Source organism: Lepeophtheirus salmonis, chromosome 2 (assembly GCF_016086655.4).
Source record: "Lepeophtheirus salmonis chromosome 2, UVic_Lsal_1.4, whole genome shotgun sequence".
Classification (NCBI taxonomy): Eukaryota; Metazoa; Arthropoda; class Copepoda; order Siphonostomatoida; family Caligidae; genus Lepeophtheirus; species Lepeophtheirus salmonis.
Genome location: NC_052132.2, coordinates 17,869,381 through 17,941,469, shown reverse-complemented (window position 1 = coordinate 17,941,469; position 72,089 = coordinate 17,869,381). Strand labels below are relative to the sequence as shown.

Here is a 72,089-nt window from a genome sequence, read left to right as displayed (position 1 = left end):
CATCCCAATAAACCACTAAAAATTTCAATTCTCTGTCTCTTTTATTTTCGAAAATCTCGGCAAAATTGTACATGGGATTCAATTACTGCAAGATTCGCTCCCGTACACTGTACTCATATGATAGAAGTGTATAATGCTTTCTACTATAATTAATTGATTTGATACCCAGAATTAAAACTTTTGGTTAGCTTATTTTTTATTCAAACTTGCAATTAAAAAGGTTACTGAATAAATATTGGTTAAGTTCCAATTATTTAAATTTTACAGTATTGAAATGACCGGATTAAAAATCAAGTAAACGCCCGATCAAGATTAAATTTTAGAAATTATTTTATAAGTATCTTGTCTGTCATACATTAATTAAAATAATTTATGATGAATAAAAGGTTTGTATTGTTCTAACCGTAATAAAGAAAACAAACGAAAAAATTATTGTTCATTTGGTGTCTAGGAATCTTCGTATGAAGTTGAATGTTGATAACTTGAATATTTATGTTGCAAATTGTGTAAATTAAAATCACTTAAAAATATAAAAGATTGGACTGAAATGTGTTAATGGCAGAAATATGTTTTAAATTATATTTATTCAAATATGTTTGGGAATTGGATGAATTACTGTGTATATATTTTTGGAATTAATGTGTGGTAAAATATTAAAGCCTTCTTACACAAAGAACTCGATATAAATTTAAATCCATCTTAAATACTGTGACACCATATGTTCCTAGTTTAAAGTTAAGTCGAATCGGTGCAACTCTGTCTAAGTAATTACTCATATCCAAATAATTGATCTTCATTTTGCTCTTATGCGATGTTATTAATAGAGTTAACAATTTATTTCTGTGGATGTTAAAAACAAAATTCGAGTAATTGTAAGTTAAAGACTGGACTGTCAGGTTCCTTTCAGATTCCTGTCGGAGGATTTAATAGAGTTAGAATGTGTCATAAGATCAACTGAAATGCATATAGTAAATTTTATTCAGCACAGTGGCGCAATAAGCGAATTGATTATATCTTAATTCTAAATTGTATACCATTTACGCTATAGATTATACAATTAACAAATCTGATATTTCATTCATATTTCACCGAATTTTTTTTAGTGATTTTGATTATTATACTGAACATTTGCATGTTTAAAAGAAATTTCATGTCATTTTATTGAAGCTAAAAAATCCCATGTCCCTCAAAAAAGTATGAAGTCACATTATACATCATTTAGAAATAGTACAATTCAACCAGAGGTAAGATTTTGTACTTGAGACTCAGGTTGACCACACAATCAAAGCCTCAAAAGCAAAGACTCTACTTGGACTTGATAGTCATTTCATTCTTTTCACTGGATATTAAGTACTCTTTAAAATGTCACATATTTTTATTAAATAAATTTTTGCCCGTCATTTGCCCCTTTATACTACAAATTTTGTTTACATTACATCAGATTTTCCAAATGGTTTTTCTAAACTCTATCGAAACGGGTCAGTATTCATATAATATTAGGGTGTTTAATTGCAATAATAAACAAAATATATGCAGGCTTGTAATGTTCTACTATTTTGGTGTTCCGTTCAATGTTTCTTTTTTCGTTCAGTCATTATTTTGGTTCCGTTCAGCGTTCCAATTCTTATGTAGTACCAGGCATGGACATCTAGAGCTATCTGCACTACATGTAGATGAATAAAAAAGCACGCCGGCTCCGAGACACGGCTTGTTTTTAAAATTGATTAGTCATTGTATTCAGTAGTGAAAGATATAAAGTATATAAAGTGAAATATTTATACCAACCCGAGCATCCACTAGTGGCCTACGACTCCAGCTCAAAAACGAGCGTCAGGAAGCCTTGGAGCTCAAAATATTTGGAGAAGAAGAGGCGCTAATGGTTAACTAGCTGTAAGCAAGTTGTTACTGGGAACCTTACCGTTGGGATGAGTCGAGATGATACCGTAGTGAGCTCCAAATTTCAATTACTCACCCACACAACATCAATAGAAAAGTTTATTTCATCTTCGACCCGTTCACAATTATAAAACATATTTACAACTGCTTACAAAGGCAAAACTACTTCAGCATTCCCCTGAACCGTCTAGGAGTTAAATCATCATTACAGACTACCTTTGCTCATACTGTTGATACTGTGTGTGATCAAGGTCACAAATAGTCTTGGAAATATTTCACAAATCCTCTTCAACGTGATGGGGAAAAATTTGGTTTCTCAACTCAATGACAACATCCGACACAAAGACAGAAAAAGATCATCTGAAAAAAATATTTAATCGAGAAAGTTTTGCCAAACTTCAATCTGATCATGGGCAAGTTATGAACATTAATTTTTTTAGTGTGTGCATCTATTTTTGAAATAATTAATGTAAATTATATTGGTGATATATTGCAGCTTATTTAGTCTTGAATTCTTATTAATTGTCCTATTATGAATAAATATTTATAGATTTTAACTCATAAAACTCTTTAAATCTGTATTGAAAAACCGTATTAGTATATTTTATTAAGAAAATAACATATTCTTGAACTTTTTCTAAGCCCTCTCTTGGAGCGCACGTTTTCTAGTCTCTTGCCAGGTGTTCGAGACGTCCATGTACCAGGCGTGTATAGTATACCTACATACACTAGCGTGCTCTTTAAATGAAGCTGTACAGTTTTTGATGAATAAAAAAGTCGGATACTCCAAATTAAATTGAATGAAGAAAAACGAGAACGCTTTCATTTATGTCTGGAAAACCAAAGCTTTTTTTGTCTAAAATGTCTATTGGAATCATTAAAAAAATTAATCATACTCAAATTCAAAACACCACAAACAGCCGACTAAAAATAACCATATTTTATTTTTACAGAAGTAGAATGGCAATGTCTGTTGTGATTCATATCGATCTTCTCTTAATCTCATATGTAAATATAGATTAATTAAGTGATAATTAATTATTCAAATCTATTATATATAACTTATGAGTGAACAACTCTTAATAGTACTAAGTCATTGTAAAAAAATTGCATATTTGTAGCAAGTCAATCCAAAAGGACGCTGGAATAATTTTTCTCAAAATTGAACATACATAGGCTACATTTTCCAACAAGTTATAGTTTATTTCAATTAACAAATAATTTTGATTAATCCTTTGGAGTCACCGCTAATTGTAGTTAAAGTAGCCAAAATTCACCACCACATTTATAGAATTAGAAAATTATTTAATTATATTTCTAAAACAATATTGGGCCAAATTAAGTCAGTTAGATGAAACGGAGTTTTTAAACTACAGTTCAATTCAAGGGTATTTCAATTCATCCCATAATTTTGAATTCAATGCCTATAATTGACCCTAATATATATTTGAAATATTACCTGTCATTTTATAAATATAAATTATTCATTATATGATTCGTGTATTTTTCATAGAAATAAATATTTTTTTTGAACTTTTTGATGTAGGCGACATTGCAAAATTATATTGCAGCCAGGTTAATAGAAATATTATTAACCATAATTACAACCAGTAACGTTAAACATATTATCTAATTCAAATATCCTCTCAATGTGACGTACTTTAAATCCCTACCAAAAATTACAGCAAAAAATAAAATACAAAGAGCGTGAGAATTTGTATCATTGAGTACAAGAGATATTTAATTATTATATTTGTATATATTATGTAGCATTCATCGTTCCAAATAACAATTCGTTCCGTTCATTGAACACACGTTCTATGGAATGCCGTTCAATTTTGCGTTCCGTTCACAAGCTTGTATATAAGTAAGTAACTACTGTATAATTATAACAACTGTTTAAATATCTTTTTTTCTGGCAAAAAGTAAAAAATCACAAATTACGTCGATTCCGGAAATTTTTGCCAAGAAAAAAGGTAATTAAATCCAACTAGAGCAAATTTTGACGGAAGAAATACACGCAACAGACGACTTAAGACAATTTATTCAATGTAATGGACCTAATAATCCATTCCAGGAGCGTTTGCAGGATTATATTTTGGGGAGCTTGGTTTTCCCCCATATTTGATGGAAGAACATTTTTTTTGAAATCCTAAAAAAAAAATCCTCCCTTTTTTAGAAAAGAAATACTTATTAAAAATTTCTTCCCCAATAACCTTCGTTTTTTTTAAGAAAAGAAATCATTTTTTCTTTTCTTCATAACCAAAGAAATTCTTAAATTGATTTGGGGGTAGGAGGGTTAATTTTTATTCAATATTTAGATTTTTTGTTATTCCTGGATTGGGGGGCTGGAGACGCCCCTGCAACCGTTATTTAAATAGAAAATATTTTAATAAATCAACCTTTCAAGCAACAACAAAAAGTTACTAAATACAAATTACGTTACAATTGTAAAAAAATGTTATTTAAAATAAAGTTTCCCATAATTTAAGTCAGATTATTGACCTCAGACAAGAGGAAAATTGGATAAAATTAACTTTTTGTCGATGATGATTTAATTAACAATCAATTTTATGCTTATCACATTACAAAAATGATCCTCCTATTAATTGTAGATGAATGACTTCTAAAAATGAAAATCATCATTGTTCCACATTCAATAGGTTCATATCGGCAAATCGTTTCGTACGACTCTACATCTCAAAGCATGGGTTGGCTGGAGAAAAAACAAAGGAGTTGCAAGTTATAGTCGAGTTCATTGTGAATTTTTACTTCCATATGTGGTTCGAAATTAAAGTGAATTTGTATACTTTAACCGGTCCATCACATACGTTACATCAAATACGAATAATTCAGAACATTAAAAAAATGATGCACTTTCAAAAAAAGTATCGCCAAGAAATTTGTGGAGTAAGGTCTGTGACATGCTCACTCTAAGCATGTTCTTATTATCTTTACTATCAAGCTCTAAGCAAGAAGATAGACAACTTGGAATATCAAAAATAAGAGACATAAGAGATGGAAGTGATTTAGGAGATATAAGTGTACGATCATACTTTTTCCCTAACCTCAATCGGGATGATACTTCAATTATTAATATCAAGGATTTGAACAACATTACTGAGCCTTTTATCCCTATAGTCATTCCAATAAGTCAACTGATTAGTTTTATTCAGAAAAAAAAATGGAATATTAATAATTAATACAAAATACCAAGCATAGAAAATATATAAATATGCTGAAATAAAAACAAATAAACCTTAGAAATTAAGGAATAATAAATAAAAGGTCATATTTTTAAAAGTTCATTGATAGTTTTTGAAGTCCAAAATTATAAATTCGGTAAAATAGGGCGTCTTATTTGGCATAAATGAGCAAAAAATGGATAATTAATAATAATATATAAGACACTTGATAGCAAAAAAACAAGATTTGACTAGTAAAAATGAAGAGAAACTTTTAAATAAATACGCGTTATACGCGGTACCAAAAGATAATATTCATTTATTGGTAGCATTCTTGGAACTCATACAATGAGGCAAGTTATAGAAAAAGGGAAGGAATATTGTTGCAAAAAATATGTTTCTTCTATAATAATAATAAACTAAAAATCCTGTAATTGGATTCAAACCGATAATTTTAAAGGAATTTCATCAAAATTTCCTTCTTTTCGACATTTTACAGATTTTCAAATCCAAACGCGTCCATGAAGGACCATTTTTAAGGACGTTTGATGGTTATTTCCTTCTTCAAAGGAATAAAATGCAAAATAAAAAATATCCGGCGATACCAAATTCCCAACTTTTGTCATTACGGTACACCCTAATGTACATAAATTATATTTCCTTCATCGGTACTTTGAGTGAAGTAAAAAAAATTATGATCCCTATTAAATTGGTACCTAGATATGAAATCTTAAAATGTTATTAATAGATTTATGGAGTAATGATGTTCAAGCAAAGCGAAGTGAAACACCGAGAAGTAGCTTACAATTACGCATTTATAAATTTAACGGGCTACTCTCCAAAAAACTTGGGATTTGAAAAATATTTATTGATATTATTATTAGATAAAAAAATAATTAATAGAAAATATGTAGATAATTACACCAATAGAAGCTAGTAGGTTTATGCATACAGTATTATTTATTAATTATTAGATATACAATAAGCAACAAAAACACATTTCTGAGAAGGTAATTGCAATTCAAAATAAATTAGAGCTGACTGTATGACCCAGAACAGGAGTGAAGAGATCGTAAATGTACACTAACTTAACATTCGTTGAAAATTCCTTACTGCCAGAAAAGTAGAAATCAGGATACAAGGACGTTTTCATGAGACATTGTGATTTCTGGAGCCTACCGAAAACCCTTTATTAAGTAAAATTATGAACTATTGTATGCCAAAATGGGATTGATAAATAAAAAGACTTACGCCTTCCTGTCTATAACAAATCTTTCCCTTTATTGCCCAGTACTTATGATATCTCAGACCCCAAAATGTATAACATCGTTATACAACATTATTATTATTATTAAAATTGGAGAGTAACATATTTTTCTATAAGTATTCTACATTTTTCACTCCCGATAGTGTTAAAAAAATTAATTGAACAATTCTAGTCATTTTTAGGGATTCTCAGTATATATTACTTTTGATTATATTCAATCATTTGTATTATGTGATACTTAATGCAGGTTTTTAATATTTTTTAAGTAATTTAATGGAGTTTCATGAAGACTTATTGAAAATTTGTTTATTTGACGTACTAAAAATATCAACTTTGAGGCCCTAAGATGGCACCTCCTGCTATTATGATGCAATTTATAACGTCAATTAAAATGCTCTAAAAACATATTACAGTCATGGTATTTTGTAAAGCAATATTGATTACCACTTTGTAGGATCTTAAAAGTAGATGGAAGGTCTCATTATGTAGAGGAATTGTGAGTTTTTTTCTTATGAAGTATCAGAGAGAGGGGGTTTGTGCTCGGGGTCGAACTGAGGGATATGCTGAAAACAATGATGTTATCACAATTCATGGTAGATACAGGAAAGAGTCTTAGTGACTAATAATGACATGTGATCTCCTGCCTCATCCCTCAGTAGGAACTCCCTCTCTAACAATACTCGCATAAGAGACGAACTTACAACTCCTCGACATAGTGAGACCAGGGTTGGGTTTTTCATATTATCTTCAAGGGCTCTTGGGTTTTAGTTTAAAAAATGTATATGATCTTGGATTTTTGTATATAATGAAATAATTAAGTACAACTACTATGATATTTTGCTTCCTTATTTGATTGAAGCGTGACTACTGGATAGTCATATATTATATACACATTTGAAACCGTTTTAAATGTATGTTTTAACCCATTACAGTGGAAGCAGAATTTTCATAACGTTAAGCGATTGAAGAAACAAATATATTAATAATTTCTGCAGTATGTGTTGGGAAGGGCAAACTAACTTAATTGAGAATTTCAGTTTAAGCATTTTAGGCTACACGTTAGGTATATGGTATAATAGGAGTACAATTAACTATTGGGTGCTTCTTTGTTAAAGATCAAATACTGAATTCAGCTGAACTGTCAGACATCGATCCGAAAAACCAACGCCACCATAAAGAATAATGATAAAGTTTATTTTACACAAATTTCACATTTGATGAATAACCTGTTAGATCATGTTACTGATAGAAAATTCAAATATGATTGTATTAAGTTAATTAATTTTGATAAAAATTGAATAAAATTACGAAGCTAAGGTTACTAGACCCAAATGTTAAATGTATCACAAATCCTTCGCATTTCAGGAGCAGTTATTAATCATTTATCTGTCAATTCTCTTTCACTTACATCGAAACATACAGAAAAATATCTTGATAATCAGTAGAGGCTTTTTTGTTTATATGCAGCAGACCATTGTCAAATATCTACAGAAATGTCTTAAGTAATGATAAGAAAATAAAGTCATAACAGGAATATTCTGGCGGCTCGAGTTTTTTTCTGATCTTTTCGAGTTTAAGATATCTACGTCTGGGATTTGGATGAAAAGTGGACTGTGAGCCCTGTACCGAAATGATGTTATCATACTCAGAGAAATAATGAAACAATTAGAGGCAGATGTGTGTACGAAGATGTATTCTTGAGTTCTAATCACATAACATACAATTGGGAGACAAAAAAAAGAAAATTAGACGAGATGGTGAATCCCATCTTATGAATTGGAGTTTGGACCACGACGACGTCCGAAGGATTGAACGACGTTAACGAATCTTCTGTTGTACTGGATCCTTCTCTTGGCACGACCCGTCTTCTTCTTCTTCTTTTCTTGAGCCTCAACTTTGGGAGTTTGTCCTCGGACTTTCCCGGCACGAGCGAGGGATCCGTGGACTTTACCTCCGAGTAACTTAACGTTGACGTCGAGGGTGAGGCCACTCAATGCTTCCAAGGAGGTCTCCTTTTCTACTGGATTTCCAGCCGCGAAAATGGAAATCTCTTGGGATCCTTCCTGACGGACGACTTCGGCCCAGAGGTCGGATGTGGACTCTGCATTCACTGCATAAGTTCCAGTACTACCACGCACTAACAATTGCATACTTTTTTCGTAAATAGATTCCGAGAGCAAAAAGACAACGTGCTACGCACAACAATTATCAAGAGGAAAAGGAAAGATAGAAAGAGAGAGAAATATCTTTTCTGTTTCTTTCTGAGGCTAGAACTGGCCAAACTAGCTAGAAGCTGCTCTTTTATGACAACGTAACAGTATATTTAGCTAGTTCACACTTCCCAGCTCACCAGTAAATGATGTTCCACTTATTTCAACTGACAAGAATTTATTAATTAATTAAAATTTGGGATGGGAACATGGTCTTAATCCTCGCTCGTGAGTGTAAATCAATAAAAAAAGTAAATATTAGGAACTTTGATAGACGATATGTAGCAATGATAGATATCAATATACAGCCTATAGTACTCCCAATGCTCTTATGACATTGGGAGTACTCCTTTTAAAGCTGTAAAACAAGGACCCTATTGTTACTTTGAGAAGTTTTTGGTCTTGGAGTTATTTATTTCCCACAAAAAGTGTCGCTTTTTATTATACCACAGATGACGTCATTATACAATTTTTTGTATTAATATGTTGTAGGATACTAACTTATACTTTCTATATATATGTCACAGTAGAGATTGAAATCCAGTAGAATCGTTGATTTTCCTAGTAGGTATCGTAATTGTAATCTGTCTTAGAACAGATTACAATCATGATCTCTACTAGGAAAATCAATCATTCTACTAGCAGAGATTACTATCCTATTTTTTTCTAGGACAAATTACAGTTTTACTGAGGGAGATATTAGCATCAAATATTTGAAGAGGTTGTGTGTTTTCGAAAATATGACGCTTTGCCGTAGTTGTAATACGTTATGTAGTAAGTAATGTGAAACTTTATTCTTCGATTGATCTTTGGATACTAACGTGATTAATTCATAAAGTCGATAGTCGAGTGGATTTGCACAATGAGTCGTTTGGATTTGTAGTCGCTAAATTCAAATGGTTGGATTCAAAGCCAAAATCACAAAATATTATTCCAATCTATAAATTAAGAATAATTGATTCTTGGATGTTTGTAGTTTTGATGAAATTGTTTATGTTTATTCATTATTTTAGGGACGGATAATTTGAATTTAATTACGAGAGTATGATTCGAATAGCTTCTTGAGGTTGAATCTATAATATTTAGAAATCCTGCTCCGAATCTGGAGACATTTTAAAATTTGTGACTCCAAATCATCGATCAATATACATATTTTATGTGTTCCAAACCGACTCAAAGATAAAATAAATGTGACTCTTCTGACTCCCCACTCACTCATCAGCCATAATTATTAGTTCAAGGGAATATTTGTACCTAATCGGTAAAAATTACATTATTTGGATCATTTTATGCACATCAATGGGAATATAGAAAATCGATAGTCTGACTGATGTTTCCAATTGGTTCTATTTATGCACCAAAAATAAGAATCTTGTTCCTCCCTATGAATTAATTACATTATGAAGGCAACTTTAATGGGGAAATCAAAATAACTGATTCAACAAAAGAACTGAATTATTTACAGATTATTCGTATTTCGTACATTCAGGTAGCAGTTCACTTGAGGCTACTCAAACTATTGAACGAAAATATTCTTCCTCAGCCGCTTCCCTGAGCATCATTAATCCTATATAATATCAAAAAATGTATCCCGCCCCACCGGTTGCCCAGGTTTTTTTTAACTAAAATGAACGCTTACATTAATATTGGGCTAACTAGAGGACAAGTTAAATCATGTTATATCATTATTTATTAGATATGGAAGTTTTAGGAAATAAGGCATGCTGAACTGAGCCCAATTAAGGTCTATAAGCTTGAATTCCTTCATTCTAACTTAGATTAAATGCAGTTTGATCCAAATGAATACTGCAATGTAGTAATCGAAAATACACCCTATTTTTTAAATGTATATTTTATTAATATAAAATAAATTTATAATTAATAGTTTACAATTTTTTCGTTAATATTTAATCTTTGAAAATTTTGCTAAATAGACTCAATGCAATATCAGTTTGAATAATTCCGATCAAATTATCCAGTTCACTAAAAGGAATCACAACTCTCTACACTATCGTGTACAAAAAAACAAAGTATAGTTTCCACGAAAAAAATAAAACATATCGGCAATGAAAGAATAATTTTTGTACATTATTGCAATATACCATAATATAGAGGGTATGACTTGGCGTCATATGTTTGAAAACACACAACCTCTTCAAATATTCAATGCTACTATCTCCCTCCGTAAAATTGTAATCTCTCCTAGTAGAATTATTGATTCTCCTGGATTTCAATCTCTACTCTGACATATATATTTAAGTGTATACAAAATTTGTACCTTTAAAATGTATACGTTCGAGGATTTCGAGAATTATGACATCCCTAACGTACGTACTATCCCCAACTGTTGATTACTTCTATCCTGTGATGGGGAAGTTAACTTTAATTAGTTAAGCTAAAGTTAATTATTATCTTATTTTTTAATAACTAATTGAGTTAAAGTTAATGTCGATATCTATTATAATTAAATAGTTAAGTGAAAGTTAATTTGAAGTTTAATTTTGTAACTAGTTAAGTTTAAGTTGATTAACTTTAGAGTACTTTAAGTTAAATTAGCTCACCCAACTTTGGTTAAGTTAAAATTAATTTTAATGTTAAAAAATAACTTTTTAAGTTAGTCCATAGAGAAATTGGCATCAAGGCTTTATAATAAAGATTATTCTGTTGGTATTTGTGGCTGGGTTTTTTTCTACTTCCAATTGAACGATCTAGAAAAAAAATATGAATTCAAACTCCCAAGAACTTCTGTTTCGAAGCAAAAAAGTAATGCAAGAGAAATTAACTAATTAAATGGAGGTCAAAGAAAGCTAAAATTTTAGATTTTTGAGTTTTATGTAATTTTCAACTATATTCAGAATTATAAAATTATCGGAGATAATATAAAAACGATTTGGTGTGGAATGACCCAGTTCTAAAGTTTGATAAAACAAATAGTGCCGACACCGTGTTTAATTAAGTTATTGGAGAACTAACTGTTATTTCAAAAAAACTTTTTTTATTTTTATGACATAGTTAAAAAATATATTTAACTAATTAACATAATTAAGTTAAGTTAAGATAATGCAGTTTAAAAATTAACTATTTAAGTTAAAAGTTAATTTTGATAAAACAAAAATTAACTAGTTAAGTTAAAGTTCAAATAACGCTGTTTAAATAATTAAATAGTCAAGTTAAAAGTTAATTAACTTAACTTGTCTAAATTAAGTTACATTAACTTGCCCAACTATGCTTCTACCCTTTTCAAAGAGTCTCGTAGATCCAGACAACTTTAATATTTCCTGTTTAAAAGATTAAATAAAGAATAATTTATGAATTGAGAAGAAAAGGGTATAGTTGTTACTTTAAGTAAAAATTAACTTACTTGTTTATATTTATTTCCTAATAAGCACATATGATTTAATGAATTAGGATTATAATTAATTTTTTCCATTCCTTGAAAAAAAGGTTGAGAAATGCAGTGAAGTCCATATTTGACGTATTTATTTTTCGATCCTATTAGCTAGTTGAGTTGTCCTAATATTGAAACGTCACTCATGTTTTTTATCCCCGTTAGGGTGCATTACTATCGCCTTTCTAATTGCATTACTACATACAAGAATATTCTTTTTGGTGTATTGATATTTATATAAATATTATATGGACGATGATTCATAAATATTAAATACTTATGAAGAGTGCGATAACTTAAAATAAAATCTAGAGAAATCCATCATATTTGATCTACAATGACACATTAATATGATTGTACATTGATCAATGCGTTCACGAATTTTCATTAAATATTGTTATAAATCCATCGAAACATTCACAAAAAATTTACATGCTGCTAAATAATTAAGCAGTTGAGTTTATATTCACTCAATAACACTCAATTTTATCAAAATTTACTAATCAATAATACTGTAATGTGGACTATAATATCAATAGAACTGCATATGTGTTTTTGACCAATCCAACAGATACATTATAAAGTACACACAGCACCGTAACTCCCTGAAGGGGCATGAAAGAGCCATGCTCGCTTAAAACTGTGGTGTTTACCTGAATGTAATTAAAAAGCTATAAGATTATCATTGCCGATAGTCCAAGGAGGCAATCGAGTTAATAGGAGTCACGGAATGGAGAGGAATGATTGTAGATGGGGAATTAATATGAACGTAGAACGTGTATTTGTGAAATGATAAAAGACGACTAAAGTATAGAATATGTAAAAGGGAGACCAAAGGATATGATGGAAGAACCTACATTGGTGATTAAAACCAGTAAATATTACTATGAATGTGCATGACTAAAATAAGGGGTGCTTAAATAAAAAAAGGTTTAATATAATTAATTGTAAGAACATGCAAATATAATCAAAACAGTACTTATGTCCTACCCAAATGAAATATTAGTTTTAAACTTTATTTTACTAAAACTGTAAAATTTTAACTACGCTCCAGGGGCGTAAGGCCTCCCTCTAATGTTACTGTGACCATAGGGCCAAAGACGATTCCCAGCCCTAGCCATGCTCGCCTCCACACATAATTTTGGAGGATTTTTTTATAGTTATTGCAAGAATTTTTTATTGTTAAGTATAAAAAATTTCAAACAATATTTTTTAATTTTAAAAATTATTTGATATATTTGGCATATATAAAAAATAAAAAGTCGATAAAAAACATCAAAAAACCCAAAACTTCCGTCTCCAAAGAAATATCATGTCACTCCTAATATAAAAATCCCGCTGACTCAGTTGTTCACGTCACAGATATTCACTTGCAAATACATTCGGGTGCCAGTGCCTCCCTCCCCTCACAGGGGTCCTAGGATTTTTTTTTTTTTTTTTTTTTTTTTTGGGTGGGCTAAATTTAAAAAAAATTATTTTACCGCCTCTCTAACTTAAAATTGCTTCCTACGAGCCTACATTCTAAATAATTGTGCTTAACAATATTTTATTTTAAAATGTGCACCAGTCCTGTGACTACAGAAGGCCCAGGGATGATAATAAAATATAGGTTTTATTATATTTTCTTTTCTTGTAAGTAACCAATTTTGTGCTTTTATAATTTAAAAAAGTGGTCATAAAAAATTTGCGAAAAAAAAATAAATAATAATAATGTCACCTACGTCAAATAATCAACCTGTAAAGAAAAATCCAAGTCACAACCCTGGCCCTTCCTAGAATTTGCCTTGTTTGTTTTTTATATAGGTCTGGTATCGGGACTGAATAGACCTTTGCGGATACTAAGTAAATAAGACTGTCCAAGTAATGGACGTAATAAACCTCAAGTCGGTAATTAAATAAATAACTTACTGTGTTAATACTAAGTAATGAGTAATCAGGGGCGTCTACAGGGGGTTGGCTGGAGGGGTTGTACCCCCTCCAAATTAATGAATTTTTGCATTTTACTAGAAAATGTTTTCGTCATTCGGGAAAATTATGCAGCAGAGTAAAAACTTTAATTTATTTTTGAATATTTTTTCCAAAAAATTCAATTCCTTTTGAATAGTGTTTGATTTTTTTATTTTCCACAACAAATTTTATATTTGAATTTTTTTTACATATTTAAAAAAAAATTATATTTAGGGTTTGTTGCGATATTAAAATAAATTATAACGAAATTTGATAGCTAAAATCTGTAAGTATAAGATAATATATTATGTAATAATTGCATTCATCATCCTATGACAAACTATGGATTGGTTCTTGATACGTATATTTTAAGATATTATATGCTATTTGGATGGATTAATAAGAAAATAAAATACTACCATAAAAAAAAAAAACTATACAGGGTATTTCGTGAAAAATTATAAGACGTTGTGATTATTAATTCATTTATTACCCCCATCATTACATAATTAACAATTTTATACATTTTTATGTGATCATTGATAGGAAATTAAAATATTTATATTATGCACAAAGTAAATATACATTATCAAATAAATAAATAGACATCTGATCCAACTCATGTTTCTAACAAGTTACAATAACGAAATGAATTTACTTTAGAATGGCCTCACAGACAAAGAAACTGCAGCTGTCGTATACAATTTATCTCAAGATCATTAATTAAGTTTCTTATTTTCTTTTTTGCTTGGCGTAAATGTTTTTATAGCATAAGTATATTACATAATTCATTTTGTTGATACATTCAGAGCTTTGAATTGAAGAAAGTATTATAGTTTAGGTAGGGGTTTATCGAATATTAAACGCATTTCAGAAATATCCACAACCCGCTAATGTATAAATTTTGATAGTTCTATCCGCATTTTTAGGTATTTAACATATCATAACATGTAGATATCCCATCGACTAAAAACTAAAATAGTAGCCTGGAATATTTCGATTTACCATTTTTTCTTTTGAAGATGTTGGACAAAGCAAATTATATCTGTAATTAACTAACCACTCTACCATTTTCATCATTTGTGTAATTTAAATATAAAATTCAATAAATGTGAAAGAATTAATCTATTATACATATTTGTCTCCCATTTAAATGTTAGTAACCAAAAAATGAACTGCATTTCAAGCTATTATAACTTATAATAATAAGTAGTAACAAAGAATTCCCCCAATACTAATGAATGAGTGGGAAGCTGGACGAGTGATGACTACACGTACCAAATTCGTATTGCCTATGGGCTTCCTTTTAATGTGATAATAATGTGTATATTCGATGTTATGTTGAATAAGAAATTCCCCCTCTTCTAAGTGACTGTTTTTAAAGCCCCGGAATGACAACCCGAGTCTTACCCACCAACGTCGAAGGCGTACCCGGCAAAAATAAGAAAAGACACTAAGATCAATGTTAGCAAATGGAAAGTGAATGCTGACTAGTGGGAGAATAAGGAAGAAGGAGTGATTGTTGTGGCTAGGCTCGTGGCACGCCTGTTAACCGAGGGTTCAAAAGCTTCTTCTTTTTCTTTTTCATTTTTTGATATTTCTCTTCGTTGTTCTTGTCTTTTGTTCTAGCCGTGATTGGGGAAATTTATTTTGGAAGTGATTGGATCAGCTATTTGTGCCTACTCGTGACCCGAAGCCCTACTTTCTGAGCTGGAAAAGCCTCGGCCATGGATAGGAATTAGTGAGAGGAGGTGATAGGTGAGGAATCGCGTGAGAGAGTGAGTGAGAGAGAGCGAGAGGATGGGGAATGGGAAGAGTAAAGAGAAATCCTCTTGTGGTAAGAGTTGCATTGGAGCTGCTGCTATTGATAATGCATATTTGTATTTGTGTGCCTAGGTGGCAACCCCAACGGCTTTCCCTATGTCAATGATTATCGTCCTGATCCAACCCGAGTGGGAGGCGGCGTGGATCGGATCCGTTCCGCGCATGAGGATCTGCACCCACAGCTTCGTAATGGAAATGTGAGCTCTGGGGGGAGCGTGGGTCAAAGTCCATCCCACGGAGCATCTTCCATTGCTCCCTTCATTAATGGGACTCGGCCCACGATCCGGGGGCAAGTGGTGATCGCACTCTACACTTACCAAGGATCCGAGTGTGGCGACATGAGCTTCAAAAAGGGAGATCAGATGGAGATCCTGGACGACACGGATCCTGATTGGTGGGTTGCGCGTCACATGGTCACTGGAGAAAAAGGACATATTCCTCGTAACTATGTGGCCTTCCAAAGTTCTATTGAGAGTGAAGAGTAAGGAGCGAAGGCCCTTCTTCCCTTCCTTTCCTTCTCATAATTAGATTCTAATTTCTCCTCATTTCAGATGGTATTTCGGTAAAATTAGCCGACGAGAAGCTGAGGAATACCTCATGTCTCACACTAATGCTCGAGGTACATTTTTACTGAGGGAGAGTGAACAAAATCCGGGAGGCTTCGCACTTAGTATCAAAGATTGGGATCAAGAACGGAGCTATCATGTTAAACATTATAAGATAAAACCCCTTGATAATGGAAGAGGTTTCTTCATCACAACACGACAAACTTTTAATTCTCTTCAAGACTTAGTGAAGGGATATCAAAGTGTTATGTGTAAAGGACTATGTTGTCAGCTTACTAAACCTTGTTCTAAACCTCAACCTCGGGATGGAAGGAGTAATGCCCTCGAATATGTCACAAGGGATCAGTACGAAATTCCCAGGAGTCAAATTACGTTAACGAAGAAATTGGGAGCTGGAAACTTTGGTGAAGTTTGGAAGGGTAAGAACTCCATTTTTGCAACTTCTGATGCATTTTAGTTTATTCATTAAATAAATGTGTTTCATGTCATTTTAAACAAATTAATTTCATAAACTTACGAAAAGGAATCTTAATAGGCATATTTTAATGATTATTCTATATTAATTTGTACACTGTTTCATTCATAGGAACTTGGCAAGGGCGTGTTGAAGTTGCAGTCAAAACACTCAAACCAAATACCATGTCACCTGAAGCATTTTTACAAGAGGCAGAAATTATGAAGAAATTTTCTCATCCCCATCTTGTGGCTATGTATGCAGTTTGTACGGATCAAGAACCTTTCTACATAATTACAGAATTTATGTGCAATGGAGCCCTTCTTGATTTTCTTCGTAAAGAAGATGGAAAGGGAAAACTTACATTTGATAATCTCATATCCATATCTGCTCAAGTATGCCTCTATTTTTTTCCCCTCATATTGATTCATTTATGTTAAATGCCATTAATGCCTTTGAAGGATGTTATAGTCAAATAATGTACTATTTCATGTTAGTATTTTTTTATTATTGCATGAGCTCTCTTAGCCCAATGTTAAAATTTAATCCATTAATATTGAAGCTCACTTAAAGAATTAATATTTTTGTGAATTCACAGTTGGAAGTACTATGATTTAGTTTTCTTAATTACCAAGATTTGTTGTATCATTTTGAAAATGAACCCTTCCAGTGAGGGATATATGTTTGAATTTATCCCATATATTGGCCTTATATGACTTTGTTTCATTGTAGTATCTAGTATTGAGTATTATTACTCAAGTAGTACCAAATTATAACATAATGTATTGAACGACGTAGATCAATAGACAACATGCTCGAGATAATTTGATAATTTTGAGATAGTTTTCGAGATAAAACTTAAACGCAATGTGCGTAGGTTTTCGTCTCTGTCCTTCCTAGAAAATGAAATATACTTTATGTATATGGACTACAAAGACGACTCCTAGGTCAGATGGAGTAAATGTAATAATATAATGTTTAATTATACTTCATCAGTGCAACTTCAATGGAACAAAAAAGGAACAAAATAATAAAAATAATAGTATTTCATTTTCATAATGAAATACATTTTTGGAAAATGAGCATAGTAATGACATAATTTTTGTATTCCATTTTATATGTGATATAATTATTAGATTGTGTAACATTATGTGGAGTCTCCAGGACAATTAAATTGATCAATATTATTTTTATTATTGAATTCCATCATGAGGGAATTTTGTAAAAGTGTAAAAAGTGTATTTTCATTTGTTTCAACATTCCCTTTGTTTAAATTATAGGTAGCTAAAGGTATGTCACATTTGGAGCGCAAGGGTCTAATTCATCGAGATCTTGCAGCAAGAAATGTTTTGATCGGTGAAAACTTGATCGCTAAAGTCGCTGATTTCGGTTTGGCTCGTGTAATAGTTGACAATGAATACTCAGCTCATCAAGGTGCACGTTTTCCAGTCAAATGGACAGCTCCTGAAGCTATTTCTTTTGGAAAGTTTACAGTTAAATCTGATGTATGGTCGTTCGGAATTTTACTCATGGAGGTTTTTACGTATGGACAGGTTCCTTATCCAGGTAAGAGGATTCTTAAATGCTAGATTTAAAAGAAGTTGAAAAGACTTTAAGGGTATATTAGAAATGAATGAATCTATTAATGGAATAGTTATTAAAGTACATGTATACTTGATATTTTTGTTAATAATGATGGAAAAGGTTCAAGTTCACACTTGGCTACTTCCAGATTTAATGTACATGTAGTATTGTGAAAAAAAAGTTTTTCTTTTTATAAATTGTCATATATATTCCACTTTTTTATTTATTCATTTTGTCATTCCATAAGTATTTATTTGTTTTATTTACGAATTGATACATAATTCATTATTATGAAAAGTAATTGTGGTGTTTAATGGTTGTTAATATATATTTAATATATTATTTTAAAGGTATGAATAATCGAGAGGTAATAGATCAAGTGGAAAGGGGCTATAGGATGGCTCAACCTACTAATGCCACTTATCCTGAATCAAAAACCTTACCCAAGGAAGTGGCAATTGCGCAGGCAAACGTGTATAAAGTAAGTAAAAAAAAAAAAAAAAAAGAAGATTAATACAAGTTCTGATAACACAATTTTACTTTGTATAGATCACGTTGGAATGCTGGAATAGAGATCCATTTAAGAGGCCTACTTTCGAATTCCTGGCTCATATGTTTGAAGATTTTAACATCACTACTCAGAACCAATATATGGAGTAAATAAATGTTCCAAGCACCGTGTAATCTAAAGATCTCGGAAGCTATTTATATTGTTCATACTATGACGTTGTCGGATTATGTTTAATATCCTTATTTCCCTATTTATTGCCTGAAGACGCGTATTCTCATTTTTATTGCCAGTAGTTTAATTTTCATATTTATTTATTTTTTATTACTATATATAAGAATCAATTTGAAGCCTAATTAATATGATTTTATTTTTATTATTTTATCAATATCAAATAATCAATTTTATTTTATCTTTAATTTTGTCATTATGACTGATAATTGAGCTTAATTCTAAATTTTCCATAAAGCATTATAGCTTTTTCCCCGTAATATATCATCGTCCCCAATATTAAGTCTCAATAGATACTGATCGGATGATTTATATATTTTATTTCCATTGTCTTCTGTCATTCTCTTTATATTCCTGTGTTGTTATTTTTTAAGTCAAAATGATTAGATAAATGTACTATTTTTATATCGTTATTTTTTTCGAAAAACATTCAAAAAATACTCTTCAAAAATATTTGCAAGCTTATTCAAATACACTTCACGTATATACATAATTGTAATTTTTATAAGTATTTTTTATTATTGGTGTCTAAAAGTAAAATGTGAAAAAAAATATTAACTTTGAAGTATGATGATAATTCTATAGATGCCACATTTTCTAAACCTTTTTGTCGTGACTTTTATATAATATTTCACTCTTGTTTTGAATTGTCATATCCTTCAACAAAATATTTGTCAAGTTTTTGTTTAAAAAAAAATCCATTAGCAGCTATCCCCCCCCCCCCACCAACAATTTGTTTATAAGGTGTTGTAATTTTTTCATTGTTGATCAAAGCGAATATTAAAACAGCTCTTTCTATCTCTCTCTTACTACCAATGTCGTGAAAAACTAACTTGACAATAAATATACTGTTGATGGTTTGTATACTATTTCGGGCTTTCTATGAAAGTGGAGTTCTTCTACTAATGTACACCACCATCCCTTATTCTGACACTTGTTTAACTAACTCATATTTTAATCTGATGCTCATTTTTAAGCTTACTTTTTATACAATAACTTGTAATTATTTTTCAATATTTTAAACATAACTCTCTCTAGTCATTTGATGAGTCTAACAAAGGATTTAACTTTTGAAGAAGGGAAGAAAACATTTCAATTGTAAAAGTTAAATATGATAGTGTTTTGAATAATGTGTTTTTCCTATTGATTGATAAATAAGGCTTGAATCTCTTTTTTTGTAATGTTGGCCTAATCTGTGTCTCTCTATATCATTATTATTTCCCATTTGAAAAGGAATATGCCATTAAAAAAAATGAAACCAATCAATATTTTCGTTTGATTTTAACGTCTTTGTAGTGAATGCATCTTGTTTTAGTTACTAAATCTTATCAAAGCACGTCAGTATTCTATTATTTATTTTTCTTCCCATGTCCTCATCTCATTTTCTATAATAAGTAATAAAAAAACACGCACAAAACTAAACTAGTTTATCAATGACTACTTTCATTTATAATTAGAAACCAATGTAGGAATAACTACTATAGCAAAGTGTTAATCAATGTTGCATAATATATATGTTGTTTCAAGGTTTTTTTAAATTAACAAAAACCATGCAAGTATGACTGTAGTGATAAATGATATTTCTAATAAGGAATTAATCTATTTTGGCGAAGAAATCCTTCATTTTTAAGTCAAGTTTTTTTTTAGTATCTAAATCTCTTTTTCCATATTATTGTTCATAATAATAATAATAATGATATATAATGCATATCGTGTATATCAATATTCCTGATTTGTGTCCTTCTTATGATAATTCATTGTAAATATATAACATTTACCTGATGCTACTCTCAAATAGAACTACCTTATATTAGTGTTTTTATAAGATTATATAAACTATTCAAAGGGATCATTTTACTGGGTGTTAAGGGAATGTTTCGCTCATCAGGGGCGTCTGCAGGGGTTGGGCTGTAGCCCCTCCCTCCAAAAAAATTATGTAATTTTGGTTTTTTACTAGATTTTTTTTTTTTGATAGATTTATTTTATTAAAAAAAATGTCAATCGGGGAAATTGTGGAGCAGAGGAAAAAATTAAATATTTGAAATTTCAATTTTTGAGAACAACTGTAGATTTTGGATCTTTTTTTCTAAAAACTTTAATTCTTTGTGAATAGCTATGGATGCTTGAAACTTTTTTCCAAAAAAAATGAAATTGGAATTTTTTTACCAAATTTGTTTTCTGTGACTAGCTATGGAGTTTTCAATTTTTTCCAAGAATTTAATATTTGAAATTTCATTTTTCTAATTTTTTGTGAATAGCTATGGAGTTTTCAATTTTTCCCCCTAATAAAATAATGTTCTATGAATAGCTATGGATTTTTCTATTTTTTTCCAAAAATGTAATATTTGAAATTTCATTTTTCTATTTTTTTTCCAAAAATTTAATATTTGAAATTTCATTTTTCTATTTTTTTTCCAAAAATGTAATATTTGAAATTTCATTTTTTTTTTTCCAAAAACGTTTTTTTTCATTTTTCTAAAAAATGTAATATTTGAAATTTTTTCTATTTTTTTCCAAAATGTAATATTTGAAATTTCATTTTTCTATTTTTTTCCAAAAATTTAATATTTGAAATTTCATTTTTCTAATTTTTTTCCAAAATATGTACTTTTTCTAATTTTTTTCAAAAAAATTAATTTTCTACGAATATCTATAGATTTTTGAAATTTTAATTTTAATTTTAAACCAGGATGCCCATGCTCATGCAAACATTCTAAATCTTTGGATTTAGAAAAATGGGAAATTTCAAAAAAAAAATCGAAAATTTATGTATTTTTTATTTTATTTTTCTTTATGAATTAAAAACACAAATTCCCTTTCTAAAAATATATATTCTAACATTCTTCGAATATACCAAGCTGCTTATCTGAATAAATAATGAATATCTATACTTAATTCCCTCAAAATTGGGGGGCATTATTCATTACCCCCGGCCCGTCTATATTTATAATCAATTTAAAATTTACAAAATAGTAAGTAATATTTCGTTCAGTCGAATTATATTTTAACCTAAAAAGTACCAAATCGACATTATTTGCAAATCATTATGAGAAGTCGAATTTTTGGTAGATTTGCACATTTTTATTTATGTGTAGAAATAAAATTAAATATATTAGATCAAGTAATTTTTAAATTGTTATTAGATTGACTTGTATCAATCGGAAGGATTTTTTGCATCTTAGGTTGATGAAGGGATTCATAAAAAGTATAAGTGTATGGAAAATAAATTCCTATTAATTAATAGTTGAAAATAAATTAAGTGTGGCAACCAACACAGTCCTTTCCTCCTCGAAAGTATTTTTCCATAATACTGAACAGTGATTCTAATGAATAAAGGTATGATTATAAAAAGATGAAGCTTCCATTGCTTAGGTATGAGTCATATCGGATATGATTTTTGACTTGACTTGGGATTAACAAATTGTCTTATCATTAGTTACCAGTCCTAATCTAATCATTTGCAATACTTAATAGAAAGTACGGTCTTTACTTATACTAAATCTCAATAAAGTTCATATTTATTGAAGCTTTAATTAGTTAGAATTAAAAAAATCAGCAATATATTTACTTATTTATTATGTAAATTTTTACCGTTAATTAATTATTGTTACTACGATGGATGATTTCATATACCAAATACAGACTTTTTATTGTTTTTTATATAAAATCCGTCATATTGGTGATCATTCCCAATGAGCAATGACTATATCTGGAACTATATCAAGAGAAACAAACTTCTTATTTTTATAATATACATAAAGATATATATCGCAATTAGATGTATCCGTTTAATTCAGGTGATAAGTCATTTATGAGTATTTTTTAAATTAGGGGATATACAAAATTGCCCTAATATTATGCATATTTTAAAAATAAAACACCATTAATACATATATCAGAGAAACCAATAATTATATATTAAGAATACTTTTAAATAATAAACATGATAACCTAAGATCTTAATTTGATACATATCTTGAATTTAATAACTAAAGTTTCAATATTTTACTGATAGAACTGAATATGATGTTTGGAGTAATGATCTATTTTGCCTCATGACTTTTACTATTCTCTTCAGAAATATAACTTGTTTAGTAAATATTAATATGTTTAAACTCAGAAAATCAAACTTTATAAATATTCCCACTTTCATATTGGCTGAACAAGTTTTAATATAGACCAACTTTTCTACAACTGAGAATACGAAGGATCTCAAAATTTCCAAATACTTTAATATATTAAAAGATACTAATCACAACAATGAAATAGCATTTACATGTCCAAAATATTTGTAATAAGATTTAAAAAAAATATATCTAATGAAGCGTTCATGAATAGAGAATCTAAATTTTGCTAAATATCTTTAGTTTTATAATTTTTTTATTAATTTACCAATCAATACTTATTTTGCTACATTTTAAGAATTTTCTTCAATAAAACAACCACTATTGAACTCCCAAAACTGTTATGGGAAACATTTAATAATAATCTGTAATAATTAATATATTTATGTGGAAAATCTTAAAATCTTCACAAGAGTAATATTCAAATATGGTGCCAATTAAGAAGAGGATTCCCGATTCACTAAGCTTTATAATTAGATTAACATTCAGATTTTGCAATTTAAGTATACAGAAGTTAGGATGTACTCATAATTACTTATGACATACAACATAACAGTTCCCAAGAACTATTTGCACATATAATAGCAGAATAGAATATGCTTTGCGGACCAAAATATGGATAAAAGAGAGCCACATTATTCTAGAGAGGCTATGAACCACTTCTACTTTTTTCTCAATGAAAAAAGAGTGTCATAAATAATAAGGAGAGTAGGAGTGAGTTTGAAGTCTCCAAGATATAGTTATAATTGTCCATATAGACCGTACAACGCAAACTCTATATATTGGTGATTAGTGAAATGGAGGAAACAGTTTTCTTAGTGTAGGAGACAAAGTGGAATTGACTTTAGGAGAGATGGTCTCAAATTTTTTAATAAAGGAACTATAGATAGAGAATAATAACTCTCTCTCTGTTCCTCAATTATCTTTCCATTAAGAGATAGGACCCACCGAATGAGGAAAAAACAAAACATCTCTTCCAAAGGTACGATAGTTGATATCCCTACTTGAAAGGTTAAATATCCATTTTAAGGGGGCGGAGGGCTAGGATTCTAAACGGGAAAAGCTTATGTCATAGAAACCGAACCGAAAGGTAGATATAGATCCATATATCTCAATGCCTTGCTGAAAAGATCCATCCATATTCTCATTATTTACAAGTATTTAATTACACGCAGTTGCTATTCATTTCTTCTTTCATCTACCAGGCTCTTCTGCTGAGTAGGAAATAGAAAAAGTCAATGAAATTTTAATTTCCAATGCATATCACTATCAATGATAGATATGCATTCCAATGCAGCGCTTCAATGGTTGCATGAATGAAAGAGAAGTTGACGTTCGACGTAGGTAGGAGCTGGTGGTACATAATATATGTGTATCATTTTAAATGAGGTTAAATTAAAAATAAGTATTCTATAACATTGAAAGGATAATAGTTGAATGGTTAAACTTTCTTCAAAAAATTATTTTTTTAAAATTGGTAAGATATGAGTTGTTAATGCTTCAATTTACTATATTTACTTTATTAATTTGTGAAAATTCTTTTGCACTTCAGTAAAAATAAGCGCACGCCTCATAAAAAAGATATCCATTTTAATTTATTTCACTGTTTCCTATTCTACACAAGTTGTAGCCTGTTGTATGAACCTTTATTTTTAGTTGCTGTCTTGCGTTAGTACTTCTGTTAAGTGTGGTGTCATGATCAACAAACAAAAAATACCTAAAATTGAAGGTTCATCAGTGCTCTGAAGGTGAATGTCTACAGTTGGTAAGTCTGTCAGCAAGTCAAATTAATTACACGATGACTTTTGAACATGAGCTCGTTGCTCACTCCTTGTGATCTACCCCTAAATTTGACGCAACTGTCAACTGCATACACAACAGCACTCACTACACACACAGACACGATGCCCAGCCTATTTTTTTTGTAGTTACCCCACTTCACCCATCCAACCCAAAAAGAAAGAAAGAAAAGTATGAACGAAGTGATTTAAGAAGGCTAAAAATGTGGAAAGATTGAAAGAGGGAGCATTTGTCTACGGAGCGACTATCTACTACACCTAAAAGCGTGCCTCATTATGATACCCAAAAACAACTACAGCAATAATGTACACACTCAAACATTATTTCATTAAAATAGAAAAGGAAGATGTATAAATGACTACGAGAATTTCAGTTTATGAGGACTTTCTTTTTAAGGTTTTTCAAAGTCCAAATATATGATCACATCTCACCTCCATCGTCGACGTAAGTTGTGTGTGCCAGAGCAACGAATGTTGTGACTTTCTTGGTGTGCTTGTCCGTGTGTGTGTGCTTGTGTTTGTGTTTGTTAGTAAATGTCCCATTTTTACTCATTCTTGGATTTGCTCCTCCCAATTCATAGAAATGATAAAAATATGCTGTCCACATGTGAACTTTGGGGGAACAATCCAACACACTCCCTTGTTTTGTCTGCCTCTTTTTTTATTATTATTTAATTATTATCATGAAATGATCTTGCTGCCTCCTATCTGTATCCATTCTTCGTTTTGATTATGTAGCTCCCAGCAACTATGAGGAATCTCCTTGTTTTTTTATCCACTTTTTGCATTTTCATCCCTCCTTCACTTCAAACGACTTTGAGCCCCAAAATCCTCTTGGTCTTTTTTGTTCGAAATAAGGAGCACACACTTCCTCATTTCCTTAGACTTATTGAAGATTTGGACTACCCGAAGGAAAGGATATCCTTTTATATACGATGTGATCATAACGAACCCGAGGATGCCAGTCCTTTCATTATTAGTTCTTGGACAGAGAAAATTAAAATCAAATATAATTACCATAGTTTCAGTGTTAATGTATCGGAAAATACGAGTAATGATTTCCCCCTAGTGGGTTGGACCCCTGAAAGATTTAGGTGGATGATGAAGTCAAAGGAAGAAGCTCTAGAGCATGGAAGAGCTATTTGGGCAGATTGGATTTGGTTCTTGGATGCAGATGTGTTTATTACTGATCCTTTCGCTCTCAAACTCTTGTTAGAGGAAAAGGATTATCATCCCCTAATCGCACCCATGTTGAAATCCGTTGGACTTTACTCAAATTTCTGGGCTGGAATGTCTGAAACCTATTATTATGAGCGTACTAAAGAGTATGAACCTTTATTGGAGAGAAAAAAAGTGGGATGCCATTTAGTGCCAATGGTGCATTCCTGTTTCTTAATCAATTTAAATCACGAAGACTCCAAGTATCTTACTTTTATCCCTGAAAAAATCCCTGACTATGATGGCCCTGAAGATGATATAATTGTATTTGCTTTATCTGCTAAAATGAATTATATACCTATTACAGTTTGCAATGAAAGAATATATGGTTATATTATACCTCCTCTGGACGAATCTAAGTCTTTGGAAGATGATACATTAAACCTTCTTAATCTACGACTTGAGACTATATCAAGTTTTAGTCCTCGTTTTCTTCCATACCTACCAGAATTTAAAGAATTTGTACGGAATCCGTTTTCTCTTAAGGACACGTTGGGTGTTGATCATATTTATTCCATCAATCTGAAAAGACGAAAGGATAGGCGAAAAAGAATGGAGATTTGCTACGACGAATTAGGCATTCAAACTGAATGGACAGATGCAGTTGACGGAAAAACGCTGACTCAAGAGGTGATAGATCAACAGGGTATAAAAATGATGCCTGGATTTCTGGAGCCTTATCATGAACGACCTATAAAATTTGGAGAAATTGGTTGTTTTCTAAGCCATTACAATATTTGGATGGATATTGTAGAAAAAGGATATGATAGAGTGATTATTTTTGAGGACGATATTCGATTTGAACCTTTCTTTAGATCCAAGTTAGAGCGTTTATTAGAAGAGTTAGACGATCTTGAAGACTATTGGGACCTAACATTTCTAGGTAGAAAAATTCTTCATAACTCCGAAGAACCCTGGGTGGAAGGCTCTGAACAATTAGTCCACGTTGATTACACATACTGGACTCTTTCTTATATAATTACATTTGATGGAGCAAAGAAATTATTAGAGGAAAAACCTCTTGGAAAAATGGTACCGGTTGATGAGTATCTTCCAATCATGTATGATCGACATCCCAATCAAACGTGGAAAAATAATTTTAAGAATAGAAATTTAAAAGCCCTAAGTGCGCATCCCCTCTTGGTCCATCCCACTCATTACACTGGGGATGAGGGATACATTTCTGATACTGAGGATTCAATGCTTATAAAAAAAGACGAACTTTAAATCATTATTTTCATTTAGGTAGTAGTTGTGATATATCTATGGTGCCAAATTAGAATTATGTTTTTCTGTAGAAAGTTTATGAGATACTCAAACTTGTTTTATTTTCTCTGTTATACAAAATTATATTTATTATTCGCTTATAAAAATGATATACACTATACAGAGAAACATTCAACATCTTGAAATATTGTTTTATCATTGTCAAATAATCATTTAAGACTGTTTTTATTTTTAGAATATATTTTTAAAACGTTTGATAAATCATTTTTGTTGTTTTGAGTTTGCATACTAACTTATACTTATTTTTAAAACTCTTTAGCTTGTTTTTTAATTCTTACTGATCATGTACTTAGCTGTTTCCATCTGTTAATATTGTGGTTTCACGTGACGTCACAAATTGGATGTCGCCCATTTTGGGCCCCTAAGCAACCAAGTTTTATATTAATAAAAACCCCTTTTTCATTTATATTAAGGAAAACAGTGAGCCATTGGATGTCAAAATGGGACCAACAAATTGAGGCACTAAAAATTACTGTCTTTAATTTTTTTATTGCTCAATTGCCTAGTTTTATTAAGTATCTAACCCTAAAATATGTTATTACATGGATATACAATCCTATTTCTATATTCCATTCCATAAGAATAGAGAGAATAAGATCTTTTTATCTAATTATCATATTTTACTCGTCCTAAATTGATAAAAACGAATAATAACTGTACAAATTTAGACATTTCATGGGGTTTTGAGTACATATTACTTTGATTTAATTCAAATATCACTATATATATGCTATAATTTTTGAATTAAAGATATGTTATTGAACGGTGAAAAACTCGTTTTATTACTGTATAGTTCAGTATAAGACTAATTTCCATGTGACAACATGAATTCCAAAAGAATAAAGTCTCAGTTTCAAAAAAATTACTCGTGGCCTGTTAAAAAATATCCGGTGTCCGCAGGGGGATTTTTTTTTGGGATTTTTTTTTCTCGAAAAAAAAAGTCATTCGTTGTGGAAAAAATCCTAGGACGCCCCTGAAATGGCTTATGTTTGAAGATTGAATCTTAGGTAATAATGGTGCTCTTGAAAGGAAATATTATTTTGGATAACTGAAAGGCAGTGAGTGCATAATTTTGAGAACTTTTTAAAAGAAATAAATCTCTGAATGTGTTGACAGTGTAATTTGATTTCATTCTGATAGTGCAGGATGAAGATGCATTTAATTTTCACAGCTTTGAAGAATGAGTGAGATATATATTTATACTGTCGATTACATTCATTGCAAAATTTGGAAGAAATAAAATACACATTTTTGGTCTTTTATTAATAGTCCTGCTTTTAAAAGTTTTTGATTCTACTATCCTAAATGCTTCTACTCAGGGGCGTCCACATTATTGTAATGACTTATTCAAAGTTGGATTTTACACTCTAAAATTTGACAGTACCAAAGTTGTATGAAACACCTTCTATATCCCATACGTAAATAAAAATATATATACTGTCTTTGTACGACAAAAAAGCAGAAATTTGGCTGTAAATGTTTCAATTTTGAATGCTTATTGTCAATATTCTTCAACTACGTTGAAAATAATTGCCTTTTCAGATTTCCTATATTATGTAAAGTGTTCCTTGAATGCTATATATATAATAATAATAAAGGCTGCTTTCATGCAATTAAGGTAATCTATAAATTAATAATGATAAACTTGGCGTTAATTATAAAAGGACAATGGGACATTATTAATAGTAGTTTTTCACTGACATCATAAGCTTATATTTTTACTAAATAAAACAAACAAATTTCCAATCAATTTTCATTACATAATTTCAAAAATTAAATTTTTGAAATTATGTAATGAAAATTTGATGAAACTCCATCAAATTGCTTAAATCATATTTTTTTTTGCACTAAATACTACTTAATATCAATGATAAACAGTGATATTTGAATTAAATCAAAGTAATATGTACTAAAAATCCTTAAAAATTGCAAAATTCGTACTATTTTTTTATCGATTACTTAAGTATGGGAAAAGTAATTGTAATAGTTAATTTTTATCTGCAACACAAAAATAATTTATATAACGATATAATCAAATATTTTAAATACATTTTAGGGGCAGTTAAACATAAGAACACTAGGTAATAGAGAGATACCATTTTGATGGCCAGTTAGGTTTAAGTCCTTTTATTTGTTGGTCCCATTTTGACATCACATAGTCCATCATATTATTAATGAAAAAGGGGTTTCCTTGTTATAAAACTTGGTTGTATAGACCCCCCAAATTGCCTACCACAATAATACTGACGTCACGTGAAAACGCTCAATTCCATCATTGAAATGTATTTAAGAGCATAAAGTATCAAATTTGAAAATGTTTTTAGTGTGTTTATTTTATCCCAAAATTCAATTTCTATAACTATCACTTAATGGCCAAAATATTCATATATCATTAAGACCATCATCCTTGATTACAGCAAATCTACGAAAAAGAAGAAACAATGGATAGTAATGAGTTTCTAGGGTGTTCCAGGGACATATATAATCGCAATCATGGATCCACAACAAAGTTTTGTTCAAGAGAAAATTGGCAAAGTGCTGTATTGTTTCTGTCACAAGTAAGAATTTCAAATAACCAAATATTGTATTGAATTTGATTTATTCATTTGATATTATCAATTCTGCTCAAAAAATATTTCATAATGTAGTTGCTGACTATACGAAATATAATTACATAAATTAAATTTTAATGTCTTATCAAATGTACGAATTCAGTTAATTTAGAAGTATTTTCTCTCATCACTTGTTTATCATTTATAATATCATGAAAGAACTAATGAGTTCTATTTCTAGAGATAAATTAATACGGAGAAAGTTAATTTCTTTTATTACAATTAAAATGTAATATCTTTTTCTGTCACAGAACTTAATGTATGTAACAATGCAAAACAAATTCATTCACAATATGACATTATATTTTGTCATTATTAATTATTGTTAAAGGTTGTGAGATAGAATAAAATAAAAACATTACAAAAAATCAAAAATAACATTATTAAGAGCTGTAAATAGGTTCCTGTGATGTATATCCAAATCAACGGTTATTTGTTGATAAGCTTTCAATTATTGCACTTTTTTCAAGGCAAAATTTACAAAAATGATAAATTTCTCAGACGTCTTCACAAATTAACTGCACATGTCTAATTGAAAGTTATTTTTCTATAATATAAAAGTACGTTTCTTTTAACTTTTATATTTTAACGCAACCTTTGATTTTTGTAAGGAGGGAAATTAAAATGATTAATTAATTTATATAAATTAAAATCTGTATCTAATATAATTTTTTGTAATCTTCTATGTTTGTCACATACAAACAATGCCGCCTCTTGTATTTTGTAGTTTTTGCTGATCATTTTTTGACTCTTCGTTATCTCACGTGTCGTTACTTTTATTGTATCACAGAACCTTTCTCCCGAAAAGAAACAAAAAAAGGGTTAAAAATCAGTTGGTTTTTAGCCAATTTTTCTCAACTATGGAACTATTGTTTAATGATTGTTTAGAATTGTTCACAGTTTAAAAGGAGTTAATTATAATTAAACCAATTAACGTTCAGAATACTGATTATGAGTAAGAACCCAAAAAATCGACAGCTGACATAAAAATTTGCTGTATATTATTGTGTTAGCAAGGTAACGCCATGCTCACAAATAGTGTTGTGTCGGTCCTTATTTAGCACTGAGACCCGCGGTCCAGTCCCACTTGACGGTCCTTAGAGAAGGTTAAATTATTCTCTTACATAATAATAAATTATATAATCAAGTAACAATATAATATGTTCGTATTATATTGTATTATTATGAGATATGTGCTACAATCTTAATAAATATTTAATATATCTTATTTGGCTGAATAAATCATAGATATTTTATGAAAAAGTCCAAGGACCGACGGTGTTAAGGACCGGTCCATAGACTGAAGGTCCTAAGGACCGATAGGACGGGTCCTTAGACTGGACTGGACCGAAAAAATAAGGACCGACACAACACTACTCACAAACACTCAAATGTACTCTGCATTTGGTTGTTGGCTATTGAAGTTGCATCTTCTTTGTCTCTAATCAGTGTCCTTAACATTGATTGCTTGATACTAATAAGTAAGTTCTAATAACATTCCGCTATTTATTGTTTCGGCATCAGGTATCAGCAAAATTGTAACTTTAGTCCTGATCCTATTTTATTTAAGTCTGAACTTTGGGTAAAATGCTTATAAAATTTGATACTAGTATCCGTCTAATTTTAGTTTCGGATCTTGATCAGAAAGTTCTGGTACTCGAAATTGTCTCGAGTATTTAGGTTTAAAGATCCGAAACCTACCCTGATCTGAGAAAATGACGATCTTTCCTATCGTCTCAAGGTTGACTTTTTTTAGAACCTGGATTCTTCGTTACCTTTATTATATCGCACAACCTTTCCTCCCAAAAGAAAATGAAAGAGGCAACCCTCACATGCTAATTAGATAATTCTGCCCAACTGTGAAATTATTATCAAGAAGTAATTCTAACTCAACCAATCAACGTTCAAGGAACACTGATAAGTGTAAATGAAGCAATGGAATCGACAACTAACAGTAACATGGATAATGATCCAGCTGTTGCAAGCAAACTGGGCTGCTTATTTTTTATGTTAAGGCCGTATCCATGTCCGCATCTTTTGAATTTTGTAACCCGGCCCGCAGCATTTTTATCTCATTTGACTACTATAGAAATTTGTTTACCCTACAATCTTATCAAATATATTTTATTATTCCAATGGGGCATGGGTGTTGTTTACCTATAAGTTATAATGATTCCCGGAGAATTCCCTTCCGGTTAATTCCCACCGGTGAATTCTTACCTATATTAATTAACCAAAAGTCGATTTTTTTGCATATCTATTTACTATTAACTTTGTATTTTCTATATATTTTCTAAATTAACAGCGAATATAAACATGAGATAATTGAAAAACATAATACATATATCAATTTTAAAAGAAATAAATATTCAAAATACAATATTATGAGTAATTGCTCTTAAATAATCAAAGTTTTCATGATTCTCATAATTATTTATAATAGTTACAATATATTGGCTACAGTCCCGATATCGTCTTCTTTGAACAGAGAGCAACTGCAAGTTGTTGAATGATCTCTATGCGTGCCAAGTTTTCTTCATCGTTTAAAAGTTTGTGAAACTTCCAGAGAACTGGATGGGTTGAAGCAACTTGCGAGGAAAATCGACGGTGCCATCCTTTCAATTACAAGTAAATCAATAACCTATATTCATCGCATAGAGATAATTTAACAGCTTACAGGTCATCCTCCGCCTGTACAAAGAAGACGATATCGTGATTGTAATTAACATATTGTGACTATTTCAAATGATTATTAGAATCGTGAGAAGTTAATAGAAAAATGTTAACAACGTAGAGGGAGCCACTACAAACATTTTCGCCATTGGATTAAGTAGTTCTTCAATATGATTATTTTTCAAACTAGTTATTCAACCATTTTTTACATAGCTTATCATTGATTTGAATAATATTAGTTCATTAAGTTTCGATAGACATAGAGTTAAATTATAATATATTTAACGTATTTTTTAAGGTCCAAACTACATCACTGTCCAGCGAATTAATAAACTTCATGAGTTATATCTATATTGTTTCTCCATTGATTTTCTGTTTTCCAATTCTTATTCCCCATATGTCTGATATTTTTCTATTTCCAAGTCTTTCTAGTTGATTTGAGGAATATTTGAAACTATATAGTCTTTTATCTATAAAGTGGCCAAATTTTCTAATGTCTTTCTCTGTTGAAATAGTCATAATTTCAAGTGCAAGATAAATTATTTATTATTAATAAGTATGCGTACTCATGTTTGCTATGACGATGTTGTCCAATTAGCTGATCCATCTAGTGTTCTAATAGACGAAACAAAGAAATACTCAAAAAAAGTTTGACGATTGTGCATGATGAAATTTTTTAATTTTTCCCCAAGAAAAGTAGCAATTACTCTATTTATATCCAATCAGGTAAGGTAATTTCGGCATAATTGCATTTTTCAGCTAAAATAAAATGATAGTTATTATATAAAAAAATATGATTTTTTGAATAGGTCAGAGAAAAAGTAATTTCGTATTTCCCGCTTTTTTTTTATAACTAAGTATATCTTGTTCATAATTGGTCACATAGGATCATATGATAAGGGGTTGTAAAAGTGTGAATGTATACTGCAAACGCTTTCTGGACAGTTTTGAGCTTGGTGGGTTCAGTTGTGAATTATCGTGCGTGAAGTATGAAGGTCTGAAAAGGAGAAATTCGCCATATTTTACTGTTTTTACTACCTGAAAGGGAAAAGGCGTCGAAAGTGACCTAAAAAAATTGCGATATATACTCTTTCGTTTCTTTTTTTTTTGGAATTGGGAAATTGAAGAGAAAATTTTCTTATCCTGAGCTGTTATCGTTATTATTCAATTCCTGCATAGTGAACTTCCTTTTCTACTACATTCAATTACATTAAAAACCTGGTTGAACGTTAGTGTGTGCTCATAAAAGACCTTGAGCATTTGTTGTGGAGTTATAATTGTAATTGTTTGTTGGACTCAGAGTGGAATTGAGGATCGATGTCGTAAAAATTCATGCCCATGTTCTTGTTTATTTACCTCACAGCTGCTTGTAGCTGATCTAATGAACTTCATGACAGCTAAGCTGCCTTCTTCCATAGCCTTCTTCAAATTGTCAAGATGACCAAGTTAATTTTCCGTTTCTTTTATTTTTTTTACATGCCCTAAATACATCCGATTACTAATGATTAGAGGTGAAATGTTTATTTTGAAAAAGCTACCTTTAAAAATTAGAGAAGGAAAACGGTTCTTGCGTGTACTCTTTATTTATCGATCGTCGTGGGGTTAGCGTTTCTCTCCGAAGTAAGCATTATTGTCTTTCTGGTGTAAATTGTTTCAATAACGATAATAATACAAATATAGAGGAATTTAAATGTAGTCACAATATTTTTCCTACAGTAATGGTATTTTAAATGTAGAAGTAGTTCATTTTCTTCTGCCAAAGTCATAAAACTGGCAGCTAATTTTAACAAGGGTCTTGTAATAAAGCAAGAGAGACTTCTGACCATCTCTTCTGGAGCTCTAGGCTTTTAAGTGAGCGGATCTCATATGGACTGCAGTAATTTTGGAGAAACAACTCGTAGATATGAATTTTTAGGACACTATTGTGGGAAAGAGGAAGGTATACACCATTATTACAAAAACACAACAATTAATACATGCAAAAAGGACTAAGAAGGATTTAAACCTTACAGACGTCATCCCCATTATTAATTACATATCAAAGTAATTAAAGATATGGACTAGTTCTTCAGGTAAATGATAACTATGCCAATAACGTGATTTAATTTTTAATTATTCTTCGGTTTGTTTTTATCTTTATTTTTAGTTTGATAATTTTCTTGTTTTCCCCATTGTTTTTTAAGCTTAAAATTTTATGTTTTATGCGATGTGCCTTTATGTTGGTTATGAATAATAAAGTTACGCCATGTGGGCAAAAAAAGAGAAAAAACAAACAAAAAAGGGTCTTCAATCAGGATTACCATAAATTTTGCTCACGCCTTCTCGTCGTGCTATATTTTCCCTTACAATAATTTGAACTCTACAAATGATGTTACTTGCTGCTATCTATAAGATGAGGCCATTGTGACAAAGTTTCCATGGTACGGTTTTTGTGTAGAATATGGACATGCATTTCAGTTAAAGTCCTGGATGGATCTCAACATTTTGGGATGGATACATCCCGAATAGACATCTGTACTAAGTCACTATAGCCTAACTCTTGTATGTACAAAGTTTCCCGTTACCTATACACTTTATTTACTTCTTCATACTTTGTACATACATACTTAATATAACTCTCAGAAACCATATATTTATGTGTAAACAAGAGTTTTTCTTATTACAAACAAACATGCCAATAATGTGATTATAATAATTATAACAAACCAAGACGAGGGGCTTTAGAAATTCATATTTTATACTTGTTCAATTAATAGCTAGATCATATAATGCTAGAAACCTGTAAGAGAAGGCTTAAGCACACCCGCTACATAGGGAGTAGAAGAACTGATAAATGGGCACAGTGATATACCATAAGTTCAAAAGACCAAATGTGCCTAGGCCGGGCCCTGGTCATTCCTAGGGAAAGAAATATACTTTATGCCTAAAGAATTTATATACTTCCTTCAATGCAAAGCTATAAAACAATTCGTGAAACGAAGACCACCTAACTTAAATTTGGTTGGCTACACGACAACTTTTTGTCCGACTATGGGCATTGAAGGTGCAATTAGTAATTACTAGTAATGTCCTAATAATGTGTAAAAGTTGAGCTAAATACGCAAATAAAAATCAATTAAAACGAAGTATTTTCTAGTCGTAGAGTTATTTAACGATAATGAAAAAAAAAAAAAAAAATGGATGGACTAAATATTTATGGAGGAAAAATGAATTTTAAAAGCCTCAATAGTTTTGGTGGCAAGATGGATAACATAAACGGGGGTTGAGAACCTAGAAGACAGAAGCCTCTTGTTTTGGAAGGGACAACTTAGAGAGTGTCTAATCGGAGCTCTTACTATGGAACGATTGCACTCATACACTTATTCTACTTAAAAATGCAAATAAAGGTAGAAAAGGTAAATAAAAACCAAAAGTCCAAATAAATCTTATTTACATAATCATGATTAGTACTATCTATATATGTCTATGAATTCAGCCATTTAATTGGGTTAACAATGTGAATTAAGCAAAAGGAAGAAAATTTATAAGAAAAAGGATAACTTGACGTCATTTGTGGTATCTAAAAAGGGGCATCTTGCGGTGAAACAGCTTTGTCAGATTCTTCCACACTTGAAATTATTTTCTAAGCAATATCGTTTTGGATGAAATAAAACGCCTTCCTTGTTTGGATACAATACCAAAATAGATAATTATAAATATAATTTTTCAACTCACTAATCTTTTAAATTGCAATCACATTCAGATTTTCCTATAAAAGTCTACTAATGTTAAAACACTTATAGAATCCAATAAAAATTTATAGTTGTAATGGCAAAAATACTATATTATTCCAATATAGTATCCAATATACTTTGAATTGAAAGTTGATGAAATGAGGACATTCTGTATGTTTGCACTCATTCCTTTGATGACAATGAGAACGGATTTGTTGAGTCTGTGAATTTAGGGAATGGCTTGAGAAAAATAATGTAATTGAGAAACTGTTATTGCCAATATTTATAATACGTAATAGGTTTAGTTAAAAGAAATTCATTATTTTATTTCTAAAACAATCACAAAACTGTCTTTTGAAATTTTTTAGTACGTAGTCTTATCTTTTTAACACCATCAAGCGTAAACTGATTGTACTTATACAACACGAAATATACTGCGGCGTTACCTCGCTAACACATAACTATCCTATGTATTTGTTGTCAGCTGTCGACTGCCTCGATACGTCATGGATATTTCACAATGTCTTCTTTGTCATAAATACACAAAGTAATAAGTTATTCTATACATATGCTCCGTTTCCAAAAGAACAGGAATACCATTTCTTGTTGGCCCCTTGCTGTTTATATAATATATATATTGACCATCTTATTATTTATATGAATAAATGTTGTGTCTTGACGAGGGAGAGACACAAACTTATTTATAATAGGAGAGATCCAGGATGACCGGGAGAGATGAGAGGAAGAAATGGCGTGGAGGAATAAGACTACACTTATTATAAGATCATGTGTATTCTAACTATACTCTAATTTATTTACAAAATACGAGACTATTTATAATACGTAAAACACAGTACTTATAATACATAGACGAATATACAAGAAGTTAAGAACATGTAAGGAAATATTAAATACATAATAATAAATTTTGGCTATCGTATAGTAATACAAATTAAAAGCTACGCTTTTAATAAAATATTACTAAGCAATACTATAATAATCTAACTATTAAAATACAATGTAGCAGTTGGTATGATTGACTTATATAGCTAACTACCAGATAATTTCGGGCCTTTTTTCTGTTTCTTTTCGGAGAAAAGGTTGCGTGATATAATAAAAATAACGACGTGATTTATGATTAATGCCATTTATTGAAAAAATTAAGGATTTCTTTTTAGTACATCTATTAGATAATTAGGAAAGCTTAAAATAAAAAAAACATGTTTTCAGCGGTACATAACACATTGACAATATCTAAGGAATCATTGTTGTACATACATTCTACACTGAATCTAACTTATTAAATTTTAATGATGTTCTTAATCCTGTGGGAATGCGGCAAAAAAGAAGTAGTATTTTGTATCCAAGAGACTCCCTATATTTTGAAATAACATTAGTATATAAATCTATTTAAGTAATTTTTCTTTGCTTTCTAAGCAAAAAATAAGAAATATTTTCCGTGAAGAAGGAATGATTCAAGACTCAGAAAAAAAAACTGCATTGGCCAACATTTATGAACTTATGGATATTCTGTATTTAAAGATATATTTATATCATATTATATTAGTAAATAAAAGGAGCTATTAAATAGGTGGTACGTCAACATAAAAACAGTCTTTAAAAAAAAATCGAAAATAGGAGAAAATCCCTTTTTATGTTTTTACATAATACCTATACAGGGTTCGGAAGCAAAACGTCGACTGAATGACTGATTTTAGAAAAATGCCAATAATTTTATTTTTCGATAAATAATTTTAAACAAAACTTTGAGACACGTCCTTTGTGAACATGTTCACTCAATATGGACACCCTCAGCAGCAATTACAGCCTCCACACGGCGGCGGAAAGCCTTGCAAGAGTTTATGATGAACTTCTTGGACAAGTTGTTCCACTCCTTCACAATGGCGGCCTTCAGGGAGTCCACGTTCGGATGAGATGTCCGGTTAGTCTCCCTCTCCAAAGTGCCCCGCACAGCAAATTGCTACGGGTTCAAATCTGGCGAATATGATGGCCATATGTTCTGGGGCCAGAAATACGTTGACATATAGTTGTTCTATAGGTAAGCGGCCTTGAGCCATGGGAGTATGGTGAACCCCAGAACCTTGTAGTAGGCCTCCTTGCAGATTTTCTCCCAAGCCTTAAAAAAGAAGGAAGGCATGTTTTGTACAGAACAACCCCTTGACCTCCTCTGGTGATCCCCCAAGCCAAAGGTCATTCCGACTGTTGTAGACCTGGTCCACGGTGAAAATCTTCTCGTCAGAGAAAATTTTTACTGTGGACCCATTTGCTTTGATCCACGCACGAACTTTCTTGTACCTCTGTAGCCTCCTTTCCTTCAGAGTGTGCATCAACAGGTGACGTGGTGTCCTTGTGTAAAGGGACAACTCCAAGTCCTCCTTCACATCCCTCCTGATTGTTCCCTCGTCCACGTCAAACTCGTTAGAGAGTTGATTCATGGATTTTGTGGGTCCTCCTTGATCCTCTTCTTCAGGTCCCCCAGAAACTTTTTGAAGTTGTGTCCCCCACTTCCTTCTTTCCTTGAGAGGTCTTTTCCATCCTTTTTCATCGTGGCCACCTTGTAAATGTTCTCCTGGAGCACTTCACAATGCTACCTCAATTTTGGCATCCAGAAGGTCTGAGATACTCTGCCTTTTTGCTTCTTGCTCACTCATGATGAAAAATTAGAGAAATGTTTATTATTGTTTACTTATACAGAAAAGACCGTTAATTCGGAATATGCAGAGGAAAATCACAAAACCTCTCTATTTTAATTACATAATTAGCAGTTATTAACAGTCCACGTTTTACTTCCGAACCCTGTATACATACAGGCAGTCCAATATTTCATGGACATATTTGAGTAAATTAAAGGCTACGTATTCAAAGGAATGGAATGAGTTAAGATAGCCAAGAATTTTGAATATACTTAAGAACCTTTATTTGTTTGATAATACTTATATTGGCCCCGATTCAACAGTCAATTTTGGGTACTTCGAGTGCAATTTGCAGCAGCTCCAAAGGGTTAATAAGAAAAAATTATTGATATAAATTGATGATCATTTGTCGAAGAATATCAATGTAATCCTCACTTGCTTTTATGTTGAATGTCCAAATATATTTTTTTTACGGGGCTGAGCCCATAAGGGGGTTATAAAAATTATAAAACGATTAATGGGATATTATTTCCCTTTAAACTAAGCTTCGAGATCCAAATAAAAATAATATTCAAATTCATGGCCCTAACATGGGCATTTCGCCAACTGGGTAATTTCACCATTACCGTAGCAATCAGAAAACATATTCTATACAATAATATCTTGACAAATGAGTTTAATTCCTAACTTGACGTAGCTTTTAACTCAAATTAATTCCCCGGGTGTGACGTTGAAATCTGAACAATTAATACTTTTACTTTTAACGATATATATTTCCATAGCCACAAGACAAATACAATTTTTTTTTTCGGAGACCAGCTGTAACGCTGGATGCGAAATGCGCCATACATTCTTCTCCAAGACGTCCTAAAATATGAAGTCTCGGGTGTTGAGGTCAGGACTGAAGGATGACCACATAAATGCAGGCCAGAAGTCGGCCATATTGTTGTTGCATGAGTAAGTGGATATAACGGACTTCTTGATGTTGTAGCCAGTCCGGTCTCTGGAGCCTTATCAGCACTGACACCGGCGTAGAGGATATTGCACACGAGTTACCTTTTTTGTTATTGCTCCTACATTTTGACACTTACGAGACATAGGACTGGGAGCACTATATATATGGAGAGTGCACTTCTTTTCAGAAAGTACATAGGTTGATATAAACAATCATCTTAAGCATATCTTTGTGGTGTTTGATTGGATTTATACGTAGATTTACTAAAGATGATGATTAGTTTTGTTTCATGTGTTGTTTAGTTGAGTAATACAGGTGTGCGCGTCTAAAACTGAAAACTCCTTTAAATTTTACGCCATGCACATATTTGTGATTTTATGGAGTTGAGACCGGTTTATACTTCGAGGCAATGATCTTGACTAGTTATAAACAAAACTCCAGCAAAATCTAAATAGCAACAGTGGAACAACAGCCGATAGTATGGAGAGACGTCGAGTCGCAATTTTGGAACTTTCTGCGCGGAGAAAAACTCCCACTGAAATTGCCAAGGTTCTGAACTGCAGCCGCACCACCGTTTACAGCGTGGTAGCTAAAGGGACTCCTGAGGTGACCACAAGATCTAAGTCAAGGCCTCGTAGGTCGGACGAAATGGTTGCTGCCATGAAAAAGTATGTCGAGGACAAGAGAGGCAAGGTCACCGTCAGCGGCCTCTCCATGGAGTTCAACGTCAGCAGAAGGACCATGGACCGGCTAGTTAAGAAAGATCTTGGCCTTCAGGTCTACAAGAGAACCCTTCGTTAAGCCCTCAACCCTGTAGACAAGGAAAAACGCCTCGCAAGGTGGAGGATTCTTCTCAACCAGCTTAAGAAAAAGGCCTCACTCGCCTGATTGTTCGCCGCTTGACTTTGCAGTGTTTGGGTGTTTAAAGAGGATGCTGTTGGGAGTCCAACACAAGTCCAAGGACCAGCTGAAGTCTTCCCTCAATAATGCCTGAGCTAACCTCGACCAGAGCTTCATCACCAAGTTCCGGTCCAGGCTGGAGTTGGTAGTGGAGAACATGGGCGGCCATATTGAATAGACATGTGTCTAAGACTCTCATCTTTCATGTTAAATAAATTAATTCGTCGACCACTTTAAAAATTACAGAATTATTTAAATTTAAAAATTTCAGAGTGTTCAGTTTTAGACGTGCACACATGTATGTATAACCTCGTAATTAAAAATAACCGAGATAATATCATTATTCAATGCTACTGCAAGTTTTGGTTCTTTACTCTGTATGTTATATGTATAATAGTTATGGAAGCTAATATTTTCAATGAAAGGAAAAAAACTCTTGAATCAAAATGAGATCCTATTTTAACAAATATATTTGTTACTATCTTGTTTCAAATTAGAAATAAAAGGGATCTAAATTCTCATTTATGAAGGAGGGAATAATTATTTCTCCCTTCATAATTTGCTATTCCATGATTCTAATTTGATTTTTAATTTTGTACATTAGTCATAATCTAAATTTCAGGGCGGGGTTTACATTATACACACGTTGAAAGTGCTTAAAACTAGTTTATTTGTATATTTCTCTGTTTATTGGACAATATTTTGCCTTCTTAATATTATTCTATAATTTACATATGTAAAGACTTTTCTCAAATATCCAATATCGACTTTTTTCCCCTTTAAAGTTCAACAATATCGAAAAATATTAATATAAAAAATGCATTTTCTTGCTTTTGCACACCCCAATCAACGTTCCATTCATTTGATGGGTTCAAAGTCAGTATTAAATTCAATAATGTTGAATAATACTTATTAAAACTCTTTTTTGAAGAATTATTTTCTCAAAGATCTAATTATTATTTCATTATCCAAACAACAAATGGATTCGTGTAAGAGGCCGGCCCTGCACCGTGTCTCTATATTATAAGTGCTCAGGTCCTTATATTCAGGGTTTGACGGGCCTTAAAATTAAACACTAGCCAGGAGGGCAAGTCAATGTTTTTACTAGCCTAGGATATTACAAATATTGGGTACTTTTTAGAGTAGTGCAGGGCTAGTTTAGATGTACTTTTGTTTTATAATAAGTAAGTTTTGGAAGTACAGAAATAAATTAAAATACTTTATTTATCACCCCGTTAATGAATTGGGATATTTTACACCCCAAGAGCTTCTAATTACTTTAAATTTACATTTTTTCATCGAGGGTTAGTGAATTTAATTAATCATTTTGCTGAAAAGTCGTTCCTTTATTTAATATTTAATAATATTCTACTGCCATGATTCATGGTATATATAAGAAAAATTTCGTAATGCCTTACATAATTAGGTATGATCTCATCCCTCAGTCAACTGCAAAGGATGGACTCCAAGAGAACTCCCCCCCTCTCCTCTGAATACTCTATAAGAGCCAAATTCACAACTTCTTACACACAATGAGACCTTCCATCTGTTTCCATGACCCTTCGAAATGCTAATTAACCAAAAAACTCAGAAAAGTCGTGATCCTTCCGCTTCACTTTGCATCTTCTCTTCTTCAGCCAATACATTCTTCCTTCACTTCGGTCCCTACGTTTGAAGTACCAAAGTTATTTTCTTATTATTGAAAGGCTGCGAAAATTGAATTTCAACTATCCTCTGTGGCTGTCTCCAATTTAGAGATAAAAAGACTAAGTATGTCATGTGGGAAACTTATACAGTGTACCCAGTTTGTCTTTCTGTCTGTATAAATATCTGTTTGGAAACGAGTGACCGGGTGCACTGTATATGGTGCCCCCGATGTATATCATAAACATATTTTGATCTAAGAATTAACAGTCCTATTAGTAAAATATTGCTGGGGTGTGCATAGAGCATCGAACTTGTACACAAGGTGCACTTTATGACATATTGCAGGCGTGTACAATGTGCATGTATAACAAGAGCACTGTTTCTGTTTGTTTTTGTTATTGCTCTCTGATTTATATCATAATTTATGTGCATTTTCCGTTGTGTGAAGATTTGAATTAAATACATATAGACGCTGATATGTTAAAATGACTTTTGTTTCTTTTAATAGTGAGTCCTCAAAAGTTTTAAGTGTTTTTTTTTCCCAAACTAATATTATTATTCTTTAATTTTTGAGGGAAGATATGATGATATAAGCATTGAGTAGTTTCGTGTGAGTTTGCTTATGAAAAACGTGGCGTAATGTGTATGCTACACACTCAGAGGGAGCTCAGAAATTTTTTCACAACATTTTAAATTCATCGTGGGATTGACCCAAACAAACATGTTATATATTTAATCACAGAACCTCTTTATTTTGAGGGTTGAAAAATGTACTATGCAACGTTCTTAGCAACAAATTGCTAATGGTCTGTTGGAATATTATTGTGTACACGGATGATAGATGTGGAAACCTATATTTAGCAAGAATGCTATGTAAATTTTTACTCGTTAATAATAATAAAAAAGGATATCTGATAATAATTTGCTTGTAATATTTATTACCCACATAATACTGGATACATTTTATATGAGGACTGGGAAGCATCATCAAAAATCTCAAATCCAGCAGCTTAGGTGTCCTTATGTTTTATTTTACAATTTTACAAATGTCCTGATACATTTTTATTTTTCTACAAAAGCGATTTGAATAATTGGGTAATGATCCTATAATTATTTAAAAAACAAAAATTCCCAGTATTTATGAACATTTTTATTTTTCAAAAAATATTATATAATATTATTGTGTAGAAAAAAATGATTTCATAACCAACATGAAGGGGAAATACTTTATATTCCTCTTCATGCTACAAACATTAAGGAAGTGTTGTAAAATTCCAAAAAGACTCTAATTTCTACTAAATAAAGCAATTTTTTATATGAAACTTATTTTTTTACATAAGGTTTACAAGCGATTAAGCAAGCAAACATAAGTTGAATATGCAATAAAAAATAAGTTTTTTTTTTAGAGAAATATTTTTAAAATTTCGATAGATCATGACTTAACTTCACTGTACTGTGCTGTGCACTGTCGTCATTTCTGCTTATTTTTGCCCTATATGGGCTGTGAATGTTAATTAGTTGAATTCAAATGAACTCTTGTTGAGGACCAGTTCCCAAAAATTATTGAATAATAATTCCATGGTTGTTAATAATTAAAGAAGGGATCTTCGTAAAGAAGAAACTCAGTATAGCAATTAGAAAAGGAAAAACGGTTGATGCGGGAGCTCTTTCTTCTTTTTTTGTTCATTATTTGATAACTCGTTGGAGTGTTAACATCTCCCTCTAAAAGAAGAATTATCACCTATCTTTGGTGTAAATTGATTTAAAAATAAATTTATATAAATTGAAATATTAATCTAATATTTTCCCTGTATTAATGCTATTTGAAATGTGAAATGTTTTCTTCCTTAGTTATAGCAGTAATTTATTTTTTCCCCAAAATCATATAACAATTCGCCTATATCAATAAGGGTCTTAATTCAGTAGTATCATATGTCCGTATGTTTCGCTCTCGCCTTCTCCTCACAAAAAAAGATCTTTAATAATAATTTGCCAACTGCTACCAATTGATTTTGGGTCTTTTTTTCTCAGTTTCTTTTTGGAGGAAAGGTTGCGTGATATACTATAGGTAACGATGTGAGATTTGTCTTTATAATGTTCTTAAAAATGTTTAAAAGTGGTGAAAAATGTTTAAATATATTTAATAAACGCATATATCTTGCAAATTATTTAAATAATAGAGAATACAATTTAATTGCACATTAGACCATATCATTATTAATTATAATATGATAAACTTTATTTTAATTATGTTTCTGTAAAGGTGTTATATATATAATATAAATTTTACTTGAAGTTATTACATATCCTTGACACAGTGCGAAAACATACGAACTGGAATAACATAAAAAAATAAAGGATAAATGCAGATTTTACAATTTGTTTAAAATTTTGGCAAAAGTAAATCTTTTTCAATATTTCAGAGGCAACAATATGCTAACTTTAATCTCCTATGAATCTATTCAGTGCGAATCCATGCTATGTGGCTTTAATATTCATATCTGCAATGCAGTATTGCATCAATTGAGATAAATGGTGACTATTTTACACTGATTTTTAGCTGCAGTGGTTTGCAATCTATAGTATTAGCTTTTAACAAAAATTATTATGTACAACAAAACTTTACTTCAATAGCTACATGCACTAGTATTCAACAGTATTTTTTTAGTAAACTATATCATCCCATACTTTTCTAAAATTGTTATAGGTATATCCTTGAAATGGAAACTTTTTCTTATAAATTGGGTATTTTTAAAAGTCATAAATAATTAAAAAAACCAAAATAACTTACAATCTAGTGAATATATTATGGTAATGATGATATCAAAATGGGAATTTTGTAGCTTGAATATTGGTGAACATTTAATCACCTAAGTAATGAAAGTCAAATACCTCAGTTCATACTTTTGTTCAGATAGTCTATTATATATATATATGTTGCCTGCCAACATGGAAACAAGTTAAAATAACTTTAATCAAAATGATTGTGGATTTTGTTTGTATTCTTAGACAAATTATTGTCAATTTCTAATAACAAATTATTTCTATAATACCTTTTAAAGGACCCTCAAATTGCTCTTAAAATAAACGTAGCTGATGATCACAATAGGAGAATGAGAAAATAATTAATTTGATTTGAAATGCCGTATGGGGGCGAATGTATTATTTTAAATCAAATAAAGGCTCTAAACCAGGGAACTTCTGATATAATAGACCGCATTCCCTCTTAAAATATTTTAATATGGCACAAAAGCTTTTAAATTAAATTTCATGAAAAAGGCCTTCATAAAACCAAACTATTAAATACAAATTTATTTCAACTCTAGGCCAAACATAAAAAAGGTCAAAACAAATTTTAACCAACTGATTAAAAAAGCTAAAATGGCAACCTTGTTAGAGTCTTAAATTTTACGAGATACACTCAACTATTTGTCAATATTTGTACGTATTATGAGCGTTCTACGCGTTTTGATAATATTATGACCATTTTGCTAAAAATAGTTCTTCAAGTGAGAAGGAATAGTGAGGCGCATCTAAACATTAGGTGGGGCGCAATGCAGTTCGAGAGCCACGGGTTTGACATCCCTGTTCTAAACCATAGTTAAAATTCTCGGGTATCTTTAACTCATCCCACAAATTTCAATACAAAGTTTATAATTGACTCAAATATGTCTATGAAATATTGACTGTATGTTGTACACGCACCACATATAGGCACATAGGTATCTATTGTTATTTTTTTACGCAGATGCTTCAGTTTATAGCTAAGTTTCTTTAACACTGACAATTATGACTATATTTTTGTTTGCTATTGTTTTTTTGTTTTTTTCATTATTTTCATTATACAACATCAAACAATTTTATTCTTGGAGGAGGTTGGGAGTAGGGTCAGAATGGACATGACTCTCTAAATTTTCTGCAACCCAAATATGAGGGCCAGTTTTATCGTAAGCGGAACTTGATGGAAAGACAAAATGTTGTGTCAGACAAGCTAAGAATTTTGTAAAACAAAATTTCGATAAATTTTTTATGATCTAATTTGTATTCAATTTGACACTTTTGACAACCAAAATCTAATTCTACTGAATGTTTTGGCTATTTTTTTCAATAAAACAAGAACCACAATGTTTGAAAATAATACCGTTTATATTTTGAATTGGAAGAGAAACACTTGAGTGGCCTCCTATATTTAGCGTTAAAGCGCAGGGCTTGAGGCCGCTTTCCCAATCCTGGTAGTTACCTAGTGAAGAGTGACACTTTTGAATATCCAAAAAAGTTTAAAAATTCTAATTATGCCGTATTTTTGCATATTTTGTAAAGTTCCTTTACTTTGTATAAAATATTAAAGCATACAAACATGTTTATTATCCTATTTTTTTTATTTAAGGAATTGGAGCTAGCAGGTCTATCCTCACCTTGTGTCAAAACTCCTGGAAATGAGGAAAGCAAAAACGGTAATTTGGATATCATTGCGTTTGTCAACATCACATGGGAACTCCTTCAAAATTACCGATCCTGCTTAAAGACCATAGAAAATCTCGAGTCTCATGTAAGGATATCCATAATTTAACTCAAAAGTTGATTGATATAAATGATGTTTCTGTATATTAGATTCGCCGGATGAACAATGACGTTGATCACTTACAGTCTAGTGCTGGTCGACAAAAGGATTTATTGGAAATTCGGGAACGAGAGGTATTTGAAAACTCAGAAAAAGAAAGGAAGTCTAGTCTACAATTCAAGGGTAGTCAGCAGAAATTGCGTCTCGTGAAGGAAGAAGTGAGTTATCCTAGAATGAATGTCTTTTACAACTAATGAGAACCTAAAAAAATTCATTTATTTTGAGTAATTCCATTATTTCCCATAAAATAACAATCATTATACTTATAATGAAATAAACATTATGAAGAAGCAAACAACATTAAGGCCCAAAAATTAATATATTATAATTAATCTATGCATTTTGATAAAAAAGTTTTAATTAAGTTCGTTTATCATATTTAATGATAAAATATCATAATATACGACTATGTAATTTATAATCATCCTCTAAAATGATCTCATTCTATTTTTTTTTATTAACTGAATCCTTTTTCTTCTTCTTTAAGGTTCGTCGGTTGACAAATGTTCTTATTCAAAGAGAAAGTCGTTATAATCATGAAACTAAGAAAAAAGATCAAGAAATTATGAAGTTGAAAGAACGATTAGTCAAAATATTGGCGGATAAAACAAACAAAGGAGGCTTTCACGGAAACGTTATGGGTATCGATTTGTCTTCTCTTGTCCCTAAGCCTGACGGGAAGCAACGAGGAAGGTGGAATTCGGAACAAACGGATAGTGTAAGTACTTTATTTCTATAGGGCAATGAATAAGTTTGTTATAAATTCAACATAAATTTATTAATTCGGATAAAATTTCATGAAAATGATCTAACTGTAATATAAATTACAAGACGGACAGTTTCTTCAGAGATATTGGCTCATTACTGGATGAAGGCAGCTTCAAAGTGTCTTTGGTGGTGGGGGGGGTGCTTGGTATGATGCCTGGCTTGAAAGAAGGATACCATAGAAAAACTCCATGGGATTTAGATCAGAGCTGCTGGGATCCCAAATATTTTTTTAAGAAAATCCCTTGAAATGATCTTTTCACCATTCATCCAAAAAAAATTTGCAGTATGAAAGGTACTCTTTTTTGGGTGAAGTTTTAAGGGACATCACCAGTGGCGTGGCTAGCTCACCCCCCCCCCCGTCAAAAAATCATACATATGTAATAAAGCAAGCAATTTAGATAAGTGATTGTACTATGGTGTCCCATCCCCAAATGATCAACCATTAACCACGACCCTGTGTATCACCATATGTTTCTTGAAGCCAGAGAAGGATCGTGTCGACAAACATGGCCTTGTAGTCGTGTTATTTGATCTTCACACCCTCCTCAGCAAAAATGAGGGGCATCTTCTTCCCTTCTGACATAATAGCAGTTCAGAACATGACATTGGGCGGTTTCTAGCACCTAGTGACGATCTGGTACTCTAAAGAGTTGCTGTCAATGGTCTTGCTTACGATCGTTTTGGGCGTTGTGGATGGTCTCAACAGTGAACAACTTTATATGTGTTGCCTCTGCCCAAGGGCCTCTTTGTCTTCACCATGTAATCCTGGCAAAAGGGGGGTATTTCTAACAAAAGTTAAAAAAAAAGTTAATTTATATTAATATTTGATCATTTTGACAAAAGTTTATGCTAATTAATAAGTTTATATACTAAAACATATCTTGCCTCACCCTGTATATTGTACATATATCTAACTAAAATTTATTTTGCAAATAATTTGTATTCAATGCTGCATATGCATAAAAGAGGAAAAAGGGTTTGTATTGTAACGTGATGAGTAGTTTATATCAATAATAAAATCTTTGTATTTAATTAATTACATTAGAAACGAGAGAATGAATTGTTTAAGCGAATAATCCAGGACTTTGAAGTCAAAAACCAGGGCATTATTAAAGAAAATTGTTATCTGCGTCATTTCGTTTCTTCCATGATTGACTGTTTTCGACTTGAAGGCTTTGCTCCGGTCTCTCCAGCATCAAAACTAAGTGAGTCCTATGTCCAGTCCGTTGAAGCTCAAATTCGTACCGAGCATGAAAAAGGAGACGATGATTACTGTGAAGTCCCTAAAAACGAAGAAACAGAGCAAGCTGCACTCAATAGAGAAAGAAGTCTTCTTGAAATAGAAAAAAAAGAATTTCAAACCATGAAACAAGAATTTCTCAAGGAAGTGATCACGTCCATATCTCCTTCCAAACTTACGAGAGGCGGAGGAGATGGGAACGATGGTGATGGGGACGAGGATGAAGAGGATCTTCTACTTCCTTCTAAAACATCTCCACAATGGTCTCAAGGAACAGCCTCCTACACAGTTCCCCTCTCTGAGCTCAAAAGTCATTCATTGAGTGGTATTAACATCGGACCCTCATCTAACGTCTACAACACAAATACCACTCCAACAAACAGTAGATCCTCTAGTCGAAATATGAATTCAAGAGAAGGAAGCGGGAGTCACGGGGAAATAGTTACTCCACGAAGGCATTCTGGAGCTCCACGGAGAAACACGAATCGACCAAGATCCACAAATTTATCACCTGTAAGTGGAATAACAATGCGTAATTCAACTTATGGGCGATATTCAACATCATCTAGTCGGGATGGATCTTTATCTCCATCTACAGCAAATTCAGGGATTATGAGGTAATGTGAATGGACTATGATGATTTTTTCTGCTTCTTTTATTTCTTTTTAAACTTTTTTATTTTGAGATAATTGATGATAAACTAAACTAAAATATACATACATACATTTTTTTATTTTTATGAAGAGACATTAAAAACTTTAAGAACTTTTAATAGTTTTTACAGCTCGTTAAGAAAATGTCTATATAAGAACAGTTTCCTCTTAAAAGAATTACTTTATTGCACAAAAAAAAAATCAATTCTATTAATAAATGGCCTTTTTCACTCATTAATGCTTAAAATCTGATATATGATCAATTTTGTAAAAATTTGATGAATCCTTTTCGATACCAACTACAATCTATTAGTGTTGCTTGGTACATTGGTACACTTTTAAATCCGTACGATACTAAATTTTTATTAGGACCGTTACTTGCAGTTTCACTACGTTATTGTAGACAAATTTGCCTGCTTATGTTGTAACTCGAGAGATAGGACGAGTTTTGGACCTGGATCCGAATGACCTTGGTTCAGTATAACTAAACTTGTATTATCCGAAAATATCATAGACTCGAACCGACTACTCGAACTTTTAAATATCATAAAATGATCAAGTGGATTTTCAGGATATTAAAAAACTTATAACATTGGTTAATATTTAATCTTAGCTTAGAAAAAATATACATATTATCCATATCGAATGTACAATCTTGATTAAGTGCTTGCACAGTTATCACAGTTATATCGGGTGATTATTCGACACGGCGTTACCTAACTCACAAAGACAAAAATATAAACTATATTTGGTTTTCAGTTGTCGAAGTCTCTTCTTTTCTACTAATTAGCGTTCTTAACATTGATTAGGTAGATACAAATTAGTTCTTATTAAACTGTGAACAATTATTGAATGCTTATTCCATAGTTGAAACTGATTTTGTTCCTTTTTCTCTTTCTTTTCGTAGGAGAAGTTGTTTGATACAATAAAGGTAACGACGTGCCCAATGTTATTATACCAATAATTCTAATAATACCTAATAATTACATATGTTTAATTGAATAGCATTGGTTTATTAAATGTTTAAGTATCAGTCATCATTATAAATGTAAACTTAATCTATATCCTTATTTGCTTAGGTCTAAACTTGCAATAAAATGTTGTTAAAATTTGAAAAATATATCTCTCTAATTTTGATTAGCCAAAATTTACTCAAGGAATTACGTCTAAAGATCCCAACCAATCCGGATCCGAGGAAATATAGATCAGTTCGGATCTTTTGTAGGGGTAATTGTATAAGTTTACCCGCACGTCATACTAACTCTTTCTATTTTGATATTATTAGAGGAGGAGGATAGGGATTTTTTTCGAGATATTCGGATAATTACCAAAGGGGAACTTATTTTCTTACTATTAAAAGGTTGCAATAATTGAACTGCAACTTTCTGCTGAAATAACTCACGGCGTTACTTCTTCAATACAAAAATATCCTTTCTATTTTATTGTCAGCTGTCGAGACCCTCGTCTCACTTGATATTTTATGGCTATTTCATAATTCATTCTTTTTGATAAATAAACTAAGAAATAGTTTATTCTATACTCATGTTCTGTTTCCATAAGGACATGGAATACAATTTTTTGTTGATCCCTCGTTCTGTATATATATTTTCCATGTTATATTTCTATGAAAACAAGTTGGCTATCATATAGAAATACAAATGTATAGCTACGCCATTAATAAAATATTACTATACAATTTTATAATACTTAGACAATTATTACTGGATATTATGAAATATATATTTGTATTTCATTTCGCTAAATTGTGGATAAATAATATGGCAATGATAGCCTGGGAGTACTCAACAAATAAATAAAAGTGGGTATGATTGACTCATTTCGGCTAATCACTAAATGATTTCGGGCCTTTCAGTTTCATTTTGGAGGAATGGTTGTGTGATACAAGAAAGGTAACGTTACCTTTGTTGTATTATGCAAACTTTCATACAAAAATCATCTGGTGGTTAGCCAAATATGTCAATCATACCAACGGCCATTTATTTCTTATATACTCCCATACTTTCACTGTTATATTATTTCTTCAAAATTTTTATAATTAATTACATATACCTATAAATTTGTAATGTTAAAATCCTACATAATATTTTATTCGATACTGTATTATAATTGCTTAGTAATATTTAATTAAAAGTGTACTATATTTGTGTATAAAAGCCAAAATTTCTTCATAGAAAAAAAATATGGGCAGTTTGTATATTATATACATGATAAGGGATCAACAAAAAATTGAAATCATATCCTTTAGGAAATAGAGCATAAGTATGGAATAAATTATTATTACTTTGTTTATTTATCAAATAGCCATGATTAGTGTTGTGTCGTTCCTTATTTATTCGGTCCAGTCCAGTCTAATCTTAGGACCGGTCCATAACTGTCCATCCTTGGAATTTTTCATGAAAATATCGATGGTTGATTAAGCCAAAGAAGATATATGAAATATGTATTAAGATTATTGGACATTTACGATATAATATTAAATTATATAATTTATTCCATTATATAACAGAATAATTAAAAAGAGGAAGAACACCCTCATTGACGTCACGAGGGATCGATTTTACCTTCTGTAAGGACCAACAAGTGGGACTGAACTGATTGGATGGGAACAAACTGGGCTGACTGTAGTCCTCGACCTTAAATATGGACCAACATAAGACTAGCCATGACGAATCAAGCGAGACGAGGGAACCGACAGCTGACAACGAAATACATCGGGTATTTTTTTTGCTTGTGAGGCGAGTCCTAGGACAGACAAATTTTAATAAGACCGGACTGACAGTTTTTTAGAGCGATTCAACAATAATTGGAAGATGAAACATGGTCTATCTTTTATATACAGCGGGGATCAAATTGTCGTCTTCAAGTTATCCAGGTTTAAAGTAGGCGACACTTTAATCCCCGCTCCCTGCATGTTAAGAGTACACAATATATATTAACAATGAACTAGGTAAATGTTGGAGGAACTTTGCGGAAAGATATGACAATATTTATCACTTTTCTCTATAAATGTACAAATACGTACTTTGTATGACGTATGCCTATTCTTTTATTTTCTCAATACAAAAGTATGTGTATTTACAATATTGATAAATACATATCAAGGTTGTGCCCGGCTCAGGTTCAGCAGTTATATCGGTCCTGGTCTAGGTTATTTCATTTGAACGGTTTCGGTCTAAGTTCAGCTTTATCGGTCTCGGTTCTTTTTCAAACAGAATCAGTTTGATAACAGGTACTTAAAACAAAGGGTGTCGCTAGAAAATTCTGGTTCAGGAAATAATATTAGATACAAAAATGACTGCAATTACCTTATACGTTGTGCCCCAAGTTTCTGCAGGGTCCCCGAAAACTAAGGTTGCTTAGGACAATGGTCTTCAAAGTGAGTGCGTGAGGGGAAACTCCGGAGGGGGGCGCAGGAAAATAGAGAATTGAGGATTGTTTTCAGTCTACACATACATAGTGCACATTTTTTGTATAAAGGGGCCCTCATCTAAAAAAGTATTATCTTATGGGGGGCCTTGGCATAGTAAAATTTGTAAAAAAAAACCCTGACTTAAGAAATATTAAAGGGCCCGAATGTGGCAGTAACGGATCTGGATCCATAATCTACACCACCCCTTTCTTCTTTTATTTACACCGTAGGTATCACCCTGGTGACGTAAAGAATCATTGAAAAACGCTGCAATTCCACACACACAAAAAAAAACTCAATTATTATTGATTCTGAAATTGAATAAGATTCGTGAGTATGCCCAGAACTGTGTCCCTTGAATCCTCTCTCTTTCACGTTTTCCCAAATGGTATAATTTTATGCCTGCATAACATTTTGAAATAGAATTAATTAGTCTGAATACATGCTTTGATTCAGGAGATGAATCAAAGTCATGATCCTTAACAGATTGAAATATAAATAAAACCCTTTTTTTTTTTTTTTTAAATCGATATTTTACGAAAATTACCGCTCTGGAAGTACAATTATAGGTAACACAACACAAGTCTTCAACGTGGACTTTAAGAGAATGGTCTGAAAAGTTTCCGATACAGAACAATTTTGTCTGACTTTTTTTATTTTTTATTTCAACATACTGGCCTCTGTTTTGTTTTTCTGTTATAGCTTTTACTAAGAAGCTAATTAGTGGAATTAAGTCAATTTACTTTGTTTGATCAATAATAGAGTTCATTACTAATTTATCTAGCAAAGCAAATCTGGAAAACATCCTTTAATTTTTGGACGCAAGGCTCAACAATAAAAAACAAGTAGATTATAGGTTTTACAAACAGAGTGTAGTAACTCTACAAGCTTCTACCACCCATGCTCCCATCTCTGTAACTCGTCCAAATAGTAATAAGCGTTTTTCTATACTAAATAACTGTTCACAATACACTTTTTGTTTTTGACTCTATTACTCTGAATAGAATGGACTTATTAAATTTTAACACAACAAGCATTTATATGTAGAGAGTCCGCAAGATGGGGACTGGAGGGGCTGTAGCCCTCCCAAAATCAAGGAATTTTTGCTTTTGATTATTAAACTTTTTACTCTAAAACAAAGCAATTATAGGTTTGCTATTTCTGAATTTATTTTAAAGGTTACACTTTCAAAAACAAATATTATGGAACAGCTACATTCATGTCCATTTTCACAAAAACACTCATATCAGCTCACTTAAACCCCTGTTACCCAACAGCTGCACGTTCATAATGGGTGACACCTTAGTGAGTACCATTGAATAGATGTGAGTGCTGTTATCTTCACGTTCAGGTCGGAAACTTTTCAGACAATCCTCGTATATATATATTTTATTTAAAATGTAGTAATATTGTACGGGTGGAGGTCATGCAATGAAATGTAAGTTATGCCTTTAATTTGAAAGGATTCTCTCTTGTCTGCTTTCTATTATGTACTCTATCTATATTTTTCCAAATGATGTAAATATGAACAAATCCTTCCTTTCATTTCAGAGTATCTCGCTCTCTACCACGAATACAACAGCAAAAACGGCGATCCCTCCATAGTCGTATGAGTCCTTCTACAGACTCGGATGCTGCAGGAACTCCTCCACTTCCCTCTTCTTCATACAAACCCCCATCTGGACTACCATCTCTTCATCCTACTCCTGACCGTTTACCAGACTCTCTTCCTCGGAGTGATGAACTCTCAGCTCATCTCTATAAACTGGGTGAATACATTGAGAAAAAGGAACGGAATCAGGAACTGTCGGAATCTGAGATGGAGTTTCATTTAGAAAATGTACGTCGCGCCATGAATATTGCCAATAGGCGAATGTATTCATCCTCGGAGGATGTTTAACCTCATAATAAATTTATTTTAAAATAATAATGTTTATTTATATAAGTATGTATTTACAAGTGTGTTTCTACGAGCTTTAAAATGTGGCTGGATTTGTTTTTTTTATTTACATTTTTTAAAAACTGTTGTGCTTAATATTTTTGTATTTATTCATATGCAGAAGCGTTGAAAGAGAGGGGCTGGAAGGGAGAGTTATGAACTTTAGTCAGGGCCGGTTTTAGCTATGGAGTCCTTTTATTTAATACTTTAAAAAAAATTGTTTCCGTCCATATTGTGTCAAATGACCTTTCTTTTTTTAGAAAAGCCCAGTCCTTTTTATTTATGGCCTTTAATACAAATAAAATTCTGTGTATACATATAATTTAAAGACAAAATCAACCCTGTGTGGGCCTCAGTTCAGAGCGGGGCCTGATACACTTGTTCCAAAGGGAACCCCTAAAACCGGCCTTGACTTTATTCCTCCAACTTTTTTATAGTATGTAATTATAGGGCCATACATTTAGTCTCTGAGCAAGTCCTCTTCATCCTTGATACGATTTTGTAAATTTTTTAAATTGATTTAGCTCAAATCCCCATTATACCCATGGGATTTATATTAACACTTAAATTGGTCAAACAGGTTCTTTAGTTGTTAACTAATAATTTATATCAAGTAAATCATAATTGTTTTATATTTTGGTTTTTAAGTATATTTTCGAATTTATGCCACGTATATAATTTAAGTATTGAAGAAAATTTATTGAGAATACATTTTAATTTCGGATGTTTTAACATGAATCAGAAGTAGGGTTGCCAACTCTCTGAAAAATAAATAAGGGACACCTCATCGACAGGGTTGGTCAACCCAATTGCCTTTTCCTTTCCTTCTGCGCCGTTTTCCCCCGATTTGTTTAACTATTCACTCTGAATTGAATTAGATGCGTATTTTTGAGTGATATGGACACATGAAAAACAAATTACTATCCAGCAATTCACTTTAATATTAAACAAAATCTAATGAATAAAATAAGAATCTTTTTGAAACAGAAACTTATCCTACTTAGATAAAGTTGTATATTCCTCCCGGTATTTTTGCATCCTTTTCATTTCCTGAGAAGTGCGAGTTGGATGGCTGTTTGAAGCTGAACTTCTGTATAGGGCAGTGTTGGCGTCTGAGTCACTGTCAGTCATGATGCTTTGTTTGTTTTTCACTAACTTCTGCGCGCGTAACATTACCTCCTCGGCCAATGGGATGAGTTTATTATGTGCCATTGTACACGTGTGTGAAATGCTGGCATCTCATTGGTTCTAGAGCAGGATATGGCCTGGAAACACATGTACCGTAAAATTTTATATATAGCTTCATATCAGCTCAATACGGGACAGGGACTTTTTTTCCAATTACAGGACGATTCCGTTTTTTAAGGGACGTTTGGTAACCCTAATCAGAAGAGTCATTGGAGGCTTCTTCGACTCAAATCTATTAATTATTATTTAATGCATCCAAGTTGAATGTTTTCATTAGCATACTTTGTATATATTCATAGAACGTATGAAATATGGGAGGACAAAAGTCACAATATTCATTTATCCTTTAATGTAAAGATTTGATTTATAATTTCATATTTTGTTTGAAGATATTTCAAATAAAGGGAGATAAAAAGATAGTAAACACGGGGGTAGCAAGTTTGGTAAAATATATAGGTAGCTAAAGTATGGTCATTTATTTAGGTCGAGTTGATATCTTAATAACTTGTCAATCCTCCATATTTATGAAAGTGTACTCATCACACTCTGCTGACAAAACTGTACAGGAATGAGATACAAAAATCCTTAAAATGTTTCCAAATACAAACACCATGGGACCATTATTGTGTGGCTCCATGCCAGACGAAAATAAATACATACTGGGTCGTTCGAATTGGATCTACCATTACTGTTGATTATTCTTTGGAGGTATAGTGATTGTAATTCGTAATGTTTACGAAGTTTCACGCCACAGCTGACTTTTTAAGCTTTTAAATGAGCTATTACAATCATTTCTGTAAACAAAAATGGAAGCAAAAAAAAAAAAAAAAATCCTGCTTTGATTTGCGCCTGCCACAGCACACCTGAAATCGTTAAGAATGTTAAGATCGAGAGGGTCTATAGGGTCAGAAAGCTCATTCAAGAGAGGAAAAACCTTAAAATCGAGTCCAATAGTGGAATGCCGGCCAAACTGACCCCCAGAAGTGGCCAAGAAGGCATTTGAGGCCAAGCCCACCATGTCCATAGCCAAATTGTCCAAAAAGTCAGTGGCTCCCTCCACCATATCCAAGGCGATCGAGGCCGCCGAGAGAAAGTCCAAAAGCTACGTGGAAAGATTATTAATTATTCGACAGCCACAAGATGTCCGTTTGGAGCGGACCAAACGCCTCCTAAACGACCTGAAGCATCATGGTACCGTGTGATCTTCTTTTTGGATGAAAAAAACATTCACTGTCGACCCCATCTTCAACAAGTAGATCAATCGGGTTGTTTGCATTGAATACATTTCTGAAGACCTCTGCCACGTGTCCAAGACATGTGGGCGGGTACCCATCCTGCTGGAAGATGTAGGATGCCTTGTCCGTCTACTTGGAGATCATGAAGACAAAGGTACTCCTATAGGTCCTCAAGATCACCAAGAAGTCGGACAAGGCGTCCTTTGTCTTCCAGCAGGATGAGGTACCCACCCACACCCCCAATGTTGCACAAGCTTTGATGGAAGAGAACATCGAGTTTAGACCAAAGAACTTCTGGCCTTACCAGAGACTTGATCTGAATCTTTTGGATTAATCTATCCGGTGGCAAGTCGAGTCCAAGGCCTGCAGATCACGCCACTGCAATCTCACCTACCTGAAGTCCTCCGTGGAGAAGGAGTGGAAGTTAATGAGAAGGGAATACATTGCCAGAGTGTGCTCCACCTTCTGTGGCCGCTTGAAGGCCGTCATTGAGAGAATAAGAATTAAGAATTTATTAATGAACATTATAATTTCAACAAAATTAATAGTATAAATAGATATGGGACTGATCTCTCTAATCATTAATGTAGCCTCCGTTAGCAGTAATGATGGCTTACAGGTGGCGGGGTAAGGCCTGGCACCCACTGCAGATGTAGTCCTCTCTCATAACGTCCCAGTGCTGGCACACAGTGGTTTTGAGGGCCTCGGCGTTTGGATGAATAACACAAAGGTGTAAGAAAGTGTCAAAAGAGTGCCAAAGAATTCAAAAGACTTGGTCAAAACCCCTTCAAAAGAGTCTTACAACGGAGGAGATGGGTTTCTTTCATTGCTGATGTCAAAAGTGGCCTCTCCACCCTCACAAGGTATTTTCCTTACACTCTTTTATACCTCTCTAGACAGTATGGTGTGAAACTCGCAAGTTCTCTTACATTGGCCCTTATGTTTTTGAGGGGATTGGCCAGGGCTGTTTTCTTTAACTTCTGCGTGTTCAGCTTGGCCTTTTTGACAGAGCTTTTCTTCTTTTTGAACGTTTCAGACTTGCAGAAGGTATAGACGGTGGTCCTGGAGAGGCCCAACTGCTTGGAGTGCTCGAATGGCAATTCGTTGATCACGTTCAATGGTTATTTTCTCGACTTGATTGTAAGCCAGAGAGCTTCAGTTTATTGTATTTTAAAACAAATTATTTATGCTTTAATATATCGAAATATTAATTAATTTGAATCACTCAACCTTAATTAATTATTGAATTATTAAGTGTACAAATTTCAATGGATCACCCAGTAAAAATATATATATATTATTAATTATTAAAGCAGAACTCATGCACAGTTAGTAACTCCAAGCAATGACGGTCTCCTGGTAGTTTCATCATATATGTTAAGAACTAAAATTATTGAAGAATGCAACAACAATAAAATATCGAATGTATTCCCTTACATCATATTTTTTTCTTCCTCCTACGATAATAAAGGATTAGCCTGCATTAAACAATAATAATATGGAACTTGAAATTGCATTTGAATTATTCATTACTTTTCAATTTACAAATAAATTGCCCCCCCCCCCCTTCCTTTCATTACTTTAAAAAAGGATTTGAATATAAATATAATCATTTAAATAAATTAAAAATTTATTTCACAGCTCGGTTCTTTTGTTGTAGCCAAATAATCATTTATTTTGAATGTATGTACATGTTATAATTATTTATATTATTTACAACTCAAGAAAAAAAAATTATGTTTTAATAGGGCATGAGCAAACTATAAAAAGTATACTATCTGCAAGGTGCTGTGATACCACTCGGGGTTGGGCGCGCAATATTAATAAGCTCCTTCAATGTGAGTAACATACATATGTTCTATAAAAATTAAATAAAGCAAATTTTGTCTATCTGTATAAATTTCTCAATGTATGAAAAACAGTCAGGGGGTGCACGGTATACATGGGATAGGGCAGCAAAACGTGGACCTCTGGAGACAGATGTAGAAATTCATCAATAATTTCATATTTTTAATAATAGGCAAAAAAAAAAAATAATACTTACAAAATATGTAGACAAGCTTTTTGCAAAACTTTTTTCACTCAATATGGACATCTTCATAATCAATCACAACCCATACACGTCGCTTGAAGGCCATGCAAGAGTTGATTTCATTGGGTGTGAGGTCCAGTTGGTTTACCTCTACAAAGTGTCCCATATAGACAAGTCCAGTGGGTTCAAATCTGTTGAAGAAGGGGCCATATCTCTTTGGACTAGAATCGAGCCATGTTATTTGCGCATAAATTTTAGCAATTATAGGACGTGTGAGAAAGGGTGCCATTCTTAGTCCATACGTAGTTACCCTCCAGGTAGTTGGTCTTCAGTCATGGTAAGATGGTGTACCTAAGTACCTTATAGTGGACCTCCTGGCCAATTTTCTGTCCAGCTTTGAAAAAGAAGGGATGCATCTTCTTTCCATCTGAGGTCACAACGCTGAGGACAATTATTTGGGCCCGAGATTTGATGGGGTAATCCCCTTGGACCTCTTCTTTTGTTTCTGCAAGCCAGCAGTCGTTTTGAAGGTTGTGGAATTGATCAACTGTGGAAAACTTCATGTCCGAGAACATTTTCACAATTTACCAATTTGCCTTAATCCATGTGAGGATTTTCTTGCATCTCTTGAGCCTCCTGGCTTTCATGCCCTCTGTCAGAAGGTGGCATGGGGATATTGTGAAAGAAACTAAAATAATTTAATCATAACAGTATTTTTATTTATAAAATATTGCCATAATGCATGGATTACTTAACATCTGGATAAACTATTCGCTTTTAGAATGACACAACCTCTCTATTAGAAGTATTTCTGTTTTGATTCAATAAGTTATAGAAATCTATTCTTTTATCGTCAATTAGTTACTAAATGTTATTTTGTATAGAAATTGATTATTCTTCCTAGACGTTAAATATGTCTTCCAATTGTATGGTTCCTTGTTGCCACACTGGTAAGACATCTGATCGAAAGCTCAATTATAATAAAATAAGACCTTCTTTGTAGAAAGTTCCAATATCAAACATGTAAATTCTTAATAAATGAATATCAGCTATACCAATAAATTACCTATATACCTGGAAAAAAATACTATATATTTATTTTATTGATATTAAACTCGTACAATTATTATTTTTAATTTTTAAGGTAAATCCGTTGATGGATCTAAAAAAAAGTTGTTTGATTTCTTCCTTTTAAACATGAAATTTTGAACCGGAAACAAAATGAAAAAATGGAAAATTAAAAAACGTATCGTAAGAAAAAATGCTCCACCATCTTTAGGATTAAAAAAAAAGTGACAATTAAAAAAAGTACTAGTAAAATTTCAATGGTTGACCTCATGTGTAAACATGAGGTTGCATGGCTTGCGTCTATCAGATGTTAATTAATCCATAATGCTACAATACCCTTGATATTGTCAAATATTCCTTCGTAAGGAATTCCAAAATCCAAGTTTCTATTGACATGATTGAAGTCATTAACTAAAAAAGTACATGATGTTTTATAAGGGTTTTCGGGTTTGATTTATTTACGACAAGTACATTCCTTTAAAAAAAAAAAAAAAAAAAAAAAAAAATCATAAACTTAATACCCGCCATTACGCTTTAGTAAAAATTTATGTACTTAGAATTTTTTTAGTATGGGATTTTATTGCCTACGAGTCTTTTAAAACATCTTATCTCCTACTTTGATACTATGTAATCTTTTATTTATTTATTTTCTCGTACAGTCCGTCCATAGTAATTGTAAAAATTGTTAGTGAAAGTAAATTATCCCTGTCAAGCCCCTCATAAAATTAAAAATATGTCTAAATAACCTAAAATATAAATTCTAGAGGAAATGTTACAGAGGATCACGGATATTGTTTCAATGACAACATCAGGAAAGTTTTACTTTGAATTTAGAAGAGACTTCATCAAAGGTGTTCTTAAAGTCTTCCAGAACTTATTTTAAAGGGATCATAAGGTCTTAAATAGTTGCAATAGTTAGTCATAAGAAGCTTAGTGCATCTTTAAGATAATATAAAAAAATGAGCCTTGTATCTTACTGACTTTATAGTTATTTGAACTTGAGCAATTTGTTATGTAAAATGACTAATAGAAGGCGCCACTGAGGCATTCTTAAAAAGTCTTTTATAAAATAATCAATAGAATAACTAATAGTCGCCCCATAAAATAATAAATAGAATAATTAAATGAGTACACAAAGTGGGCATCAAGAAAAGTCAAAAGCAAGGATAATGAAAGTTATGACTCGGAGGATGAAGATGTCTTGAATGAGATTTACTCATTTCGAATTTGAATGATTAGAATCTATCAAAAAGAACCTTCAGATCCTGTCATTGATAATCTTTCTTCCTCTGATAAATCCAACTCGGGCTCTGAATCCTCTTCCTCAGATATTTCAGAACAAGATGAAGCTTTACTGAAGGGGAAACTTTCTTCCTCTCCTGAATATTATTTTGTTGATACCGAAAATGTAGTTTCAGAGTCAGTGGGTTCTCAAGGAGTTACCGATTTTCTCAGAGAGTAAAAAGTAAATAAATTCAATGATTTATTTACAAACTCTTAATAATCATAACTCTTCAAAATTTGACAAAATAAAAATAAAGTTCCTATTGGGCATTTTGATTGAGAAGGTCAATTTCGTCTTGCGTAAAAAATATATACGTCCATTTTAACAAAAAACATTCACCAATTTCGACATTATATATGGCGGGAAAATCCAGGAATATGAATCACCGGATTATGTTATTATTCCTTGTATGTAACTACAAAGATATTGAACAATTTCTTGAGGAAGCAAGAGTAGCCTAATTGTACACAAATTAATGGGTAGATAAATTAGCTGTATTTCAATGTGCCAAAGTACAAAAAAAATAAACGGAACATCAATAAAAAATAATGAAACGTTTCAATTATTACCAGAGAATATATTTTCTCATTATTATGTTTAGAAGGTGCTTCTTTTAAATGTTCATATTTACCTTTTTTATTTATGTTTTTTACCTTTTTCTGTTGGCATATAATTATCTATTTCAGTGATCACCACAAATAGTTATTTTTCTAATTTATTATCTATACCTACCTATAAAGGAATACAAATTTTTTTTTAGCTTAGAATCCTTTCTTAAGTGGTGCTTCATTCGGATCGATATCGGTTAGTTGTTTGTTGTTTTAACAGTACTTATGAACGTGTGCGGAATATTCCCTACAGGAAAATTGCCCGTATTTTGTTCAAACTTCATGATGAATAATAACATTTTATAAATTCGCTTAATGTTATTCATGGCAAATATGAACACATATTTGTTTGTTCCATCTCCCGAGGGAGTACCTTCAAGTGTGAGTAATATTATTGCAATATACGGGGGGGATGAATATCTTAGGGCCTCTTAAAATATGGTTGGATACTTTCCGCCCTCAGATTGGCCAGTGACCTGGGGGTAGTGTTATATTGTTGAAAACCACTAGCAATTCATCGAATACATCCAAGGAACCCCTCTGATACTACAAACTAGTTCAAAGCCCCTGGGGTTGGCTGGGATCCGGGGGGGTTGTGTGGGATGGTTAAAAACTACTGCCAAGGCTTCACATACACCCAAGAAACCTCTCTAATATCAAAAAATAGTTCTAAGCCCTCGAATGGAGCGGGGTACTTGAGGGTACCCTTGGTCCTTAAAAACCACCGCCATAGCCTTACAAACATCCATATAACATATCTAATACAATAGAATAGTTTCAAGCCTTCAGGTTGGACGTGGAAGACTTGGTAATGTTAAAAACCAAGTGTCATTAAAATCTTGTAGGCTATGTGCTTTCAATGATTGTTATTATTCATCATGAAGTTTGAGTAAAATGCGGTTAATTTTCCTCTATGGCAATTTTCTGCAGGGTAATCTTCCATGGTACCCAATTTCCTAGTACTCTTATTAAATATGTAGCGGGAAATTGTTTTTGGCATCCCCGTCATTAATCTTAAGGCGCGTTTGAAAAGGACGTAAAGCTAAAAATATTCTATATAATATGTTTAGTTTGTTTGTGAGGGGCATACTCGTTATAAATATTTTGCGTGTTCGGCGATTTTTAGCTTTACGTCCTAGGGTCTTCCATTCCGTCAATTTTGCTTTTCTTTTAATATGATAAACATATACCAAACAGTTTTGTTAATAGTTATGATACTTTTGAGAATCAGTCAACAGTTCATCAGCAATGCTCATGCGACAATTTTTTTGTTGTTGTCAAAATTAAGCAATTTCACAACAAAGTCCTTCTTTTAAACTCTTCTCCTGCTCAAAACATTCAAAAAAGTTTCATGACACGAGCCAACCAATATGTCAATATCCTCAACAAATAATTATTCAACTATTTTTCATTTTTCTTCCCTCCTTCAACTTTTTCAACGTACTCGGGCGATCAAAGCAAAGTTCGTCATTTGCATCTTCCCGGCCATCTTGGAAGAGTTTGTATCACTAATAAACATTTACTTTTACTGAAAACAGTTTCAGCGTATACTCCTGTCAATAGTTTGAGTATTTTTGGAGCACTGAATTTCATTTTTTACACAAAACTTCATGCAAATTCGTTGATCCATGTTTTTCAATAGCAAAAAGTTGGCAAACACACCAAATGCCTCTCACAAACAAACTAAACATATTATATAGCTTTAAATCATAAATATATATTCTTTTTCGAATGTACTAACAAAAAAACATACCACGGATATGTAGCCCGTAAAATTTGATGAGTCACCTTATGGTTTGAACACACCTCGTATCCCCCACAACCCAATATTTCATTGAAATATTTGAGTGAGTTATAGGCTTTGCATTTGAATTTGTGGGGTGATATGATATATCCCGTTATGTTAGCTATATTTTAAAACCTTTATTTTATTTATGAGACTTTAATTGGCTCGGAAATGGGGTTTCAAACCCAAATCTATAACTTTCCTTTTCTTTTATTGTGACGTTTAATTTCGGCTACTTTAAGTAGAATTTACGACACATCCAAAGGGTATACAAAAATAATTTGTTATTATAAATTAGCGATTATTTGTAGAGTAATGCAAATGTAGAGCAAACTTAATTTTGAGAAAAATCATTCTAACTTGCTTTTGTCTTGACGGGAATTTCCTATTGAATTAATGTAAGTGCTATTATAGATTGAAGAATGAAAAATGAGGAACGCTAGTCTTTTGCAAATATAACCATTCATCAATGAGATATATTTCAAATTTGATCATTTCACCAATATGTTGCCACTTACATAAACATTTTTCCATATAAAAAAATATATATATTTCATAATATATATACATAAATTACAGTACAAATTTAGAAATAAGACCCATTGATTGTTGTCATAACTTATTCATTTTTCTCTTATATTGATTTTAAAACCGTGTGTCCTAAGCAAATATCTATCAAACCCCTTTTATAGAACTGAAAGAATAAACAGCGGCACTCGTAGAGTATACAAGCTAAGTATTTCATAATATGGAACACACAGTACAAAACAATCTGTAAAAAAGGGTTCTAAAATCTGCAGCATCATTCAAATCGGAAAAGATCAATTTTTCATTTCTTAATGTAACATTTTTTCCTACCATTTCTTTATTCGTAAATCCTTTCATTTTCCATTTTTTATACATATTTATTCATAGATTTTTTATAATATATATCTATAAAAATGTATATTCGAGATAAAAATATTGTATATGTATTAAATAGAATTATGAAGTTAAATTAACTTACGTTCTACCCTTTATAAATATTTGATCTTCAATTAACTTTCCTTAAATTTAACATTTTTTTGTAGAGTTGTTCGATATACTGGTACAGCAGGAGCTAATAAATAAATCTAGACAAAGGTTGACTTCATTAATATCAATAACAAGAATTATATGATCAAGGTCTACTGCCTTTATTTAACATTATAACTATAGAAATGCCATTTTATCCGATTTCGCCGCCATCAGCCTCCACCATATGCTTGATCCTGTACCTGAAGCATTTACAGGCTTTTTTTGACGTGAAGAAGTTAGACCTTCGATGCTTCCACAGAGAGGGGGACTTGACAAAGACCTTGACCTCTAACTCCCTCTAGACGTAAAAGTCATAGGCGTTCATGTCTGAGGAGCTGAGAGGCTGGTCTTAACGTCCTAAAAAGCTGAGGCAATGCTTGGAGCCAATCTTGGACAATTTTGTCGCTGTGTACAGGTGAAAAGTTATTTTTAACACTATTCAACACCATTATTTTCATAGACAGTTCCTTAACCAGCTTCGACACGGGCTACAACCTTTAAAAAATAATATGCAGGGTCGTTTTGGACCACCTTTACCTGCATCCTGATCAATAAGGGAAGTAAGTAGAGGATGTAAATTTTATTTGAAAGTGATCACACTATAAGAGAAAAAAATCATTCAATGTGTCCGCCATCTTTGCTAATCATTCGTTCGATACTAGGCCTAAAGTATTTGCAGGTCTTTACCACGTCTGCGGGGGAGGTAATTTGTCCCAATACTTGATGATGGAACCCTTCAAGGAGTTGGTGCTGTTGTGTTAATTGCCAAAGACCTTCCATTGGATTTAGCGACAGCTCATAGGTTGTTTCTAAATCTAACATGTTTTCCACGTTTAAACTGTTTATCTCTATACCTGTGTATGGAACTATTTCTTCGTTAACACTCAGAAATTCCTCTACCTTGTTGATTTTAGCCTGTTTATTTAAGTATTCAAATATAGGCCTTATTTTATAAAATCAATCTTCATCAATGATCATATTGTTCCCAAAATGAAGACATTGCAATATTTGGCCGAAAACGTCTCTTCTCATTGAATTTACAACCATTGAATTAATGACATCAGGCTTTTGTGTCCAGTAGACCCTTCTATTTGAAAATTTATTATTTATAAAAAGGATGAGAACAACAAAGAAAACTCTCAAATTATCCCAAGAGACACAATCATGAGCTAGAAACTTTTGCCCAACAAAAAGTTTGTTAGTTAACAGGCATAATCGAGTCATTCATCGGTACAGTAATGTCCAATGAGTTCCAATACGTTTAATACAAATCTACTTCATTGCTTGCATAGTTATTTAAAACTTCATTATTACTCATACAATCAATAAATTTAGAACTGTCCTTATGCCAGACAAAGTTTTCCTTTCGACGTCTCTTTCTTGATGGCTGCGAAGGTTCATTTTTTAATATACCCAGCATACCTTCTTCGGACTTAGGAACAATACTTCATACTTACATACAACCCAATATTTCATATAGGTACATAGTATTTGAGACAACTAAAGGCTTTGTATACAAATTTGTGGGATGAGTTAAGATATCTAAGGATTTTTTCTACAAATTAAAACCTTTATTTGGTCTAAGAGACTTATAATGGTACCAATATCGCCCTTTCAAATAAAATTTAACAAATGAAACTATGCAGCACAATGAACAATTCGCTTAGGAGGATTTATTATCTATTTTCGTGCCTCGGTTGTTCCTAGAGAAGGAAATATACATATTGTAAATTGACTTCAAAGAAGATTTCTAAGTAAGGTGGCGTAAATGTAATACTATAGTGTTGCTTATACTTAATCAATGCAACTCCATCTACCCAATTAAAGGAACATTAAAAAAAAAAACCAGTTTATCAATTTATCGCTCTTTTATTGCCAATTTTAGCTCCTTCAAGTGTAATTTGTGATAATTTGTAGAAGAATACAAACGTACTCCACACTCAATCTTGTTTTTGTGTTGACGGATCACAAATAATATTTCATTAACTTTTCAAAAAATCAAATTATTAATTGGACGAAAAATATTTGGATTTAAGTAACGAATAGATTAAAAATAACGTATCCATTTTGACTAATTCTACGAAATATGAATGGAACAAATTATTTTGAATAATGTTTTTAGAGATTTACGTCAAATCCAATCCCTTTCTCATTTTATAATTATCTTTATGTACATTAATTTTTTTTTTGCTACGTGTTACCTATCAAAAACTAGTTCCTTGTAACATGAACCCCCCTAACAAATATATATACTAATTTCATATATGATACTCTTAGATAAAACATTTTTCTTAATTATTTGTACATGTTTTTTCTACCATATCTAAAATTGTATCTTAGAAACACTGTTTTTATAGATAAAAAATCTAAAAGTTTTTTTTATAAAAAACAAAACAAAAAAAAACTTTACAATGTGTTTAATAGGAAAATAGTTTTGAAATTAATTATTAATAGACTTGCAATTAAAAATAAATTTAAAATATTTGATAGAAAATTTTGTACTGTATAAAGTTTTAATGTCTAACAGAGAATAAAAAGAAAAATGTAGACTGCAGAGCTCATGTTTATTTTTGATAAAAAACTATAAGTAATAAGTAATGCAACCTAATTAAATAGGTTGTATAGTATTATTAAAAACAAAAAACTTTTTTAAATCAATGAATATTTCTTCACAAAATAAATTAGTAAATGGAGTAATCTTCTTACAATGAATTAAATATTAATACATATATTTCTTGATACATTATTGATTTATCGTATAACATTTAGAAATATAGTTTTTAGATAACTAGTTGAAAAGTAGTGATTCTATATGAATAGGTAAAATATATTCCTTGTTTGCCACTATCTTTTGGTTCGAAGGAAACTCCAAACTAGCAGCTTTTATAGAGCTAGAATTTTGAAAGGACTATAATTGCCGAAAGGAAATTAAAGAGGTATTTTAAATTTATATATATGAGTATATAATGGTGTTGACATTTTTTGGACTAATCTCCCCCCTCCCACCTCAAATTATGCAAGCTAGCAACGCCCTGGATGTTCACCCCTTTCGAAAAACAAATGTTCGAAAAGTGAGGGAGAAATCCCATGAAATCTATGTAAAAAACCAAGTATTTGAAATACCCGCATGCTTCAAAAAATGTACTTTAATCATATTAAGGTGAATAAGTTATTAAAAACCATAGTATAATTCCATAAAACAATACAATTATTTATCGAAAAAAATTATAAAGATTGACTAAAGTCTTCTAAAGTGATATCAACATTTAAAGTATTGCTACTATGGTACAATTACAAATTTACTACGACCACTCAGGGGTAGCTTCTTGTATAGCGGACTTCAAGATTGAGACGTTGTAGTTGTATACTCTTATCTATGTCGGCTCAGAGATATTCGTCAATTGAACCACACATTTTTTAGTGAAACTATGTAGGTCAAAATGCAATTTTCTAAAATTGCATAGAAGAACTATCTAATTTTATTTATCTTAGATAATTAGATGTCTAAAAAGTCGTTATATACTCATGTAAAACATCTCACATCCATTTCAAAGTTTTAACTTCCCTTAATTGCAACATTTTAACATCGAAATAAAGGCTTCTCAATTATTTACACACAGTCTTTCATGTTTCCTACCAAGATAAAAATGAGATTTTTTTTTTACAAAATATGGCGAATATCTTCCTTTGAGACGTCTATACTAGACACAAGATAATTCACAACTGAACTAGTCAAGCCCAATGCTGTCGAAAAGCATTTGCAGTATATACTCACAATTTTACAACGTCGATCACATGATCTAATGTGACCAAGAGTGAGTAAGATATATTTAGTTAGAAAAAAGGGCAGGAAATACGAAATTAAAAAAAACCTCGTGCGGTCAAAATTCAGTATCTCTGAAATTCAAAAAGAAAAAAAAAATCGAAGACCTGAAGCTCTTTAGAATGTTAGGTGAAGAGGAAAAATTTTATGCTCTTATAAATTAATTGCCTTAAAAACAGTTTTTTACCCTGTACAATCAGGAAAATTGAAAAAAAAAATACATTTTTTTTGTAAAGTGTTATATACCTTGGTTGATAACATGTGAGTCTTCAACTTCTGATTTAATACATGATTTAAAACTAATTCTTACTGCCTTAGAATATAAAAATGTAAAGCCCACTTTATCAGGAGACACTATCAAAGTAATGGGATTATATGTGTTGTGTTTGACAGAAGAATTGGTTCCGTTTGCACCTTTTAGTGAGTCTATCGATGAATCAGCAAAAATAAGGATTAAATTATCATATTTTGAATTTCATACTATTGCGAAAATATATTTCTAATATTCAAATAAGTTGTAGAAATCTTTGGAGATTCTTTTTTTGGCTTCGGAGAGAAAAACAATAAATTTGATTTATTAGCTGACATTAGAATAAATGTAAATATATAAAAATAATAATTCATGTTTTTTTCTGCTGTTGATTATGGTAATTCTTTTTGAATTTATCTTTAGTTTAAATTAATGTTGGATTCGATAATTTTTTTATGGTTTTACTTAAATATTTAAGAGAATCAGATGCATTATGATTACACAACACCTTCGGATCTATCTACTTGAGATTCTTTTGAGAAACCTTCTTCTTTTTGGGAGTATAAGTGAGGATTTTGGATAAGCTTGCTTCCGCTCAACCAAAACGACTTCAATGTAACAGGGAGAGCTCATGTAGTGGTTGATTCTACCTTGATTACAGTAACTACAACATCTCATACGAGGAGTACGATTAACACGGATATTATCAATCATCAAGTGATCCTCATCAAGACCCTTCACCTATGCATTGCTCTCTGAATTTTCAACGAATGAAGAAGCACCTCTGCATAATCCTTGGGCCAATGATATTGGCTCGTTCTGTGAACCTTGGCTTGTGCATGACGACCAACGCCTCCCATGAAATGAATATCAGGAATGATTTCCTTTCAGTTGATGACGTTCTTCAAGTAGGTGGTGCACGGTGAAGTGGCATTTTTTTTGATGACTTTAGCGGGCTCGCGTGTATTCATAAAATATATTCTCAAATTGAAACCGCAGGCTTAGGCAGACTTGGTTCTTAGGCGTAGCTACCCATCTTTATATTAGATTGTGAAAAAGTGATTTCCTAATTTTCGCCTTATTTCAATGGTTTCTAAGGCTTGTTAAAATCATCTGATTTAAGCCAAATATGCCCGTTCTGTTTGATAACCTGTTGTCAACAAGAATCCAACTTCAAAATACCCTTCTCGTAGAAGTCCTGCTCCCTATTGGCAAAAAACTAAGACAACCAATTTGCAAACGCCACTAATGAGGCAAAATTTCTAATCCAGGTGCGTTGGTCATATACAAGAACAGGTAGTAGTCACTTGTTGCCAGGTCTGGACTTTAGGTTGAATGTATAAAAACTTCTCATCCGAGTTCCCTGATTTTCAGGCTTGTCGTCGAAGATGTGTACAGCCTGGTGTTCTCTTGTCCTTTCCTATTCGAGCATCTTTTTTTATCCAGCCTTCTGGAAACGGTTCAAAGCGGGTTTATGATCAATGTTCAGTTCTTGATCGATGCTACGACCGCTAACATGTAGGTCTATTTCAATATTTTCCATGATTTGGTAGAAATTTTCCACAACAAGCCTGCCAGTGCGTTGTGCATCATTTATTTCCATTACTCCAGAACGAAATCGCTCGAACCACTGTTGTGCAATACGAACCGAAAGAGTATTGGTTCCGCAAATAATGCAGATTTTCTTGGTCGCTTTCGACGTGTTTTTCTCCTTGATGTAGTAAAAACGTAAAATATGGCGAATTTTTTCCTTATAGACCTCCGTACTCGACGCACGATAATTCACAACTGAACTAGATAAGCGTAATACTATCCAATTAGCGTTTGTATTATATACTCACACCTTTATATCATTTTATCGTATGATCCAATGCGACCAATAATGAACAAGATATACTTAGTTTTAAAAAAGGGCGGGAAATACAAAATTCCTTTTTCCCAAACCAATTATATTAACTATCTGTAACAGTGGAGACACGCTTCATTGGGAAGTCAAATGTCTAGGATAACTTTTAAAATAATATGAGAAACTTTGTGGAAATTCTCAATAACTTGAACTCAACCTAGCTCAAAAATTGATAACCTTCCGAACAAGAACTAGACTCAATGTTGAGCTCAAAGTATCAAATTCAAATTTTTTGAACCAAATCCAACACTTGTATAGATAAAGTTCATTCATCACTTTATATAACAAATTATCTGATAGTCAGTACAAATAATTCATTCTATACAACCTTTCAAATGCTCTCCCCTTAAGCCCCTATTAAGAAATAAATGACACGCACTAAACCCATTACCAATAATTACTTAATATTTGATTTAAATTGTTAAATTACTATTTGGTTGAACCTCTAATTAGAAAGCTAACATTTCATAGTAGTCATGTAATTTCATAAGGATAACTTTAAGTAAAGTCTTTGTAAATTTTCAATGTAAGAACTCTACTTGCATTTGAACTCGGGTGT

At 31.9% G+C, this 72,089-nt stretch overlaps 4 protein-coding genes across 5 annotated transcripts; 3 read left to right on the top strand and 1 right to left on the bottom strand.

Annotated features, from left to right (window-relative positions):
* Window positions 1-8,024: 8,024 nt before the first annotated feature.
* Window positions 8,025-8,578, bottom strand: RpS30 (ribosomal protein S30). Its single transcript, XM_040727734.2, has one exon. It carries the CDS (start codon window positions 8,496-8,498, stop codon window positions 8,118-8,120), a length of 381 nt encoding a protein of 126 aa, XP_040583668.1. The 5' UTR covers window positions 8,499-8,578; the 3' UTR covers window positions 8,025-8,117.
* Window positions 8,579-14,699: 6,121 nt separating this feature from the next.
* Window positions 14,700-20,482, top strand: LOC121132343 (tyrosine-protein kinase Src64B). The gene is made up of 9 exons (XM_040727733.2): window positions 14,700-14,734; window positions 14,823-14,977; window positions 15,054-15,730; window positions 15,790-16,198; window positions 16,269-16,702; window positions 16,870-17,132; window positions 18,018-18,303; window positions 18,672-18,802; window positions 18,871-20,482. The coding sequence occupies exons 3-9, from the start codon at window positions 15,694-15,696 to the stop codon at window positions 18,979-18,981; spliced, it is 1,671 nt and encodes a 556-aa protein (XP_040583667.1). The 5' UTR covers window positions 14,700-14,734; window positions 14,823-14,977; window positions 15,054-15,693; the 3' UTR covers window positions 18,982-20,482.
* Window positions 20,483-24,796: 4,314 nt separating this feature from the next.
* LOC121132341 (uncharacterized) lies at window positions 24,797-55,989 on the top strand. 2 transcript variants are annotated; one of them, XM_040727731.2, is made up of 7 exons: window positions 24,797-24,949; window positions 29,906-30,046; window positions 47,030-47,191; window positions 47,254-47,421; window positions 47,751-47,981; window positions 49,077-49,888; window positions 54,906-55,989. In XM_040727731.2, exons 2-7 carry the CDS (start codon window positions 29,930-29,932, stop codon window positions 55,252-55,254), a joined length of 1,839 nt encoding a protein of 612 aa, XP_040583665.1. In that variant the 5' UTR covers window positions 24,797-24,949; window positions 29,906-29,929; the 3' UTR covers window positions 55,255-55,989. The 2 variants fall into 2 exon arrangements, with proteins under 2 accessions (XP_040583665.1, XP_040583664.1); XM_040727730.2 differs by having other exon boundaries at window positions 24,814-25,428.
* On the top strand, window positions 25,427-27,692 carry LOC121132342 (glycosyltransferase 25 family member). The gene has a single exon (XM_040727732.2). It carries the CDS (start codon window positions 25,734-25,736, stop codon window positions 27,426-27,428), a length of 1,695 nt encoding a protein of 564 aa, XP_040583666.1. The 5' UTR covers window positions 25,427-25,733; the 3' UTR covers window positions 27,429-27,692.
* Window positions 55,990-72,089: the final 16,100 nt, after the last annotated feature.

Coding starts and splice junctions, on each gene's coding strand:
- RpS30 (XM_040727734.2), bottom strand. CDS start 8,498: ATGCAATTGTTAGTGCGTGGTAGTACTGGAACTTATGCAGTGAATGCA.
- LOC121132343 (XM_040727733.2), top strand. CDS start 15,694: ATGGGGAATGGGAAGAGTAAAGAGAAATCCTCTTGTG. Junction 15,731..15,789: donor TAAAGAGAAATCCTCTTGTG/GTAAGAGTTGCA, acceptor TTGTGTGCCTAG/GTGGCAACCCCAACGGCTTT. Junction 18,304..18,671: donor TGGACAGGTTCCTTATCCAG/GTAAGAGGATTC, acceptor ATTATTTTAAAG/GTATGAATAATCGAGAGGTA.
- LOC121132342 (XM_040727732.2), top strand. CDS start 25,734: ATGAGGAATCTCCTTGTTTTTTTATCCACTTTTTGCATTTTCATCCCT.
- LOC121132341 (XM_040727731.2), top strand. CDS start 29,930: ATGGATAGTAATGAGTTTCTAGGGTGTTCCAGGGACATATATAATCGC. Junction 30,047..47,029: donor CTGTATTGTTTCTGTCACAA/GTAAGAATTTCA, acceptor TTTTTATTTAAG/GAATTGGAGCTAGCAGGTCT. Junction 47,982..49,076: donor ATTCGGAACAAACGGATAGT/GTAAGTACTTTA, acceptor TAATTACATTAG/AAACGAGAGAATGAATTGTT.